This window comes from Monodelphis domestica, chromosome 1, assembly GCF_027887165.1.
Source record: "Monodelphis domestica isolate mMonDom1 chromosome 1, mMonDom1.pri, whole genome shotgun sequence".
Lineage (NCBI taxonomy): Eukaryota > Metazoa > Chordata > Mammalia > Didelphimorphia > Didelphidae > Monodelphis > Monodelphis domestica.
Window position 1 is genome coordinate 681890816 of NC_077227.1, and position 72089 is coordinate 681962904.

The window sequence follows — 72089 nt, forward strand, 5'->3', positions numbered from 1 at the left end:
TTAGACAAGTTGGAAATGACTGAAGGTATGAGATGGAAATTACTCTTAAAAATGATACAATAAAATTCTATTCAATATAAATCAAAGCTTACTACTTGATCAGCTGAAATTCTCAAATTTTCAGCCTATTTACTCTTCTCTGAATATTACTCCTTTGAAGGTATTGAAGATATATTAAAAAGGGAGAAGTTTATATTTTTTCTGAAACTCATACCTTATTTATATCCTAAAATAACATCATTATCATCTCTTACACTTTTTCTCATTGTACTAAGATGTGCATAATTATAGCCATTGTTTCAAAGGGGAAAACTTCCTTCTTTCCCTGTGTCCTTCATGTAGGTCTATGAGAGGTGATTCACAGCCTAAAAAGGGAAGTGCAGGCACTATAATACACATCACTTAGTTTATTCCTATCCTATCCATGATCTTTGCTATGATTTAGATACATTAACTCCCCATCTCCAAGTTTCCCACCCAGAATCTTGATCTTGATATAATATATATATATATATCCACCATGAATTGACAATAGCAGGCACTCTCCTTTCTCAGAAAGCATAGACTAGCCTCTCACTTTCCCTATTAGGTTCAGAAACAGATTTTTATTCAATCAAAGGAAACTTTTCTTAACAATTACTTCTTAACAAAGTGAAACGTGAGCAGGGTCCCCCAGAGTGAGGTCTTTGAGCAGTCAAAGGATGCTATAGAGGAGAGATCAATTCAGGTGCAGGATGGACCAGAATACCTCCCTGGTCCCTTTCAGCTCTGAGATTCTATGATTTTGTTTTTTAGTTTATGAGTCAATATTAAAGTAGCAGGCATTTGCAGTAATTAAAAGAGATTAGATTATGAATCTGATAATTATACATTTTCAAAGAATTTAAGAAAATTAACTTTCTCTTCCCTTTTTTCTTTCTTTGCTGTCAAAATAATGTTTTAGAAAAATAAACAGAAGAAAATAAAATAATAAACCTGTACTTTTACATGTACCTGAATGTGAAGTTAGTTAATTGGAAGCCATGTTGAGTAAACAATTAATTCTCTTCCTTACATTAAAATCAGCTGAACTCATTCATGCTTTTGGAATTGTTCTTAGTAAGATAACTGGCAATCACTTTTAACATATTTTACTATCTTTCTCAGTTAAAGTATTTTTTAAAACAGTTCTCATGACTGATTTCAAGAATATAAGGAGGATAATACCAATGATTTCTAATATTCAGGGACTTGATAATTATGTAGTACATGCATGCCTGGCCTTTTTTGTTGTTACTGGGGAAATCTCAATGGGCATAATTAATAGAGAAATCCTTCACACATATTTCTAAGCAAGGATATTCTTACTTCGTAAGTTGAGGGCATTTTTCTGATTAATAATTCCTTCTGTACAAAAATATTTTCTAATATAAGCTTCAGTTTGTCTCCCAAATGACTCAGTCCCAGCATGAACATTGACTGGATTGTGATGAATATAAGGCTTATGTTTGACTCATACCATTTAAACCTAAGAAAATTCATATGAATATATTTAAATAAGTTTCATGGCCTGCCTGAAATCCATCACAAACAAACACATATGCTAACTGACAGAGACTGTGGAAATTCACTCTGAAGGACTCTTTCTCAGCAGCTTGTTCTATTGTGCTACAGTGAAGATGGAAATTCATTTTGTAAATTGACTAATTACAATAAGAGAAAACATGCAATGAAAAGAACATTCTCCTGTACAATTCATTCATTAGTATAACCTCCTTTTATGAGCCTAGTTCTTCTGGTAGTTTTAAAAAGAATTGCAGAGGGTGGGCACATCTCGAATGTGGCTCAGAAAACCAATTAAAGAAATAAAAGTTATCTTATAAAATGAATGAATTAAATTATAAAAAAGTATGATTTTCAATACTCTTAAAATTATACTTAATGAAATTCTGATCCGTGCAAGGCATTGTCAGATCCCCTCTTCCCACAGGCATTATAGGACTTGGAGGTGCAAAGATTTTAAGGACTATAATGTCCATTATCCTTATATGAGGAGGGGAAAACTGAAGCTTCAAAGTGTTTAGGCATTTGCCCAATATCACACAAATAATAAGTAGCTGGGGCAGTATTTGAATCTGGGTCCTTTGAATCCAATTTATAACACACCATATTTTTTTTAAAAAATTCAATATACATAGCACCTCTATATATTTAAGAAGCTTGGGATTTGGTTAGGGAACTTGTAATTAATTGAGACCCCCAAAGAGTTTAAAGAAATGATGATTTTTTTAAATGTTAAGTAGCTTCTTTGAAATTTATAAAGATATCAGGCTTTGATTCACCCATTTGTATATAAAAGAGTCCAGAAATGAAGCTGAAGATTCAAAATGACAATAGCCTTGTTCATGAATGTAGATTGCTCAAGGGGTTTTCTCTGCCCATCCATTTACATGGGTAAATGATAGAAATAAGAATTTCTGAATGAGAGAAAGGAATCCCATGCCAAAATCATGTCTTGCAGTTGGATTCTCCAAAATGATGGCAACAGAACATTGTATTAGAGGGTTGGTTTGGGTATAATGGAGAAAGAGTTGATGATAAATGCCCAGAAGGTAGAAGGAGGGTGAGATGGATTCCCCTCTTCAGTCTTCTTCAAATATGTCTCCCCACTAACCCTGCCTTTACTCCCCTCTAATAACTGATTTAATGGGTGAACCTCTTCCTTTGGGGAAAGAGAGAGAAATCATCTCTCTCCCTCTTCCACTATGACAAGGAAGTCAATTTAGGATACCTGACACCTTTGATATAACAATTATGGTCAGTGGTAAAATAAGAAAGGTGTCTGAAGGTTAGGGTCTACAGGAAAAAGGAGAAAGGAAATCCTTGTCTGTCTAAAATATTTTTCCTTCCCTCCAAAATTGAGAGACTCAGGCTTGCCAGCCTGGCCTCTGAGAGGTTCAGGGTTGGTGACTCCTGGGCTTTGTTACAGCAGAATCAATATCCAGACCCAGGGTGTCACAGGAGATGTGTGAGATCTTGTAAGGCTGTTTCTTATTCTTCTCAGGTTTCTGCCACACTTTTTGGTATCTTTGGGGGGAAATGGTGAATTAAGTTCAATGAGGGATTTAAATAGCTCAGGAGACAATCTTTGAACAGACCTTCACCTTTGTAGTCTCAAGATAGAAAGAGAGACCAACTGCCTCCCACCTGGAATCTCTCCTCCCTCAAGATTTGAAGGCTCCTCAACCACCCGCCACTGTGGATGGAAATCTCTGCATCTCTTCCAGGCTCTGCCACTCAATGTCTCTGGATTATTCTTCTATCACAACATACAGCTGAAAAAGTATTACATCACTCTCTGCTTTTCCATATTAAAATTGAAAAATAGAGAAATATAGAAAAGAAAGCAACTTTATCTTTGTAAAAAATGCAGACAATTCCAGTCTCTAAGATTCAAATATTCTCCATAGACTTGCATACTGAAAGGTCAAAAGAAGTTATGGACACATGATGATATATATATATATATATATATATGACTTTTTATCCTCACAGGGCTATTTAAAGTGATGAGAAAACTGGGTAAAAAGAATATTATCCAAATTTGGGGATGCAAAGGGATGAAGCAAACAGTAAAATTCACAAATTCAAATTAACAAATTCAACAAACTTCAAGTATCTCCTATCTGAAAAGAATTGTGATAGACACTGGTATACATTTAAACTGAATGACAAAAGTCCCTACCTCTAGCTAAGTTATTATGTTATAAAAGGATAAGATAAAAACACAAATTATACTAAATATGAAACCAAAATATATTAGAGAAGTGCTCACCTCAAATGCTATATTTTGCAACCTTAAAATGTCCTTTATTTACTCCCTTAGGGAAGAGATAAACTAAATGTGCTTAATAAATTTGCAATAAATGCAAATGTATTATTATTGTTTTGGAAGGAAAAATTAATATATATATTATTCAGAGAAGCAAAGGAAGAACTGGATAGGCTGATGCAGAAAAAATATGCAGGACCAAGAAAAATACCCCAAAAGCTTCATATTTAAATTTAATTAAATTTGCAAATTTAAAACTATTATATTTAATACAATTATTATATAATTAATCATTTTATTTAATTAATAAACTTCACATTTAAAATTAACAAAATATAAATGAAACTTAAGTTAAAATAAATTCAAAGCTGAAGCCAAATCTTAAAAATCCTAAAATGAAGTTGAAAGTTATACAATGGTAAGGACTTTGGATCCAGAGAAGATGCCTTTCTTTTCTTTATTCAGAGAGGATTGAATCTATGATAATAAAGAGATATTTTTTGCTCCATTAGAAAGAACTCTGTGTGTTTTTCACATGCACATACCTGTATATGTGTGCATGTGTATATGTGCATTTGTGGTTGCTAGGAGTGGTAGACTAGATCCAGAAATACATGTGATGTAAAAGCAAAAGATTCCAATATAAAATAGTTTAAAAGCAAAATGCAAGGGGAAAAGAAGTAAGAAATCTGTCTTAAATTAAACAAAATTACAGATGTCAAAATATTTCAAAAGATAACAATCTTTAGCTGGGTAGAAAAGTGGGAAGGACTACCAAGATTAAAAGAAGTCATTAATCAAATATAAACATTGAGACAAATTTTAAAAGTTTTGGGGGAAGTAGTATGTGATATTGTTCTATTAAATTGGCTTTATTTTAGTATTATCAGGTGATTGATGTACAATATTTATCTAGAAGATCTAAGTACAGTAAAGTGTCAGTACTCACTGTAGTATTACTAAACAGTTGCATACCAATTAACTTCTAAACCCTAGATGTATATGTTTCATTTAATCATGACAAGCTGGCTAGGAACAAATTGTGCTGAAGGACTTGGTGAACTTCTACTATATCAAAAGAAAAATACCAAATTATTTTAAACACAACTTATTTTTCAGAAGGAAGACAAAAAAAATTCACAAGCATTAATTGGAAAAAAATATGCATTCTTTGTTAAGCAATCTTTATGCCATAATTATATTTTATTATTGTACATCTTCATAAAGATAATTAAATGATATCAGAAAATTGTTGATGTCTTTAAGAATAAAATTTCATTTAGAAAATGGAAAGCAAGATTCAAGAATAAAATATTGCAGGTTTTTTTTTCCCTCCTTGAATTTCGAACAAACTGGCTCTTTTTAATTTAAAGAAGTTTGTGAAGAGATTTTCATTCAGCAGGGACTGTACTATGCAAAAACTGTACTATGCAAAAAATTAGTGAGAGAGACAGAGATATAAAAGAATAAAGAGCAGGAGAAGGGAGGAGGCGAGGACAAAGAGGAGGAATAAAAATAAGAGGAGGAGGAGGAACAAGAACAAGAACAAGAAGAACAAGAACAAGAAGAACAAGAACAAGAACAAGAACAAGAAGAACAAGAACAAGAAGAACAAGAACAAGAAGAAGAACAAGAACAAGAAGAACAAGAACAAGAAGAACAAGAACAAGAACAAGAAGAAACATGGGGGGGTAGTATAAGTATTATAGGTTAATTGAGGGAGACATTATATAAAGGAGAATTCACCTTAGAGGGCACTTAAAAGGCCAGGAGTTATTTCAATTTATCCAAAACATTGTAATTATTTACTTGAATATTCTGTTCATCCAAGTAGAGGGGCATGGCTCAGAATTACTGCGAAGGAAAGAGATCAGAGAGATCCATATTGGAGGTAGGATAGAACATTGTAATAGAACATTTAAGAAGCACTTTCCTGCCAGTTTTTTTTTTTTTTGGCTGTGACATATCACTCACCCTCATCTGTGTTGTTGAAGAAATCCTGCTTTAGTGTTTCACTCTACTTTTTTAGTGTGCAGTAATGGGATTTTGGAAGGTAGGCAACAGGCTAGAGTTATTGTCAGAGATTCCCTCATATACACACATATATATGGAACACACTAGATAATAGCATCTGCAATTGTGTTATCTATTCTTATGCCTTGATTTCCAAATTCACTAAAATGTAGCTATCCTGGATATAATTGGACAAGTCTCTGTGTTCAGTTTCACACTTTCTCCAGTCAATGAAATGATCCTTTCTAAATCCATATCTATTACTGTTCTTTGTCATACATTTGGGAAAAATTTAATTTCTTAGTATTTACTTCATAGACAATAGCTACTTAACTCCCCCTTGAGTGCTGTCCATCTAGCTTTCTATCTGTCCCTTTCACTCTTGGTTTCTGTCTTTTTCTGTCTGTCTCTGTCTCTATCTCTCTCTTTAACACACACACACACACACACAAACACAGTGTCTCTCTTTTTGTCTCTTTCTGTGTCTTTTTCTCTTTCTTTCTTTCTCTGTCAGTCATTCTGTATTCTTGTTTGTCTGCCTCTCATCTCTTTCCTCTCTCTCAATACTTTCATAATTTCATCAGATAATAGATTTCATAATTGAAAGAGACATTCATTGAGACAGATGTCCTTGATTCCCAGTCATATTGCAAAATACTAATGTCAAAGAGATGTACTCTTGCGATGACCATCTCTTTAGTGTGTGGAAAACACTACCCAATTTTCCTAATAACACCTAGGCTCTTCTATTTAATTCTGGGCACATTGCATTGTCTTTCTTCCAATGTCTAAGACATATACATTGATTAATAAATTCAGCAGCTGTAATTCAGTACATTATCCAGCTTTTTTTCTCTTTTCCTTTTTTAATCATCTATTTTTTTTCCAATGTGGAATGTACGAAAACATTTTATTTTCAGTTACTTCACCTGCTACTCTACATCCAAAAATCAGTGATATTCATATTAAGTGCTTACAAAATTTTATTTTCAGGATGTGTAGCTATTTTTTCAAAATCCTATATTGGTATATACAAATTCTAACATATAGCCTTTTTGTTTCTGAAAAAATGCTATATAGTATGTAAAATTGGCAATATTATTAGTTACATGATATTTCCAATTCTTGAGCACTCCCTAAAAGTTTTCAATCTTAATTAATATATGACTCATTTAATTTAAACTTTGTAGAAAAGCTCTTGTCCTAGAATATTGAATTGGTCTATTCCTTTAAATTTTCAGTTTTATTTTCATTTTATTTTACATTTTTCCCCAAATACGTAGAAAGTGATTGCCTTGTAGTCCTGTATTTATTTAAATCCTTCCAGGGTTTTCTAATCTTCATGACAAGGAAACTGCATATTACCCAGATAGTTTACAGGACTCAAACCAACATACTTTTCCTACTTTGTGGAAGTAATACCTGATCATGTTTCATACCATGTTCCAACACACGTAAAGTTGCCATGATTCCAATTCTATTATTGGATATTGCCATCCCAGCAGAGGATATGATAGTAAGAAGTCACCTATTGATTTTTCCATGCAGAGATTTTAACACAAATATTATGGGATTACCTGAAGTTTATTGTATGTATGTCTAAGTATGAAGCATCTATGTAGACAATTCCAAAAATTATACTAATCCATTTCTAAAGACTTAAATATTTTGCTGGAGCTAAGGCAACATTACATTGGGAGGCAAAGAATCTCACTTTTAAATCCTGGCTTTATTATTTACTAGTTATGTCCTGATTCATATCATTTATTGAAACTATCATTTGGGAGATAGTAAGTTTCTCATAACTGGTGCTCTTTGAATGATCCTTGAATTGTTTTGGAGGTTATCATAGAGAGGAATTTTTAATTACATAGAGGCTTGAGCTATAGAGTCTCTGTCAATCCTTTGAACACTGGGACTGTGAGATACAATTTCTCTGAATCTCATAATCTGTATGAAACTGGATTTATTAATCTTGAAGGTAGCTTCCAACTCAAATTCTCATTTTCAAAAACATTTTGACAACACAAATCACACTCCTTTAATAAATAAGTCTGATTGACTTTTTTGCCATATTTTGCCATTGAGATTTCATAGAAGATCTGTTCAATGACTTGCAGCCCTTCTGATTTTCATAATAATTATTGAGCACTTTCACTCTGCTAAAATAATTTGAATTATTAGCATCTTTAAGATATTCTCCAATATTCAAATTCTCTTGGTTTGAGATCTTCTCTTGCTCTTCTTTCCTAGTTTCTTGAACAATACATCTCTTCTCTTTCATTCTCAGTACATAATCAGTTTATCTCATTTTGAAGGCATTGAAAAAGACATTGGTTCTAAATTATATCAAGTGTTTCCTTGAAATCTTCCAGTTCAGGAAAATTCTCAAATCCCTCCCCCTCTTTTTTTTTTATTCCCCATTATCTTCCCATCTCCTGTGTATATAATTTAAATTGAATATTAGCTCTAGAGGTGCTCATTTTAAGCACAAATGAGTTAGTACCCATGTAGAACTGAGCCCTAGAGAGTGCCTGCCATGGCTGTGAGCAAGTACTTGGGCTGAAGGTACTACCTCTTCAGGTGGCACCACCTGTCAGGGTGGGGGACAGGGTAGCCTCCAATGGACGGCACAGGGGCTGTGATGTGGGAATGGTACTGCTTTAAACCCATAGGAACGAATTCCATAGGAATTTGATTGTTAATTTGCTACATTGCTGTTGGTTTCTGGTTGGACAGGAACCTGAATATTAACTTAATGCACCCCAGCCAGGCCTGTAGCATAGCTAATGTAACTAGAGAATTCATTTCTAATACTGCCAAACTTTAGCCATGGCAATGGCATGACTACTATATCTGTTCAGACCATCTATAATAAATCTGATTCAGATTTGCTGCATTCTTTTCTATATACCAATAATCTTTCTTCCTTGGTCAGTCTAAGATCAGTCATAGCTTTGTTCTCTACTTAGGCATGATGTGAAGTTTATTTCCCTTGCTCCAATTCTTATATTTATCTTTCAGGTCCTTGCAGGTGGAGCAGATGCCAGTTATGGAATATATTGCATTTACTGCTCTCCTCAGTTACACAAAGATATTTTGATTTTTCATCCAATTGTTCTAAATAAAGATAGTCAACAAAAAGTAAAAGAAAGAAAGAAACCACTCTTCTTGGAGGTATAATAGTCTCTATTAATATTTTTGACTTTTTTCTTTATGAGAATCAATTATTTTCACATTTTTAGCATTTTGAGAATCAATTATTTATACATTTAGGATTTAATTCTTTAGTTCGGCTCTTCTTTCTTGATTCAATATTCCTTGCAGATTTTTAGGACAGTGAATGATTTCTCTAATAATTTGACATCTATCTTTCCAAAATGGATATCTCATATTAGACTATGCTTGATATCCTTGAACCCCAAATAAAGACTTATTTTTGAGTCACTGCTTAACCAATGTCTTATGCAATAAAAAAGTTGGACTTTTTATTATCATATCATGTAGTCATAGGATAAATCAAGAAGGAACTTTAGAGAGTTTTTAGCTCAATCTTCATACTTTCTAATCACATTGAAGGCTTGGGGGTTTTAAATACTTAATCAAAGTTACAAAGACAGACAATACTGGGGCTAAAAGCTCAGGTCTCCCAATCCTTCATCCTTTTCTTTGTCTCTAGTCCATAGGATCTTAACCTGAAGTTTGTCAACTTATTTTAAATAACCATAGTTCAATTAAATTAATTTCCTTTTAAATCTATATATTTTATTTTATGGACTCTGAAACCTGATATCTGTCTTCAATAGACCATCAAAGAAGTCAATGATATACTCAAAGAAAGGTTAATAATAACCCTCCCGTTAGCTTAAAGGAGGTTTTTCCTAAAGTAGATTGAACAATAGATTTGGGGTCAGAGTTATTGGATATGTGTTCCAATTCTGGAAAATTATGATAATTTTTGTAAATACCTCACAAAGTTGTTCTAATAATCTAGTGGACCAAGTTACTGTGTAAATTGAAGGTTACTCACTATGGATGAACAATTAGAGTATTAGCAGTAAAGATCACAGGTTTCCAGACCAACTGAAGAAGAGGCTTCAAATGTCATTAGGCTCTCCTCCTATGGCAAAGTGACTGGTGCTGATTTTATACCATCAGAGAGTAGCAAAACAGGGTACCTATTGCTTATACAAAAGATGACTGAAATCTTCCAGGTTATATGGCAAGAGGAGGTCATCCTCTGGGAGATCGAAGATATCTCTCTTTCATCTCTTTAAAGGAAATTGTCTTCTGACAGTCCCAGGAGTTCTCTCTTAGTCATTGCAGGCAAGATTCTTGTCAGAGTGCATAGTGATCAACTGTGAATGACTTAACAATTTTCAGCAATGCAAGGATTCAGGATAACCCAAGGAACTCATAATAAAAAAGGCTATCCATTCCTATGAAATGAACAGCCAGTGTATGAATGCAGATTGATGCATACCATTCTTCAGTTCATTTCCTTCATGAATTTTTCTCTGATGTTAAGGGATATATGCTTTCTTTTACAGCATGATGAACATAGACATTTATATTGTATGATATTACATGTACAAACTATATCATCTTACCTGCTGTCTTAGGGAGGGAGAAGGGTGGTGGCAGGGAGAGAACATGAATCTCAAAATATCAGAACACGTTTACTGAAAATTGTATCAACATGTAATCTGGAGTAAAAAAAATTAAAAGGTTCTTGCCAAAGTTACTTGCAAGTAATCCTTCATCTGGAATAAGGTCACCTACCTGAGAGTGAGTGTGGCTTCAGAAATGGCCAAGGAATGGTTGATATGGTGTTTGCTGCCCCCAAATTCCAGAACAAGTGCCAGGAGCAGAGCAGAAGTCTGAAAATAACATTCATTAATATGACCATGGACATTATCTATGGAAAATGTCAGTTGTGAGGGTTGTAGAGGATCACAGCCAAATCTGGTTGCCTATAGAAGTGTATTATATTGTATGGCAGCTCTGTGATGGCATGCTGGAACATGTTCTGGAAATGGGACAATATTCTTCCACTTTCCCAGTCACCAATGGAGTTACACACGGCTCTGGATGATGTTTACTGTGATGCCAGATGTCTTCAACAAGGACAAAAAATGACATTAAGTTCAACTACTGCATTGATGAAAAATTATTTAACTTGAAAAGCCATAAGCAAAGACTAAAATGAAGGGAGAGTTGGTACACAACTTTCTCTTCATAGATGATTTTATCCTCAATGCAAACTCCAAGACGAAGAAGTAAAAGAATATGGAGCAATTCTCTGTTGCTTGTGCTAATTTTAGACTGAGAATTAACATTAAGAAAACTCAAAGATTCTCCACCAGCTAACATCACATCATCCATCAGTGGAACCAATGTTTACATCAACTCAAGAAATTTTGAATGGTATGATCAAGCTCTCTTCTCTTGGTGGATACTTTCCAGGGATACTCACATAGATAATCAAGTTGATGCATGCATTGTCAGAACAAAGTCAGTATTTGGGAGACTCTAAAAGGAAAGTGAGAGAGAGAAGGATATTGGGCTGCCTACCAAACTGAATGTCACCAAAGCTATCATGCTGATTTCATTGTTGTATGCCTGTAAAAAGTGGACATTCTAGCAGCACCATGCCAGGAAATTGATTTGCTTCTATTTGAATTGTCTTAGGAAGATTCTGAAAGTCACCCAGTAAAATGATATGCCAGACTCTCAAGTACTTTCTCAAACTAAACTACCAAGCATCGAAATTTTACTGCAGAGATTCCATTTTCCATTGGGCTAGACAAGTTGTTCAAATGCCAAATGCATATTTATCTAAACAACTATTTTGTAAAGAATTCACACAAGGCAAGTGTTCACACAGAGGTCAGAAGAAGCAATGCAAGGACATTCTAAAGATTTCTCCAAAGACCTGCAGTAACTACTGTGAGACTTAAGAGACATTGTCATAGGAACAATGATCATGGCCTTATTCCCACATCAAAGAAGGCACTGTAATCTATGAGCAAAATAAAATTGCCGTAGCTCAAAAAATGTGAGATCTTCAAGTTTAGAGACATCTCTAGCCCAAATATTCATATAAACTATTTGTGTTCAACCTGTGGTAAAGACTTGTGAGTTCCTTTTGGTCTGATCAGCCACAGTAGGACACGATGTTCATTGACCCCATTGAGTATGAAGAGAAAACCAATCAATTAACCAATTCCATTTTGGCTACTTATAAACTTACTGTATTAACTAGAAGTGGGATAAGGTGGTCAGGCAGACCAGAACAAGACACAATTTCCATACAAACATCTGTTGTCAATGTTCTTTTCTTCATAATTTGAATATATCTGATAATATTTGCATATTTGCTTTTGATATAAATCAATATCAATAATTATTCAATTCAATTAATCAATAATTAATCAATAATCAACATCCTTATGAGTTTGTGCATAACCAGAATCCATTATAGCACCTTCTAATTAATAGGGGTTTAATAAAAGGATATCTGTTTCATTGAAATGAAAAAGCCCCTGCCTTCAAAAACAATTCATTTCACCAAGATATGGGTAAGAAGAAAATACAATATATTTGTAGATAAGTACAGCTCTCTATATAGTGTGAGTAGGTCAAAGAAGAAATACAGAAAAAAGATTCAAGGAAAATTGGTTCATATTGTTATATTCATAGAGTTTGAAGTATCTTATTAAAAGCTCTACAACAGCTTTAATAGTTCCCAATGTTGCAGCAATAAAAGTTGGTTTATACCACCATTTCAATATATTTGTAGACAGATGTAAAAGAGTTCCCTGTTCTCTTGCTACAAAAAGTGCATTTATATTAGTAGCCATGTGTCAGGTGCTCTGTGTGAGTAACACCTTCACTGCATTTCTGTAGATAGAAAATGACTCTATAGCCATTTTATTACTGAAGCTCTCCAGTGTGGAGTTTTAAAAATTCCACAAGGCAGGACACTTATAAGAGGAAACTTAACATTTGTATCACAATTCACAAACTGATACTATAACAAGATGGTGAGCAGAGTTTATTTCAGCCCCAATTTGAGTTATTGAGCACATACCAACAAGTCTGCCAGCATTCATTACTTTAGAGAGACAGATGGTCTGGACAGAACTACCAATTAATGCAAAATGGCACTTATCACAGAAAGAGAACTAGCTTTTTTTCTCTTTCCTCCTTTTCTTTTTTTTTTATTATGAGGTAACTTATTCTTAAGAGTTTATTCTATTTCAGTTTTGATGTTCTTTTAAAGTAACAAATAAAAAAAAACAAGTTACCTATGTAAACTCTTTATGACACTATAAATTTGCATGCATTGCAGATATTTATAACCACATATTTTATAATCACATAGGGGATGGAGAAAGGCCAAATTACTTCTCTTCTATAGGTAACTACTAGAAGAGAGAAGTCCCTCTACCAATGAAAGTCAGCATCTTCTCTCAAATTTATAGCCTTAGATAGTTGTAAGAGTAACTGAGATTTTAAGTGATTTGCTTTGAGTCACCAGTATGTGTTAAAAGTGCAATTCGAAAGCAGGTCTTCTTGTCTTCGGTCATCTCCTTAGGTGCTGCATCAAGCTGCCTCTCTCTTATGTATATTTATTTTGTTACAATTTATTTTAAATATATTTTATGTATACATATATAATATAATAAACTATATAACATCAAATAATAATTTTTCATAAATGTAAAATATATTAAAATAAATGTTTATCTAAGAGAAGCACATCTTCACATTAGCTACATCCAAAAAATCTGTATCTTGTTCTTCCCCCCCAACTTTCATTTTCATGCCTCTCCACTAGCCTTCATCTTTCACTCCTCCCCAAGATGGCATATGAGATAATATAGGTTGTGCATATATTATAATATAATACACATCTCCCTGTTTGTAATAATATGAAACAATCTATATGTTACTTAAAGTAGAGAAAAAATCATGAAGCAAATATAAAGAATGGTGTTTCATTTTGAACTCACACTCTGTTCCTTCTATGATACTGGATATACATTTTCATTGTACTTCCCTTAAAGTTGTCCTATGTCCTTGCCTTACTTGTAATAGTTAATTTATGCACAATTGATCATCAAAAGTTAATTTTTATTAGTAAACAACATTCTCTTGGTTCTGATAATCATAAAATCACCTTATAAGTCTTTCCAGGTTGTTTTATTTTATGTGTGATTATCTTTTTTATTATATATTATGGCACTATAGTATTCTATTACATATACCACAAGTAGTTTGTATATATTGTGTATATATATATATACAAACTACTTGTGGTATATGTAATTTTCACATGTATATATTAAAGAAAGCTTTTTCACATCATAATGCAATAAAAATTATAATCAATAAGGGTTCATCAATAGGTAAATTAAAAAATTAATTAGAAACTAAATAATCTAATTCTTTAAAACTGGTGGATCATAGAACAAATCATAGAAACAATGATTGATTCCATTGAAGAGATTAAAAATGAGGAGACAATATATCAAAACATGTGGGATACACCCAGGGAAAAATGTATATCTCTGAATCCTTATATTAATAAAATAGAGAAAACACAGATCAATGAATTGGACATGCAACTACAAAAACTAGAAAAAATGACAATTTCAAAACTCCAATCACTTAAACCTTATCTCTCTTCTTCCTTGAAACTAATATGTAGTACCTAGCATTGAGGGTAAAGGTTTTAAAAAAATTCCCCCAAATACAAGGGAATGATCTGAATATGGGAAAAGAGAAGAACATTGGGAAATGAAGATGTGAAAGCAAAAAACAATGAAATAAAAAAAAGATAAGACATCTTTAAAAAAGTAATCAGCACTGTATTTGTTTCATATAAGTAGTTTGGTAAGACTCCTTCTTTACCAATCATACTATATTATTTATTTAATATTTGAATTAGATGATCTTTCAGTATTTAGTAAAATTCACTTGCAACTTAATCTGGTAATGATGTTTAAGTTCTCCATCCCTCCTTTGCAAGTTCTTTTATATCCCATTCAACTTATTTTTCCAAAATGGGTTTATTTAAATATTATTTTCCCCCTTACACTGTTAGTCTAGGCAATTTATATTTTACAAGTATTCATCCATTTCATTTAAATTTTTAAATTTTGTCATTTAATTATGTAAAATATCTCCTAATGATTGTTTTAATTTCATCTTTATTAATGGTAAATTCACTATTTTCATTTTTGATGCTAGTGATTTCATTTTATTCTTTCTTAAAAATCATATTAAACAATGGTTTATTTTCATTAAAACCAAAAAATGTTTTATTTACTAATTCAATGGTTTTCTTATATTCAATTTTGTTAATCTCATTTTTAATTTTTAGGATTCTAATTTAGTATTTAATTGGTGATTTTTTTTCTTTTTCTAAATTTTTAATTATATACCTTATTTTTATCTGTTCTTTTCCCATTTTATTGATATGAGCTTTTAGATACACATTTTCCCCTAATTATGACTTCTGACATGTCACATAATTTTTGGTGAGTTGTCTCATTAGTATAATTTTATTTAATAAAATTATGTATTATTTCTGATGTTCTTTAAACCAAGCTTTCTTTAATATATACATATACACATACTCTACTGTTAATATCTGAAAGGCTGTTAGTTTTATAGTTAGTATATATGTATGCATACATATATTTTATAATGCATGTGTACTGTATATTTATGTATTAAATTTATCCAGATTAAATGTGCCAACAAGTTTAATAGTTGCTTTCTGACATTTTGCAAACTGTCTCTTCCTCGCTTCCATCCTTCTTCTCTTACCAAGACAACATATAAGTTGTACATATAGCATGTAGATAGATACAGGTTATGCATATGTGTCCTTACCACTCTTCTACCTAGAAACCAATGCACAGAATTGATGCTGACTGTTGATTAGAATTTTTTAAAGACTATATTTGAGTATTTATAAAGATTCCCTTTCTAAAAGTGAAATATTTAGTGATATGGATATAGTAGGAAAGAAATATCAATTTAAGTGATATATTATTTTTGTAATCTAAAGATTTGTATGTTTAAGTGGGTATAGGGATTGGATCTATAATTTCATCAGTTTAAAGAACTTTCTTCATAAATTCAGACTTACATGTTATCCTTAGAGAAATATTCCATAATGCTTAGAAAATTAAATGATTATCCAAGTATCATATGGATATATTCTCAGTCTATCATAAATAGATTTGATATAGGTACTGATATAGATAGATATTTATTGTTAGAATTGCCAGTATATACTATCAGAGAGATTTTTTTAAATGTAAGTTGGAAAACAGTAATCAGTTTCCAATTACTGTATATTTTGGTTCACATTTATTCCAAATTTAGTATTATTTTGTCCATCTTAATTATGCAAAACATTCCAATTAAAGAATACTGTAATAACACTAAAACAGGCTTGTCCCCATTAAAAAAAAAACATTTGAAACAAGAAATATACACACACACACACTCATTAACACATGAAAATAACATTGATTATAGCCTACACTTAGTTTTTATTATAGCCTAATTTTGGTGGAAAGGGAAACCTATATTAATACTAATATAATATTTGAAATATCCAGATGATCAGTTTGTAGTCTGTGTTTTTTATTATACTTCCTTCAATCTAGAATTTCTCATTTCCTCAAATTTTCAGGGTAGAATTAATTCTTACTGAGAATTAGTGGAATAGATTATTTATTGTCAAGAGCACAGAGACATGAACATATTATCTATTCATGCTGAATACTTTTAATTAATCTCCCTCTCTACTCCCTGTAACAGAATTTAGACTCCCTATGCCTGCTCCACTTTGTGTGCTAAGTAAAAATATGGTGCCTAGCAGATAACAGAGGATGTACACAGAAAATATTAGGCAATACATATGAAATAAATAGAATTCATCATCATGATTTTCCATATAAACACAGACACATTTCAAAATAGTTTTTTTAACTTGCAGTAAATCTCCATTATTTTAACTCCCCTAAGTCTTGAATAACTTACAGAATCCTCTCAAAATCCTTATAGTAAAGAAGGTTCACAGTAGGTTAGTAAAATTTAATGTATATCATCCTAGCCATATCCAATACTATTGCCCTTATTTATACTACACTATAACTAAAGTAGAACTATCACAATATCTATTCTAATTTTTGTCTGTCCCATTCTGCACATTTTTGGTCACTCAGTTATCCCAGTCCCTAATCCTCTTCCCATCAGGACTTCTTCCTCTCTATAAATCTTCCAATCCCAAACTCTATCTCTCTGTGTTCTAATCCTTTTATTCTTTCAAGGACAAATTCTTGGACTATCCTACCTCAAGAATTCCACTATACTTTCTATCTCTCTTTTACACTAAGTATATTACAATTTGTTTGAATCTTTATATTCCTTCAAACTACAGTTCATGTTCCACCTCTTATATGATATGAAGTCCCTCTTAATCCGCTTGGTTAGAGTGCTCTTTCCTACTTGAAATTATTTCTTATAACAATGTATTGATTTATCTACGTGTGTTGTATATCCTACATAGAATCTAATCTCCTTGAAGGCAGTCACTGTTTTGGATTTTCCTTTTAATTCCTACCTGAGAAATAGCATTGTAATCAAGACTTTAAGCCAGTCTGATATGGAGGGGAATTGGAACCATGTTTATATCATTATAATACATCTAAGTACAGTATATTGTACATATTGGGTGCTTAATAAATAACTGATAATGCAAATTGATTGATAAATGCTTGTGTACATATCCTTTTTCTATCTATAAAATGGCCCAGCTACCAAAGGGTGGTGATTGGCTTTTGCTTCCTTTTTCATTCTCCAACATAGAGCATCACTCCATGCATAGTATGCACTCAGGGATAAATTGTTGACGCATAGAGCTACTTTTGGTGATAAGTCCTATATCTCATTTACTTTGGCAATGGGAGAAAAGTAATAATGAAGAAAAAGCTTTAACAACTAGAATAGTGTAGAACCATAATCAATATGTCATGTTGCTGCTTGTGCTTTAGTATGAAAACATTGTTAATAATGATTTCTTACAGGATGCAACAATTTCTCAGTTGGTGACTATGAGCATGGTACTCTCCTTTTTGCAAGTTATAGTGAGTAGATACACACACATCATATTGTGGAAGTGGATTTGTAGTTACAAAGGAAAATGCTACATATAGGATATATCCAATGTTAGTGAAGATTTCTTTTAACCCTAAAATTCTTTGTTCCTCTATCAGACAGTGTGTTTTCTGTGCAAGAAAGAAAATTATTCCTGAAAGAGTAGAATTTGGGTTTGAGTCCTAGCTCCATTTCAATCACTGGGTTACTGTGGATAAGTCATAACTACTCTGAGCCTTATTCTACTCACAGAAAAATTGGGATTATGTTTGCACTATTAATTTCACAGTGTTGTCTAGAGGATGACATCTTTCGAAAGCACTTTGTGAGCTGTATAGCACTATATAAATATGAGTTATTATGTATGCGGCTGTGTAAACAGGGAGAATACACTTAACAGCCTGCTCAATGTCACCATGTACCCTTAAGCCAAATTTTATTATTATTCCATGCAAAAGGAATTTATAAGAGAGTATCTATATTGGCAGAAATATTTCCCTCCCTTACATATTTTGCCTCATGGTTCATTACTCACATCTGTTCTTAAATACAGTAGTGGCAACAGCTGTCTTTAGTTTCTATCAAAGCACCCTCTTTAAAAAAATCTATAATAATATTTTCCACCTCATTTCTTCCTTTCTTTCCACTGGATTGTGCTAAAGCACTATGTCCGATAAAGGAGAGTGACAGATATGAGAAATATCCAAGAAAGTATTTGCATATTGTTGTGTCATTCAGAGGAGTAGTGTACCCTTCAGAAATGCAGGAGGTTTACTCCCCTTTAAAGAAATATGTTTCCACTTCTTATGATCTTGTACATCTCAAACTGTCATACTCCCATCAAATTGGTTTGTAGTTCTTATTTTCTCAGTTAGGGAAAGGAAGAGAAAGATGGGGTGAAAGTATTTCATTTCCTTTTTGAATAAGACAGAGTGCCTTAACAGAAGACTAAACCAACAAGCAAACCCAGAAACAATTTAACTCTCCACCAATGAATATGCCAGTGCCATTAATGGTGATCCTGCTATAAACACATTGAACTTCTTTAATCTGAGAAGCTGAAAGTGCTTGAAAACATTAAATAAGTATTGCAGAGGGCATTGGTGCATTCTCAGATGACTTTAATAGCTGCTTCAGGGAGCATCTTATTTCTTCCCTGCTAGTCACTTAACTTCCCCCTTGAAAAGGGAGAATTCTTCCCTCATGAGAACCTGGATTATTACTCCTACTTAAGACCATAAAGTGGCCTTTAATGGGTTCCAGTTCTTTATCTATTTAGTTCATTCATTTAAATGGGAAACTGCTGGTTAAAAATGTTTTCCTCATCAACTTTTGTTCTACCGAACCTTGAAGAAGGTTCACAAACCAGAAATAGTACAAAAAATGTTTTTTCTTCCTATTATTTATGGGAGTTTAAGATTCCTATCTTGGGCAAGGATTATGTTTAGTACATTTTCTGTTACAATCACTTTATACATACAGATTTTTAACACTTCTCAGTTTTACCATTCATTTGGCACTTAGCCAATTGTCTTTTATTGTTTGTGATCTCTAAGTACATAAATACTAACTTCCAAGCAGGTACAAGGTCTTTGCATTTACTCCTCCTTGTTCCACCCAATAGCTCATTATCGATATGATTTTGAATAAATCATTTAATCACCCTGGCTGAGTAATAGTTTTCTTATCTTTAAAGTAAGGAAGTTAATCTATTAAACCTTGATCTTACAATAGCTAATATTTATTTATATGGTGTTTTAAGGTTTGCAGTGACTTTAACTTTGAATGTATATTAATTATGATCTGTTCCTTTTTAAAAAATTTTAAACTCTTACCTTCCTCTTTGGAATCAGTGCTATGTATTAGTTCAAAGGCAGAAAATCAGTAAAGGTTAAGCAATGGGGGTTAAATGACTTGCCCAGGCTTACCTATCTAAGAAGTGTCTGGGGTGAAATTTGAACTCTAAATCTCCCATCTATAGACCTGGCTCTCAGTTCACTGAGACTCCTAGCTGCCCCAGATCCCAGTTTCTAAAATTCAATATAGTCCAATCAAATCCTCCCTACCCTACATGCATGCTCAATTTCAGGTTTAAATCTTTGAATGCAGTTAGTATTTGTTATATGTTGATAAACTAAAACTATGATCTGCCTATTCTAAATTTCTTCAAGTCAAAGTAAATGAAATTGATATTTTTTTCATCATGCACAAGTCCAAGTGAAAAAAAGAGTACCCACCCTCATTATAAGTATACTTACTTTTCATAAATATATACATGATATATATGTATAATTTACATATATACAACATTGTATGATAATCTATTTGTTGTAAAACTTGTTCCAAAATATTTATTTATAAAGACTGAGAGATAGAGATGAAATAATAAATAATACTACATTCTACATGAAATAACTGGAGTTTAAAGAGTAGGAAACTGAAATGTTAGACTTGTACTTTAGGAAAATCACTTTGGAAATTGTGTCAAGAATGGATTAAAGAGGGAGGACCTATAGGCAGTTAGACCAATTAAGAAGCTACTTCAATTTTCCTAGCATGAAATGATGAGAGGCTGTTTAAGATAGTGGTAATGTAAGTAGAGAAAGAGGGACAATTGGTTGTTGTCTTTCCTAATCAAAGAGTACCAAAATGATACCATCAGGTGATATCTTTTTAATCCTGCATAAATTTGATTTATGTTGCACAAAGTCTTTAGTCTCTCTCTTCCAGAGTCATCAAAGTCTAGTGGCAATAAAAAGTCAAGACAGCTAGTAATGGCTAATCATGCAAGGTTTGACCTTGGCTTCTTCAATGTCTAACCAAGCTCTAGCAGTACATAACAATTGCTCTTCCCCTCCTCAGAGTATCTGTGGAAGATAGTAAAACTTTGTATTATAATTAACCAAATTATATGTAACCCAGGAAATCTAAAATTATTATGGGGCTCAAGTTTCTATTTTGTGTGGATAAATTAAAGAAACGGGTATGTGATATAAAGTATTTAAGGACTGAAATATGGAAGACTGATTGGGTGGTGGTGGTAGTTCTGTTTTTCTTTCTGTTTAGCTTGAAAGTTCTAACCATGAAAAATATGTGTGGAACACTATAATTTTGCCTGCAAAGTAATAATTTTAACCTCATGACAGAGACGTGTTTCCTTACAATTAAGGCTAGAAAAGAGTTCTCTTTAATTAAATGGCTTGAAGCAATGACTTTTGACCATTCATATTCTGTGTTCTACTGAGACACTTTTTAGGAAGAGGTTGATTGGATGGGCTCTGAGACTCCTTTTAAATCTAACTTCTTTGATTCTTGGAATATGTTGACTGCTTGTTTTTTCCTGTATTATTTTCATTTTTGTTCTGTTTTAATTAAATATAATGAAATTTGATAGATTATTTCTGCTTATGTTATTGATAGAAAATGCACTGGTTTCAGAACTTTTTGTTTTGTTTTGTGAATCCCTTTGGAATCTGGTAAAGTCATAGAAGTCTTTTCTTAGAATGTTTTAAATACATAAAATAAATACATGGGATTTTAAAAATATATTAAATATAGTTTTCAAAGCAAAAATAAACAAAAACAATCAAATTCACCGACCCTGGAAATTGATCCATGAACAACAAATTAAGGATCCCTATACAAAACAGTATCTGGACTAATATTATTATAATTATAATTGTTCAAATCATTCCCCAGAACCTAAGTTTAATTAGAGGATACAATTAATTATTTGAGCCCCTTAAAAGTTTAATATATAACCAACGAAAGATAAGACTACTGAGATAGTTACATATTAATCTTTATATGGCCATCAAGACTCGCATTAAATAGGGAGACACACATAGCTAGAGTGTCATTGTCACACAAGATGAACAATTATTCATAGTCTACTAATCCAAAGACTAACTAAAGCAGCAGTATCACTAAGAAAAGTAATGGTAATATTTCTTTTTTTAAGTATGGAACTCATATTATTATTCATTCGTTTCTGTCATCTCCAACACTTGAACTCATTTGGGATTTTCTCAGCAAAGCTAGTAGAGTAGTTTTATAATTTCCTTCTCCAGCTCATTTTACTGAGGAGGATTTGAGTTAAACAGGGTTAAGTGAATTGCTCAGTCACATAGCTAGTATCTGAGGTCAGATTTATACTCAGGAAGACTGCTCTTTCTGAACCCAGCACTCCATTCATTGCAACACACAGCTGTCTTGTTTCAGCATTGTTTGGCACTTAAGAGTTTTCATCAATAGTGGCAACTAGTATTTTATTTAGATCTTTATTGTTTACAAAACTTTTATTTGTTTTTGCCTTAGTGTAACCCAGATATTATGACCCGCATTTTATTCATGAGGAAAATACCCACACTAAGAGGTCTTTGAATCCAGGTTTGGTGTGAGGATGTGTCTGACACTTGAAGAACAGCCCAGTTAATTTTGAACACGCACATTCCTAAAATATAGTCCATCAAATAACTATTATTCAGGGTCACCTCTATTCATGACGGTCATCTACTAAATTGTGGCAGAGTTTCAACTTGTACTGCTAGAACAGATCTTCACAATACATTGAGCAAGAATACTAGACAATGAATCTTCTCCCTATGAACATGCACAGGCTGATGAAAAATCCAAATAGGCAAAGAAGTAGAAGCAGACAATCTAATATTTATGTAGAAACAAGCAATAAACAAGGCAAAATTTGCCTCTGACTCTTCCTGCCAAGATACAATAAAGTGCAGGGAATGCGACAAACTTCAGAGTGAAAATACTTGTATTGTCTATACTACGGTTTCCCCAAGGTAGTCTGTGTAGACACATCCCTAATGTTGTGTCTGTCTTTATCATTTTTGGTTGTAGTTGAAGGAATAATCAGGATAACTATCACCAGGTAAACTGTAAAAATTAAGAATTGGTAAGTCATCAGAAACCAAGAAGCCAGAGTTAATACTGAGTTTTGCAGCCAACATCCCCAGCAATAAGATACCAAGTTATAGCTAACTGCTAACAGTAAAAAAATCCATCAGCGTGGTATTGTTGCTCTACCTCACATATGATACTCCATTAGACAACTTTATGCCTTTGCCTTGCCTTAATTTCCAAAGCTCTACCTACTAGTGTTCTTTACTTCCATCAAGAAGTAGATGACATCTCCTTTCCTTTAGAAGGCTTACCACTCCAGTACCCATCACCATCCCTCTAAGATTATCTTTCATTTAAACTTCATATAACTTGTCTATTCAGTCAATGTTGACTCCTCCATTAAAATAAGAAGAAAAACATTTTTTTAATCTTTTGTAACTCTAGAACTTAACACAATAAATTCTGTTTGACTAATGGTTTCATTTCAATAAATCTCATTTCAATAAATCTCATTTCATGAATATACATTGTGCTGTTTTAATAAATGATTCAATTGTAATAAAGGGAGGTTATTTTTGATTCTTTCTCTCTTCTTCAGTAATTCTTTCTCTGGGTCCATCTCTCTGTTCATCCTTGTCCCTATCTTTCTGTGTGTGTTTCTGTTTTGCCATCTCTCCCATTCTATCTATCCCTCCTTGTCCCTATTTCTGTCTCTCGCTCTCTCTCTCCATGTACACCATAATATTTTATGTAACTATTTAAGTATTTAGCAATTAAAAGAGATGAAAATTAAAAATTAATGGAAAATATTAATAGCATTCTATTCATGGCAATGTATAAAAAGACTTTAAAACAAATATATTTTTAAACACAGAAATAAATAAAATCTTCCTAAAGATTCATCCTCTAAGACTAGATCTCCCAGTAGTATACATCAGTGTCTTATAGCTCCTTGATGAATGACCAGGACAAAATATTCTTGTTGATCTGGTTAATAAAAATATTGTCATTATTATATCTTTTCCAAAAACCTTCCCAGGACTACTTTGATATTCTGAGTATACTTAAAATAGAGAAACTACAGAACTATGATATATTCTTTAACAGTGCCAAAGTATATATTATATTGGTTTCCACAAAAATTATAATTAAAATTTTCTTGTGTGGCAGGAAGTTTTGCTAAATAATGAAATATTTATTTTATTATTAATTAATTTGATTAATTGAATACTTAAATTTATAATTATTCCTATCCAAAATCATTACTGGGGCTTTCCTGAAGGAGAAAAGAAATGAGGAAATTGACAGATTATAGTTAGACAAAATTGCCATATCCAAAGATAAACTTCAAATTACATAAGATGGAGTATGAGGTGTTTTGAACTTAAAAAGTAGACCAGAAGTTAATTATCAATAAATGATGAATAAAATGCATATATATGTGTACATATATGTATATGCTAAGTTGTCAGTTTATCTCCTATGACCTAGAACAAGGGGGAAAAAGAACAATAATAGCAAATAAAGTCCATTTCTATTTATTGTCTTTGGCAATATCACAAGTGATGGACATCTCCTGCCTTCTCTTTTTACCTCAATATTTTATATAAAGGAAGTTTTCTTTGTAACAGCTGATTATGGCAGTTCCTTTTCATAGGAGCATTTTCCAAGATCTTTTTAATAATATTTCATCAGATTTCTTGATTCAAGAAAGAGAATCTCGACTTCCTGTTAAGATGGCGGCTTAGAGAAAGCTGAAGTTCAGATCTCCGGAAAACCCTTCCCAACCGATCTCAAACTATAAGCCCCTAAGGCGCCGAAATTCAAAACGATCAACAGCACAGACCCTGGGAACCCTCCTCCTGGACCTGGACCCGGTTCAAAAGGTACGGCTCCCCTTAAAAGCCAGAACCCGAGATCCCTCGGACCTCAGGGGTAGGAGCGCAGAGTCCAAGGCTCCCGGAAGCGGCAGCCGCGCCAGGCTCAGAGAGCAGGGTCTGAGGAACAACAACCCTCAGGGTCTTCTACCCAAGTCCCAGTCCAGGTGAAATTTACTGCCTGGGGCTTCCGCTGCAGAGAGCCAGTCGGTCCGGGTGAAAGTTACTGCCCGGGGCCTCTGCTGCAGAGAGCTGGTCAAAACAACAGCAACCCTCAGGGCGGGCAAGACAGCCTCAAGGGCTGGATCCTGCTATCCAAGTCTCAGTGAAAGTCTGTGCTCTCGGAGCTTGGGGAAGCGGCAGCCCATCCCCCCGCAGGCCGAAGAAACAGCCTCACGGCCAGGGATTCTGAAGGCAACTTCCGGAAATCGAGCCAGGGGGAGAGTGTGGCCTCGTGGTCCAACCCTTCCATTCCAGTTCCAGTGAGGCATATTCAGTTTAACCCAGGGAACGCTCATAGAACCAACATCTGCCCAGGACTAAAGCCTCTGATCACCAGACAAAGACAAGAAAAGCCAATCCTCCACGTTCAGAGATGACAAACTCCACAGAAGCACAGAAGCCCCAAAATACCAAGAAAAATAAGAAGAAAGGGGCGACTCTGGACACATTCTATGGAGCCAAAATACAAAATACAGAGCAGATAGAAGAAGATATACAAGAAAATTCTCCAAAATCTTCCAAAGGAAATAGAAACTCTCCACAAACACATGAAGAATTTGAATCAGAAAGGACCAAAAAGATGGAAGCCCTCTGGGAGGAAAAGTGGGAAATGATGCAAAAGAAATTCACGCATCTACAAAACCAGTTTGACCAAACTGTAAAAGAAAACCAGGCTTTAAAGCAAGAACTAATAAAGCAAAGCCAAAACACCAAGAAATTAGAAGAGAACATAAAATATCTCACCGACAAGGTGATAGATCTGGAAAACAGGGGGAGAAGAGAAAATTTAAGAATAATTGGACTCCCAGAAAAGCCAGAAATAAACACCAAACTGGACATGGTGATACAAGATATAATCAAAGAAAATTGCCCAGAGATTCTAGAACAAGGGGGCAATACATCCACTGACAGAGCTCACAGAACACCTTCTACACTAAACCCCCAAAAGACAACTCCCAGGAATGTAATTGCCAAATTCCAAAGCTATCAAACAAAAGAAAAAATCCTACAGGAAGCCAGAAAAAGACAATTTAGATATAAAGGAATGCCAATCAGGGTCACCCAAGACCTTGCAAGTTCTACTCTGAATGATCGTAAGGCATGGAACATGATCTTCAGAAAGGCAAGAGAGCTGGGTCTCCAACCAAGAATCAGCTACCCAGCAAAACTGACTATATACTTCCAAGGGAAAGTATGGGCATTCAACAAAATAGAAGACTTCCAACTTTTTGCAAAGAAAAGACCAGAGCTCTGTGGAAAGTTTGATACTGAAAATCAAAGAGCAAGGAATACCTGAAAAGGTAAATATTAAGGAAAGGGGAAAAATGTTATCTTCTTTTACTCAAACTCTCTTCTATAAGGACTACATTTATATCAACCTATGTATACTAATATGTGGGGAAAATGTAATGTATAAATAGGGGGTAAAGAAAGACCAAATAGAATAATGGTTCTCACACAAAGATTCACAGGGGAAGGGGAGGGGAAGAAAACTCCTATAAGAAGGAGAGGAAGAGAGGGGGGGGGTTTACTTAAACCTCAATCTCAGGGAAATCAACTCTGAGAGGGAAAAACATCCAGATCCATTGGGATCTTGAATTCTATCTTACCCAACAAGGGTAAGGAGAAGGGAAAACCAAGGGGGGGAGGGGGAGAGGGAGAACAAAAAGGGAGGGAAAGAGAGGGGGGAGGGGGAGGGAACAAAAAGGGAGGGACAAAAAAGGGAAACATCAAGGGAGGGGACAAGGGGGACTGATTCAAAGTAAATCACTGGACTAAAAGGTAGAGCCGAAGAAGAAAAGGTTAGAATTAGGGAAGGCAATCAAAATGCCAGGGAGTCCACAAATGACAATCATAACTTTGAACGTGAATGGGATGAACTCACCCATAAAACGTAGACGAATAGCTGAATGGATTAGAATCCAAAACCCTACCATATGTTGTCTTCAAGAAACACACATGAGGCGGGTTGACACCCACAAGGTCAGAATTAAAGGATGGAGTAAGACCTTCTGGGCCTCAACTGATAGAAAGAAGGCAGGAGTGGTAATCATGATATCTGATAAAGCCAATGCAAAAATAGACCTGATCAAAAGGGATAGGGAAGGTAATTATATTTTGTTAAAAGGGAATCTAGACAATGAGGAAATATCATTAATCAACATGTATGCACCAAATAATATAGCACCCAAATTTCTAATGGAGAAACTAGGAGAATTGAAGGAAGAAATAGACAATAAAACCATACTAGTGGGAGACTTAAACCAACCATTATCAAATTTAGATAAATCAAATCAAAAAATAAATAAGAAAGAGGTAAAAGAAGTGAATGAAATCTTAGAAAAATTAGAATTAATAGACATATGGAGAAAAATAAATAGGGATAAAAAGGAATACACCTTCTTCTCAGCACCACATGGCACATTCACAAAAATTGACCATACATTAGGTCACAGAAACATAGCACACAAATGCAAAAAAGCAGAAATAATGAATGCAGCCTTCTCAGATCACAAGGCAATAAAAATAATGATTAGTAATGGTACATGGAAAACCAAATCTAAAACCAATTGGAAATTAAACAATATGATACTCCAAAACCGTTTAGCTAAAGAAGAAATCATAGAAACAATTAATAACTTCATCAAGGAAAATGACAATGGCGAAACATCCTTTCAAACCTTTTGGGATGCAGCCAAAGCGGTAATCAGAGGCAAATTCATATCCCTGAAAGCTCATATTAACAAACAAGGGAGAGCAGAGATCAATCAATTGGAAATGCAATTGAAAAAACTCGAAAGCGATCAAATTAAAAACCCCCAGCAGAAAACCAAATTAGAAATCCTAAAAATTAAGGGAGAAATTAATAAAATCGAAAGTGATAGAACTATTGATTTAATAAATAAGACAAGAAGCTGGTACTTTGAAAAAACAAACAAAATAGACAAAGTACTGGTCAATCTAATTAAAAAAAGGAAGGAAGAAAAGCAAATTCACAGCATTAAAGATGAAAAGGGGGACAGCACCTCCAATGAGGAGGAAATTAAGGCAATCATTAGAAATTACTTTGCCCAATTATATGGCAATAAATACACCAATTTAGGAGAAATGGATGAATATATACAAAAATACAAACTGCCTAGACTAACAGAAGAGGAAATAGAATTCTTAAATAATCCCATATCAGAAATTGAAATCCATCAAGCCATCAAAGAACTTCCTAAGAAAAAATCCCCAGGACCTGATGGATTCACCTGTGAATTCTATCAAACATTCAGAGAACAGTTAACCCCAATACTATACAAACTATTTGACATAATAAGCAAAGAGGGAGTTCTACCAAACTCCTTTTACGACACAAACATGGTACTGATTCCAAAACCAGGCAGGTCAAAAACAGAGAAAGAAAACTATAGACCAATCTCCCTAATGAATATAGATGCAAAAATTTTAAATAGGATACTAGCAAAAAGACTCCAGCAAGTGATCAGAAGGATCATTCACCATGATCAAGTAGGATTCATACCAGGGATGCAGGGCTGGTTCAACATTAGGAAAACCATCCACATAATTGACCACATCAACAAGCAAACTAGCAAGAACCACATGATTATCTCAATAGATGCAGAAAAAGCCTTTGATAAAATACAACACCCATTCCTATTAAAAACACTAGAAAGCATAGGAATAGAAGGGTCATTCCTAAAAATAATAAACAGTATATATCTAAAACCAACAGCTAATATCATCTGCAATGGGGATAAACTAGATGAATTCCCAATAATATCAGGAGTGAAACAAGGATGCCCATTATCACCTCTACTATTTGACATTGTACTAGAAACACTAGCAGTAGCAATTAGAGAAGATAAAGAAATTGAAGGCATCAGAATAGGCAAGGAGGAGACCAAGTTATCACTCTTTGCGGATGACATGATGGTCTACTTAAAGAATCCTAGGGATTCAACCAAAAAGCTAATTGAAATAATCAACAACTTTAGCAAAGTTGCAGGATACAAAATAAACCCACATAAATCATCAGCTTTTCTATATATCTCCAACACAGCTCAGCAGCAAGAACTAGAAAGAGAAATCCCATTCAAAATCACCTTAGACAAAATAAAATACCTAGGAATCTATCTCCCAAGACAAACACAGGAACTATATGAACACAACTACAAAACACTCGCCACACAACTAAAACTAGACTTGAACAATTGGAAAAACATTAACTGCTCATGGATAGGACGAGCCAATATAATAAAAATGACCATCCTACCCAAACTTATTTATCTATTTAGTGCCATACCCATTGAACTACCAAAATACTTCTTCACTGATTTAGAAAAAACCATAACAAAGTTCATTTGGAAGAACAAAAGATCAAGGATATCCAGGGAAATAATGAAAAAAAAACACATATGATGGGGGCCTTGCAGTCCCAGACCTCAAACTATATTACAAAGCAGCAGTCATCAAAACAATTTGGTACTGGCTAAGAAACAGAAAGGAAGATCATTGGAATAGACTGGGGGAAAACGACCTCAGCAAGACAGTATACGATAAACCCAAAGATCCCAGCTTTTGGGACAAAAATCCACTATTCGATAAAAACTGCTGGGAAAATTGGAAGACAGTGTGGGAGAGACTAGGAATAGATCAACACCTCACACCCTACACCAAGATAAATTCAAAATGGGTGAGTGACTTAAACATAAAGAAGGAAACCATAAGTAAATTGGGTAAACACAGAATAGAATACATGTCAGACCTTTGGGAGGGGAAAGGCTTTAAAACCAAGCAAGATATAGAAAGAATCACAAAATGTAAAATAAATAATTTTGACTACATCAAACTAAAAAGCTTTTGTACAAACAAAACCAATATAACTAAAATCAGAAGGGAAACAACAAATTGGGAAAAAATCTTCATAGAAACCTCTGACAAAGGTTTAATTACTCATATTTATAATGAGCTAAATCAATTGTACAAAAAATCAAGCCATTCTCCAATTGATAAATGGGCAAGGGACATGGATAGGCAGTTCTCAGATAAAGAAATCAAAACTATTAATAAGCACATGAAGAAGTGTTCTACATCTCTTATAATCAGAGAGATGCAAATCAAAACAACTCTGAGGTATCACCTCACACCTAGCAGATTGGCTAACATAACAGCAAAGGAAAGTAATGAATGCTGGAGGGGATGTGGCAAAGTAGGGACATTAATTCATTGCTGGTGGAGTTGTGAACTGATCCAACCATTCTGGAGGGCAATTTGGAACTATGCCCAAAGGGCGACAAAAGAATATCTACCCTTTGACCCAGCCATAGCACTGCTGGGTCTGTACCCCAAAGAGATAATGGACACAAAGACTTGTACAAAAATATTCATAGCTGCGCTCTTTGTGGTGGCCCAAAACTGGAAAACGAGGGGATGCCCATCAATTGGGGAATGGCTGAACAAACTGTGGTATATGTTGGTGATGGAATACTATTGTGCTCAAAGGAATAATAAAGTGGAGATGTTCCATGGAGACTGGAACAACCTCCAGGAAGTGATGCAGAGCGAGAGGAGCAGAACCAGGAGAACTTTGTACACAGAGACTAATACACTGTGGTATAATCGAACGTAATGGACTTCTCCATTAGGGGCGGTGTAATGTCCCTGAACAACTTTCAGGGATCCAGGAGAAAAAAAACACCATTCATAAGCAAAGGATAAACTATGGGAGTGGAAACACCGAGAAAAAGCAACTGCCTGAATACAGAGGTTGAGGGGACATGACAGAGGATAGACTTTAAATGAACACTCTAATGCAAATACTATCAACAAAGCAATGGGTTCAAATCAAGAAAACATCTAATGCCCAGTGGACTTACGCGTCGGCTATGGGGGGTGGGGGGGAGGAAAAGAAAATGATCTATGTCTTTAACGAATAATGCTTGGAAATGATCAAATAAAATATATTTTAAAAAAAAAAAGAAAGAGAATCTCAACACATAAACAAAGCTGAAAGGATAATAGAAGTGGGGGAACACCATGGGAATAGCATCCCTCAGCTGATAAAAATAAATAAATAAAAAGGTGAGCCAGGAATTCAGTGGGGGATGGTCAGAGAAAGACACAGTTATTCCCTGATGGAAAATTCTAATGAACACACTTTGAATGATCAACAGGTTCAGTCTCGGGATGGCAATCCCAGTGGAAATTCCATTGATGTTAAAGATGAAGAGCCACACACGCACACAAAACCCCCCCTAAATTAAGATTAACATATCTCTGGATGATATTATCAAATTGAATAAGAAGGAAGCAAGGAAGCAAAATTCTCCAAAATTGAAGACTTAAGCATACAGGTGCCCAGAAATTCAAGGTGAAAGTCGCCATATGAGGTCTACAACAATAGATTGGTAAAAATACTTTGGTCCAAAAAGGGAAGAATTGACCTAGGAAAAAGACATTATTATGTAGTTATCACTGATCTGGCAGCTCAGAAAGCAAATGTGGTACATAAAGTAATCAGCCCTATAAATCGACCACCTCTAAGTGAGAATATGCAATGATTTTCCAGTGTTAAAAAGGAATACAAACCTTCAGAGGCAAAATGAAATGCAGAGGAAACCAATATCAGTTTTCAGGTCTAACCAGTTAATCATAAAAAACAGCAATCCAGTCAATTTCACTAGAGGTGAGACTAAATTAAAGCAGCAGAAAGACACATAAAGGCAACCTTTCTTTTTCAGAAGAGGTAGAAAGGCTCAGGTCCACCCTGAAAACTAAGAAAAACCAGTGGCAAAGAGAACTAGTCAGTGGTGAACTGCAAACAGAAATGGAGGAATTTTAATGTATCCAATAATCCAAGGACAATTCTTCCTTTATTAGCCTAAAGATATCAATTAACTTTTAATCCTAACTACCATCATTTCCAAAGAAATGGGATCACCCTGAAGATAAAAATATTCCTAAAGGAGTTTCCTTACAAACTGGCATAAATAGTATTGGAAAATGGACTGGTATGACTGGAGAAGCAATTGGAAACCTTTAATGAACACATAATTGCCCTTACTAAGAACAAAGAATGCTACTTTGCTTCTCTCAGATTGATCCTTTATCAAAGGGACATTTGAGTGACAACTGTTTGAAAAGTGGATTTAACTGAAGAAAAGAATTCTTGCTTCTTTTTCTTTGGAATGTAACATTTTTACATTTATGAAATATTCCTATGAGATAATTCAGGAGAAATCCTGATCTATTCTTGAAAGTGTCCTTTTTGTTTGGACAGAAAATTCTAAATAAACTTCATTGGGTGATAAAGAGATCACACATTCTTTGGTTCTTCTTGCAACATGTCTGCAACAAAGCTGTAGAAGTTACTTTTTAATGATAAAGGTATTTGGTACCTTTTCTTTCCTCTAGTAGTTCAGATCGTCATATACCACTTTAAAAAATAGTCAATTTTTAATACTTTTCCTTGTTTACAAGAGTCATGTTCTTTCCCTCCTCTCCCCGCCAAGCCCTCCCATAGCTGATGCTCAATTCCACTGGATCATAAACCACATTTTATAAAGATAAGAGTCTACATCAGTTTATTTCTTTTCTGACTGGCATTTGGCATGGAAGAAAATTTATCAGCAATAGTAAAAGAAAAAGTTCATCAAGAAGCTCAGAATTTCATTGTTTGTGTATTTACCTGAAATGTATAATTTTCTCCTTAATCAAGCTTGTTATTGTTGTAGTGTTTAGACAATGAGTCTCTAACAGAAGGCAAATTTGTCAATATATTATTTTACTTTTCTAGAATAATAAGTCTATAATGATTAGATTTTATCAAGAGATTTGATTCTAGGCTTTAGTATCAATGTGTTTAAAGGTTGTAAATGAAAGTTTGCATAATTACCTATAGTGAACTTGAGGGAGAATATTTACTGCAAACTGCCACATATATTTTAATCAGATAAAGGAAATTAAAAGGGAAATAATTCAAGTAATATCTAGTAAAACATGGGTAATGATACTTAAAGGTTTCAAGTTAGGTCATTGGTATTGTCTAGATTGGTCCCAGACCCAAGATATATACCTAAGACCAGATGCTGGAATCATATTTTAAAAGAGTTGGCATGAATTGAATTTATCTTGCTGGAAATCTCAGCATTTGGAGCAGTTGGTGGCTCAGTGGATTGAGATCCAGGCCTAGAGATGGGAGGACCTAGGTTCAAATATGGCCTTAGACACTCACTATTACATAACTGGATTAAACATTGTAAGATTCAATGGCATCTATTTAAATGTATTGTGATCTGTATTGAGAATAAAGGTATAAATTTGTATGGTAAAGAAGGATGATAGAGATTCCTTTCAAGAGGAAAAGTCCTAGGTTTGAGTGCCAGCTCAGACACAAACATGGCAAATGGTCTACCCCATATAACATTCTAGGAATATTAAATTCCTGAACAGGAACTGAACTGATTGAAGGAATTGCCTATACCAAGAAAACTATAGGTTTGCTAATTATTTTTCATTATAATAAAGATTATATTCTATTTTTAAGTGTCACATCACAATGTTGACTCATAGCAATTGCATCTAAACTCTTATGATCATTTTTTTTCTTTTAACATTCTTTGCTTTCAAGCCATATTTCTACAAATCTACACTTGGATGATTAATGTTTGGAACCCAAATATGAGTTAACATTTATAGCTATTAAGTTCCATCTAGTTGGTTCAAGTTCCATTTTCTAACTTAATATGATCATTTTCATATCATGTAGCCCTTTTAGATATTTTTTTTTAGTTTTGTGTCATGTCTAATTTTGTTAAGCATCTCCTTTATGTCTTCAAACTCAATGATAAAAGATGACAGACCAAGGGTATTGATCAGTGGAGGACTTCCTTCAGAAAGAAAACTCCCTTCAGGAAAAGGGAGGTTTTTTCCCTATAATTTTTCTCTAGGCCTTAGTTTTCTTAACTATAAAATGAAGAGTTTCTCCTACATAATATCTAAATGCCATTTTACCTCTAATCTTCCATGAGCTATTATTTTATTTCATACAACTAAGCTGAAAAATCCATAATTAGACATGAAAAAGAAAAACAATGTATAGCATTCAACTAGGAATAAATACATTGGTACGAAGCAGTAAAAATCAAATCAAGACTAAATTTACTAAAGCCTTTAGGACCAAATCATAGATAAACCTCTACAAAACTTTTCCACACTTGAAGAATGATGTGAGTTACTGGTATGGACAAATTTAAAAGAAGCTCATGAATTTCTACTTACATTTATTCTTTATTTAATTAAAATTAAAGGAAAGTGATTTCAAGGCAAAATAGGTTTAATCAAATACATCACCAAATAAGTGACACAAATGACACACACATACATCAGTAAATACAGTAATATATTCTCCATAGGCTTCCATCTTATTGGATTTGGTCCATTGTTACTCTTGGGATATTGTTATTTACTCTTTCATTCCAATCCTAAGGAACTACAATTATTATTTCATTGTTATACACAACTATTATGTTCTAGATATGAATTTTGATATATTCTAGATAATAATTTCATTTTCAGCATTCCCTGATCTATTAAATGTCTAGATTATTTCCCTAGTCTCCTAATGGTGTCCCTGTCTCAAATCAATACACACTTCAGTTCCTACTAAATAGTGTAAAAAAGTTTTCTTAAGTGTAAGTCTCTGTGACTTCTCATTGCCTCTAAAATAAGACATGAATCCCTCTGTTTAGTTTTAAAATTAGGCACAACCAAACCATGACATATTCCCAATCTCATTGTTCTCCCTTCTTAAACACTGCTGTAGGACAAAATAAGACTTCCCTCTTTTCCTCATATCAAACTCCACCTCCCATTACCATATCTTTGCATTTGCCAAGACCACTGTCTAAAATTAATTCCTCATCACCTTTGTCTCCTGGAAACACCTCTTTTTTCTTCAAGTGCAGCTCCAATCAAACCCCATCCTCATCTTGTGAGTAAAGCTTTTCCTTATCCCTACAACTCATTCTGTACCCGCTCTGAAACAACCTTGTATTTCATTAATTACTTGGTATATGTGTGTATATTTTATTTGAGTTTATTGACTTGTATTCATATTATATTTACTTTTATAAATACTTATTTTCTCCACCATTATAACAGGATTATCTTCAAGTAGGGATTGTTTCATGCTTGTCCTTGAATTCCTGGTGGCCAACATGGGATCTGGCACATCTAGGTGCTTAATAAATGCTTATTAATTGATATTGTTTGCCAGGATCTATACTGATTACTAGTGAGAATCTTTCCAATTTGAAGTTATTTGAATTGCTTGTATTAATCCAGTTATCTCACCAAATATTCTGTAGTATGAGAGCTTAACCATGCAATGAAAAGAGACCAAACACAATTTCTAATCTTCAGAAGTTGACAATATAATTTATTATTTTTTCCAAAAGATAATGAGGCAGTTACTAAATTCTACCTCCATCACTAGACCTTGGTAACCCTAACACCATTATTTTGCATTTAATTTTCAATGCATATGTTCTTTTTTCCCCAAATAAAATTCAAACCCCATTTATGACAGGGTTTGGGTATTTTTGTTTTGTTTATTTATTTGTTTGTTTTTTACATTCCCAGTACATACAAGAGTATATGTTTTTAGAACTTGTATATATAGAAAGCTTAGTAAAATTCTTGTTGAATGCAATGGAATGGACGTATTAAATAGAGAAGATCATGTGAGGGACACATGCATTGCTTTCAAGGGACTAACAATCTAATAGAAAGGAAAATGCCAGCAGATAACCATGATAAAGGGGAGAGTGAAATAAATGAAAAGGAAGAATTTAAAGAATGATAATGAATAATGGAGGAGTATCCAGGGTATGTTAAAGGAGAAAATAGGACACTGCTTAATCCCCTTAGATGGTAAAGATCTGAAAATACCTAGTAACTTCCAGGAGTTCAGTGAGAGGTGTGTGTGTGTGTGTGTGTGTGTGTGTGTGTGTGTGTGTGTGTGTGTGTGTGTGTGTGTGTGTAGTGTTACTTGAATTGGTTGTAGTAATCGAGTCATCTCACCAAATATTCTGTAGTAAGAGAGCTTAACCATGCAATGATTGCTACTTTTATCATCAGTGACATTTTGAGATGCAGATGTTGCATTTTTTTTTGCACAAAAAGAAACATGTAATTGTTACTTTGAAATTAGGCTGATTATTTGATTTGATTTAAAATGTCATCTCATAAAGGTTATGTTCACTTGTGAAGATTAAATTCATGTGGCCATATGTTAGAAAAATCTTATGTATTGAAAGCATACTCAGCTGAAGATTATAAAGTTTGAAATTTCCAGAGGAAAAATATCTTGCTCTTTTTGTTAAACCATTGTCTCTCAATTAAAAAGTCATTACATTAAACTCACAAATGGCAATTCATTATGGTAAATGTAATCCCACAAATGGCAAATCATCCTATCTAAAGATTTGGTGGCACGTTGATAAAAAAAAAATATGCAAGAAATCTTCCAGTATTCAGAAAGGGAGAATCAGCAAAGAGGATTATTGTTTTACCCTAATAATAATGTAACCATTAAGAGAATAACATTTTCCAATTGCAATTACATGCCCTAATTTTAAAGGCACTATCATTTACAATAATTTGGCAGATTTGGTCCATATTTCTTTCAGGAATTTATTTCTTCATTATGCTTCAAAATAAATTTATAGTGCATTTATGTTGCTAAAGATAATTTGCTTAGTTTATTGTGAATGGAAATCAGTAATTACATACAATCCCATTTTCTATAGACATAAAGTTAATTCATGGTAGTAATTTTATACACAATATTAGCTTGTGTTAGTTATGATGAAAATGTTACTGTGGCAAATGCCTCTATTAGAGCATAATTTCCTTGGACTTGATGAAAAAGGAAATATTGACTTAGTAAAAACACTTTAGTGGTTGATTTTGTGACAAGCATGTAGACTAATATTTCAGTCTTTGGTGAAGGTGATGGTCCACACCCTACTAACCAATATCCAGCAAGATAAAATAATCCAAAAATCCAAGAAAAAACAAACAAACAAACAATGAAAAGCATACAAAGCTTACTTTATAAGTTTCTGCATGGGTTCATATACAAATTTTTGATGTCTATTTGGGGAATGGAGATGACCCTAGATTTTTGAAGCCCATGCAAATTCTGTTGGATCCATTCTGGAGGAGTCAGACCAGCACAATGTATATACTATTAGAATTGCATTCAAGAAAGTGCTGGGTCCAAATAGAACAGATGATTATCAGCACTGAGAGCATATACAAGCCTCTAAAACTCTGAATCTCACTTTCCCCATTTGGAAATGGGGATGATAAAAGCAATACTTGAACCACTTCTTTCTGGTATGTTTAAATAAAATAATATATCAAATACTTTCGAGCAATAAAATGTCTATTATTATTGTAAATCCCACAAATATTCAGTTAAGGATTTTACAAACAGTTGTGTGTCTTTCATTAGGGGATGAACTTTATTAAGTGGGGAGAATCTTTTTTTCAGAAGGTTGCCCATTGGGTGATCATTTATTTCTGTTTGTTTATTTTGCCTTAATTCCTCAAGAATTCCTAAATTGAAGTTTTAGGACATTTGAGGTGTGTTGACATATTTTTATGAAAAATGACCTGCTTGAATTATTTTATAGACTTTTTTCTTATTAGAATAGGCATTAAAGAGGATATAGTCCAACTATGTAATTTTATCAATAAAGAAAATGAAATCAATAGAGCTGAAGTGAATTCAATACGCTTGCACATGAGGATATTAAAACAAAGGCAGTAAGTTCTCTGTTCTTTGGACATTTGCATTCTTCTGGGAGCAAATAGCTTTTACCTAGCTAGGAAATTCCAAAATATATGCAAAGAAATTTCAAAGTAATATGGGATGTAGAAGGAGACCAATTAACAGCTATAAATTTGCAGAAATGCCTATGGTAGGAGGTAGCTAAGAGTGATACTAAGAGTAACCAGGGGCTCTCTGAGGAGAGTGTAATGGGAAAAGGATAGAGATAGGATAAAATTTAAGAGAAGTGGGAGACTGTCTTTAAGGCACATACTAGGAACTCAAGGGAAAGGATTTTAGCAGGCATAAGGCAGAGGAGGAACAGTTTGGAAGTGGCAACTGCTGGAGTAGTAACTTCCTGTTGGAGGTTAAGAGCTTCCTGTTTGGAATGGTGGAAGAAAGGCAGGCTTATCATAGCTCATCTACCTCAAACTGACTGTGGAGAAGGAGGAAATCCCTAAATCATCTTTAGAGGTTCTCTGTTTGACTTGGAATGATCTAGAAAAGGATTTGAACATACCTGCTGTGCTTTCCAAAAGGTTTTTATCTAAAAATCCTGTCAGATCAACTTTGAGGTTTTACCTCATGGGTCAGATGCCGTGGGGTGAACTTAGCCATTTGAGTTCAATCATAATGGGTTTTAGGGACAGCTTTTGAAATAAATCTAACCCATTACTAAGGGTCATAGATAGGTAGCTTAGTCAGCTTTTGGAGAACACCTAGTATGAAGATGGGATTAACTCTCCCTTGCCCATTTTTAGATTTAATCACCAGAGGTCTATATACCCCACTTATACTTGAGTGGGGAGGTCTGTGACCCACATTGCAATAGTGGGTGATTAATCAGAATTGACTGACTGCCCCCGGGCAGTCCTAAGCAAAGCTTTAGCTATAATTGGTGCATGTAAAATGGAAGTCCCAGGAAGCGACAAAAAGGAATGATCTTTAAAAATGCCAAGAACTTCCTGTGAATATCTTTTGCCTTAAATTTGACCTTGCAGGGGGTCCAGCTTGAAACCTTGGACTGTTCTTGGATTTTTTCTCTTAGAACTATCATGTGGGGTGAGTGAAAATGGCTGACTCCTTTCCTGGATTTTCTAAAGGGACTAGCCTCAGGAGTGGCCTCCCCTCTTGAGAGAAACTTATACAAAATACTTATTGTGTAGGCTAGATATCTTACCCTATCCTCTCTCTGCTTTTCTTACTTTCACTCTTTCTATATTTTATAAATAAATTGCTAAAAAAAAATTTTGGAATTGATTAAATTCCTTCTGACTCTATTCTTAAATCATCTAGTTCAATCTTTTATATTAACCCCTTACAATAGAAATAATGAGCTGGTAAATTAGCTGGAAAACCAGAAGGCTCCTTCTTGAAAGGGATGTAGAAGATTGTGGGGGACTAGTTAGATCCCTCAAGGGACCCCTTATTCTGATCCTCAGTTTGTATAATAGAGATATTGCTTTTTATATATCAATTGTCTCCAAGCCATTGCAACTGGCCCAATGAGAGAAAGTGGTTCTGTTTCACTCTCACTAACTGGATATTAGAATACCCTGAGGTCATGGCTGGGTATTCAGGCAAATCCCCAAGTGGGAAGTACTCTCTCCACTCTTGGTCTGGGTCTCCCCATTATATCTTTTTTTTAAGAGTGAGGGAACATGTCAGATATGAGGGATAGTGTGAGCAAAGGCCCAGAAGGAAAGGCATCAAAAAGACAGTAACAAAGTTGCACAGTTTTCTTGGATATAAAGAATGAGGAAGAATAATGCAAAAAATCATCTAGAAATTTGAAAAATTGGTAGGGGAGGTCAGAAATTTGGGGAAACCATTATAGTAGCTTCCACTGTTTATTTGAAAGCTTAAGGAGCAATAATGTAAATAGGTTATTTCCCTCTCATCTTCAAGAGAAATAAAACCTGATTAGCAAGCTCTATTGGCAATATGAAGGGGAAATACAACCTTACTCTACTTTTTGAATTTAAATCTATCAGATCCATTTTATTGTCTTACAACCAATTTTTGGAAGAGCTAATTCTTGACAATTTTCTCTTTGCCAGACAAGTAGGTCTTATTGTAACCAATAATATATTGTTTTTAATACTCTATGAAGTGAAGAAGTAAAGCCAAAAGCTAAATTGGAGTAAATTACAATCTTTTATTAAAGATGAAAAGCAAAATTCCATATAAGAGGGATATGGATAGAACATGTCACACTTAGAGTATTTCCAGCTCATCATAATGAGAACACCAGTGATGATAAGAACTTGTTCTGTGAGATTTAGTTAATATTGTAAATTATTAAGAGGCATAGTACATATTTTCCCAATTTCATACATAAGATGATAAGCTTTAGCTTCCATTATTTGAATGAAAGGGTGATGACCCTCATTAGGGCTTTATGCTTTAACAATCTTAAATCATTCCTAGACCTTATGTTTCATATGTCATAGAAAGACATCTGAAGAGGTTAAATGTAGGCAGCTTTAACTGCTAGTACAGAACTCAAATCCATCTAGTGTTTCAGTGTTACTAAGGCTGAGCTCTAGATGAGAGATTAGGAAATTAGAAATTTCTGTGGCGGAAGTGGTCACAAAAATTTTAACAGGGGACATCTATCTAAGACTGGTCTGGTTTACTCTTTTGATATACAGGCAGAGGTATATTTTGTAATGTTCTTTATGTTTTTCTTGGTTATGAATTCTTTCCTCACAGGTAAACTATATTGTACTTTCCTAATTTGTGTGAGTAATTATGCTCTTTCTAAATTATATAAACATTTTGACTTTATCTTGGTATATGGCATGAGACATTTTTCTATGCTTAGTTTCTGTTTTCCAGTTTTCCCCCTCAAGTTTTTTGGTCAAATGGTAAGTTATTATTCCAAAAGCTTGGATCTTTGGTGTTTTAGTTTGCTTGTTAGCACTGATGATTTTATTCCCACCTCATGAAAGACCTTATAATTATGCTACTCCCATGTAGGGTTCAGAATGGTAATACCAAAATGCCAACTATGATATACCTAAAGCAATTTAAGAATAAAATCATGATTATGAAAAATAAAATAATGTTGGTGGCCAACACCAAATTAAGTATAGAGAGCTAAAACAAGGAAAAGTAAGATTAGAAGAATTCTACTAGTAAATTTAGGACATCTTGATAAATGGATTGGATTAAAAATGGATTACTGGAGATTTTAGTACTTCCTAGAGATAAACTGACAAAGTGCAAGATGTTAAGACAGAAGATGGTATCTTAAGGAATTCCACAAGAAAACTGAAATTAAGAAGAGTAGGGACTGAGAGAGACTGACAAAGATACAGAGTCAGAGAGATAGAAAGTCTCAGGTAAAATAAGATAAGTAAGGCCAATATATAAAAAAATGTTATTGGAGTAGGGGTATCTTGATATAGAGGATAGAAAAAAAATACAGATGCTCAGAATATGAAAATACCATTATCCAAGTAGATTCTTTGTCTGCATATTAGTTAGAGAATGAATATGGACCAGCTCAAGTAAAATTGTGAATGTGTCACAGTGAAGATTTTTAGAATGTTAGAATTATTCCAAAGTTGAAGATGGGTCATTATTGGATTTAGTATTGATTTTAGAATCTTGAAGATAGTGGTTTATTGGGAATGTGTTCAGGCTGTCAGACTTTCTGGTCTTTGAGTCCCAAGCTTATAGGGTTGTCTAAAATGTTTTTATAATTCAAGCTTTAATAACTTAAAATTTCATTATGATTTTCAGGACATGTTATGCATGTGATTTCAGGTTCCAGTGTCCTCCAATAATAGAATGGATTTTCAGAGAGAAAGGACCTCAGTAGCCATCTATGCCAAGCAAACATTAAAAAATATTCCCTCTACAAGATATCCAACAAATGGCTATCAATACATTACCTGAAGAATTTCACTATAAGGAAATTGCTTTCTTTTTGAGGCTACCTATATTTTTTCACATGAATTTCGCTTAGTTTGACTCCAAAGAACATGATGCCTCACTCAGGTTAATAATCATCATGATGATTAATTTAGCTTTAGAAACTCAACATTCTCTCATCTTCCTCAATTTATCCTTCCCTCTGATTGAACAGCTGGAGGGGGATCACTAAATTCCTCCAAAAGCTTCCCCTTATAAGATACTACAATATCAATTTTTCAGTCAGTTCTCCACTTTACCATCAGTGGTTCTGTTTATTTTTGACTCCATGTAACATGACATCCAGGCAGGGTGCCCTTGCTGGCTCTTCCTATCCTTCACATCTTTTCCTCTTTTCATTTGTGTGTTATCTTTCCTTTTAGATAATAAGCTATTTCATAGCAGGAATTCCTGTTACTTCTCATATTTTATTTCTTTGCACAGTGCTTGACCCATAGTAGGTTCTTTATAAATATTCATTGAATTTAAGAGCAAGGCCTGACACTAGAATTTTATCTTAGAGCAGAAGAACTGTAGGAAGAATATCATAATTGTCTACAAATATTTGAAAGTTTGCCTGACATGCAGAAACATAATTAGATTTATTATCCTTTGTTTTAGAAACCAGAACGAATAGCAACAAGTTAAATTGAAGAGGTCCAGAATGTAATGTCAAAATTCTTAACAATTAGCACTACCTGCATACTGAAACCAACAGGCTTAGTTCATGAGTTCCCCAGTGACCCACAAATGTCTGCCTTAGAATATGGGAAAGGTTGTTGTTGAATATCATGTCAATGGTCCGTCTAAAAAAGCAAGATTGAACACATTTTTCTCAGTCAAATGGTTAATAACTGTAAAAAACATAATTAGCACTATATGAAAACAGATAGATTGGAATGTGCTAGGCACTTAAGAAATCTTTTTTAAATAAATAAAATGTTCCTTGTCATGAGAGCCCTTCAAACAAATACTTGTTAGGACACCGTGGACAAAACCTTTTGTCAAGTTAGAATCTAACTTCTTGAATCCATTCTTCCTGAGAGATTAGGTGATTTTTAGGGTGAGCCTATGATGAAGTAAATACCTGTAAAAGAACCTTTCTTGAATGATTGTTAATTCATACAATGGGAAGACCTATAAAAGTAAAGACAAGAGTATTTATTATCCTCAACTTGATACTGCGGAAATCTAGGTTGTTATTAGTTTAAAAATTAGCTTCCACAAGTAAATAGTACTTTGGGAAAAATTACCAAATGGACTCTAAAATATTACTGAGTATCAAAATAGTTCAAAATTTGTTAAGAGCCATAGGACATATTAGTGTGTAAAGACAAGTATGAGATAAAAACATCATAGGTATTTTACTCTTCATACACGTTTTCTGAACTATTCAACAGCCACCTAATATATTAATTGGTGTTGGACAATAAAAAGAAAATTTCATGTTGTAAAATTGTTAAGGAATACTAGAATAGTGGGAGAATTTAATGTGAATCTATCTAATTACATATATCATGCAGTTTTTCTCCATGTAGGTTAAATTAATAGTTTTGTTTGTTCAGTGCTCCAATCACTAAAAGGCTAGAGAGCCCATTGTGTTTCTCATAAGTCTTCTACGACCAAAATCCTGCTCAGATTCAACATTTGTTAAAATTCAAACTAAAAAGTATGACTGCTACATTATCTATGGGTACCCCAGTAAAATCCACATAATTCTAATCTGTTACTGGGACTCTGGAACTATTCTGATGCTCAATAATATTTTAGAGTCCATTTAGTCATTTTTCCCAAAGTACTATTTACTTGTGGAAGCTAATTTTTGAACTAATAATAAAACTATTTCTTGGAATAAAAATAATTCTTGAATGATATGTTATAATCAATGATTACTTTCATTTTCCCTTTAGATATACTAATTTTAATTATGTTTAAATTGTTTTACCCTCTTTCAGGCAGAAAAAATAGATATTTGAGAGTTTTGAATATGAAACATTAAAACGTCAAGACTTCTTTTATATATGCTGTATATATGCATGTGTTTACATATTTTAAAATGTGTGTATATGTACATATATACAATGTATATATTATATATATATATATGTGCATATACATATATACACCAAATACTAGAAATTTCAATATTTCCTCTGGAAACAAAGAAGTTATTCTACAGCATATTATCCATTCCCTTTGGCAAAACATTTAATTCATCAGGGATCCACAGTATTACCTTTTTTTGTAAGTCATCTTCAGGAAAAAAAATTGTATAAAATAACATTTTGGAAATGAGTGTCTTTGAAGAGCCCCCCTTGACTGTGTCCAATTCTGTATTCCTTGTTTTTTAATGATGCTATTTAACCCTTTGATGACAAAACACCAATGTTCTTTTCATTAGAGACTGCCAAATCAGAGGTGATGGCTTAGTTCAAGGAGATTAAGATTATCTGACTGTGAGATATGAGCTCTCAGATTACTCACATCTGCAGAATCAAAGATCTTTCTGATGGCAGAGTGAGGACAATCTTTTAGACTTCAAAGAAAGATTTGTAGCTCTACAACAAATAGACTTTCCATAAAAGCTTACTTGAAAATATCTCCACTCTAAACATGCATGGGCATGAAAATGAAAATAAAAAGATACTTTGGACTGACTAAATCAATTTATTAATGTTTTTAACATTGTGCATAGCACAGAAAAGAAGGATATTGTTCTTGAGCATCTTACCATCTAATACTTGGTAGGGACTCAATCAGGAAACATTTCAAATTCAGTAAATATTTATTTAGCACATACCATATTCAGAGATAACTCCCCCCAAAAAGTGTATTGCTTAAAGGATTCACCCCATTTCATGGTGGTTCAAGGATGTTCTCCTTGAAAAAAAAAATGAACCAAAAAACAGACTGGTTGTATCTGTTTGCAGCTCCACTAGCAGAATACATGTGTCTCTTTTCCCACATCTCCTCTGATATTTATCATTTTCCTTTTTTTTTTGTGAAGTTAGCCAGTCTGGTTGTTATGGGAGAATACCTCAGTTATTTTAATTTGCATTTCTCTGATCAATGGTGATTGGGAACCTTTTTATGAGATTAAAGATATTTTAGTTTCTTTAGCTGAGAATTGCTTCTTCATATCCTTTGAACATCTGTAAAAATGCTATGTATTCTTATAAATATGACTATATTCTCTATATGTTTGAGAAATCAAGCCTGTCTGGGAGAGATTTTTTCCCAGTTTGTTGTTTGCCTTTTAATCTTGGTCACATTGTTTTTGCGTTTATTGAAACTTTTTAGTTTAATATAGTCAAAGATATCTAGTTTATATATCAAAATCTTCATGTCTTATTTTGACCTGAATTCTTCCCTCACCCAAAAGTAGTAACTTTTCCTGCACCATTCAAATTAATCATATAGTTTCTGTTGGTTGTTATTGGTATGATCAATGATATGGCTTGTTTTCCTTATATTGAATCATCTCTTAGTTTAAAACCTTCTAGGTCACACTGTATGTTCCTTGTGATATGTTGCTATAATCTTCTTGCTAGTATTTTTAAAAATTTTGATCAATAATCACTAGACATATTGGACTATAGTTTTCTTAGTTTTTATTCTTCCTGGTTTAGGCATCAGCATTACACTTGGGTCAGAAAAGGAATGTGATAGAGTTCTTTCCTCAGCTATTTTTCTAAATAATTTGAATAATATTAGAATTAATTGTTCTTTAAATGTTTTGGTAGAATTCACTTGTGAATCCATTTTGCCCAGGGGTTTTTTTTTCACCTAAGGGAATTAATTGATGGGTTGTTCAATTTCTTTTTCTGAGATGAGGTTGATTAAATATTCTACATCCTTTTCTGTTATTCTGGGCAATTTATATTTCTTCTTATAGTCATCTATTTCCTTGGGAGTATCAGATTTATTGGCATATAATTGAGAAAGATTTCTTCTAGTAATTGCTTTAATTTCCTCTTTAGTGTTTGTAATCTTTCACTTTTAAAGATGACAATTCAGTTTCCTTCTTTATTTGATCTAATTAATAGTTTATCTTATTGAATTTTTATTCATAAAACCAACTCCATGTCTTATTTTAGTTCAATGGCATTTTTAGTTTAAATTTTCTTCAACTCTCCTTTGATTTTAATATTTCTAATTTGTTAACTTAGGTATTTTATTTTATTTTTAAATTTTAAAGAAATTACTCTTTTTATTGAATGTTCCTTTATAAAATGTGACCTAAAAAAGTTCCCTTCTCAATAAAATATCTTAAACCAAATACTGAAAAGGCTGCTAATACACTATGAGAAATCCTTTCCAATATAGGTAGCCAAAGATGTATATTTTAACAATTCTTTGAAACTAACATTTTGAAGACACTTTAGTTTTTCTGAGTTATTCTAAATATTACTGATATTTTTCACAAAACAAAAGAAAATAATAATAGTGCAATAGTCCCAGAAAACTTAAAAGGAGGATTCTAACATATTTCACTGATACAAAGACTTATAAGAAGAGGAATCCACTTGTTCCCTTAATTTCTAGGAATCCATTTACAATTTTGGTATGCCAATTTCAATTTGCTGCATAACACATTTACAACCCACTGTTTATAATAATTTGCAACACTTTAGCCATCATCACTGAACCATACTGTTGAGAAACAATTTATACCAATTGGGGAACTTCTAATTATGTTCATACAAGTCATTTAAAACCCTCATATTATAAACTGATCCTTCTCAGCCAATTTTTTACTATAGTGTATATGTATATTTTCTTAAAATAATAGTTAACATTTTTTTCAGTCAATTATACTCATTCATTAAAATCTTATGCCCAATCTGCCAATTCTCAGGTATAGTCCTATTTCTCCATGCCAAAGGGGATAATGAGCATTTCTGGGGAAATCTATGTCTTAGCAATAACAAGTTCTAAGATTTTTTTTAATTTTTAAATTTGTTAAAAATTCTCCAACTTTGGATAAAAAGTAACTTATTTCAAACAAGTTAACATTTTAGAAAAGTCAAATCTTTAATGCTTAACCTAGAAAATATCACCAAAAGGATCTTTAAATATTAGAACAATCCATATCCATCCAGAAAAAGAACTGTGGCAGCAGAAACACAGAAGAAAAACAACTACTTCATCACATGGGTTGATGATGTGGGATCCCATCACATGGGATATGAGTGGGGATCACTCTAAACAATCACTCTAGTGCAAATATCAACAATATGGAAATAGGTCTTGATCAGTGACTCATGTAAAACCCAGGGGTCAGCTATGGGAGGGAGCTAGTGGGAGAGGAGGGAAAGAACATGAATCTTGTAACCATGGAAAAATATAATTTATTTTATTATATTAAATTATATTATAATATAAATCATATTAATCTAATTTAATTAAATCAAAATTTCTAAATTAAAAAAATATTAGAACAGATCAGCATTGATACTAATGTGAGTGGTGCCAGTCAGTCACATCTTCCAGAGTCCAATTCCCCCAGACTGTGCCATGTCCTCTCCATTGTCCTGTGCTCTCAGGATTTGGAGTAGTGCTTTCAGTGCTCATAGGCTGTACGTTGTCTGCCAAGGTTGTGTGAGTGCTCAAGAAACAAATCTTTAAGTACACTTAATTCCTTAGTCAGCAGTATAATTTCTGCTTCCAAGAGTTCATTCTCTTCTTTTAACGAGTTTACCCTTTGCAAGTAATCCTGGGCTTTTCTGATTGCTTTTTACTGGACTCTTTTTCACTACCATGTTGTTCCATTCTCTTTGCTATTGATATTCATCACTGTTCCTATCCATTGATGAACTTCTTTTGCTTTGCTTGCTGGGAGGTGCAGCTTTCTTTGCCTCCTCCCTCCCAGGGCTGACTGGCATCACCTGAGGAACCTGCTGTAAAACACTGGCATGTGCTTGTGTGTAAATAACACTTATTCCATTAGCTCTTGTAGTACTGCTCTGTTGGGACGTCTTACTCATTGGGATGGACTCTTCTTAAACCACAACAGAGTTAGAAATTGGGGGGAAGGGAGCAGAAGAAGGGGTGAAGGAAGAGGCAAGTGACAGACAGTTAACCATGCTAAATTGCCAAGAAATCTTCACATGCACATCTTTTCCCAGTTGTCTCTTGGGATGTTACATGATCATGCACAAAGAATACTTTGTATATCCAATTAGTGCACTAGAGGTCCTCCACCTGAGGCTGATCCAGCAATGCCCACACTTTGGTGTCACCCTCAGGCCAGACTTTGAAAAGTTGGAACCCTGGCTGACAGCAAGAAGCAATTGAGGAACCAAACAGCATCCTGCTCCCGCTGGGGCCACCTAAATTGGCTTTTTAAAAAGGTGTTCTTTTTCTAGTTTTTTTTTAGTTGCATACCTAATTTATTAATCTGCTTTTTTCTCTGTTTTACTGATATATTTAGAAATTTAAATTGTCACCTAAGTGCATTGGAAGCATTCAAAATATTTAGTGTGCTATCTCTTTGTACTACTCATTAAGGAAATTGTTGATAATTTCCATGATTTGTTCTTTTAATCTCTCATTTTTTAAAATGCTATTTACAATCCAGTGTATTTGTCTTATTTTCCAGGCCTTTGTTCAGTGTAATTTTTTAGCATTATGGTCTGAAAAGGACACATTGAATATTCCTGCTTTTCTGAATTTGGTTGTGATGCATTTTTTTTTGGTCCATTATGATAAACTTTTGTAAATGTGCCATGTACTGCTGAGAAAAGGTATATTCTGCTCTACTCCCACTCAGTTTTCTCCAGAGGCCTATAAAATATTAATTTAATAAATTCTATTAACTTCTTTCATTTAATTCTTATTTATTTTTGTTTGATTTACCTAATTCTGAGAGGGGAAGATTAATATACCCCAACAATATGGTTTTATTGTCTATTTCCTCTTTGGATGATGATTTTAATTATATTTGAGCATAGAATATTTGGAAATGATTATTGAGATATAATTTTCAAAGGGTTGCTGGAGCCAGATTTTGGAAAACCTTGAATGCCAGGTTTAGAAGATGAACTTTATTCTGAAGTTATTCTTAATGCATTTGGCAATATACTGATAAGGTCATACTTTTCCATTATAAATATCATTCTCTAGTGCTTAAAAATAATTATATGAGAAAGGGAAGGAAAGCAAGAGGAGGGAAACCAGAATGTTATTATATCAACTTATGTTAGAGGCAATGAAGCCTATAGAGGTATCTATAGAATGAAAAAATAGGGAAGAGATTCATGAATGATTGATAGTATTTGCAACTGAAATTAGTGTGTTTTAGGGTCTGAAAGTGAGGTAAATGAAACTGGAGCATTAAATATGAAAGAAATTTTGAGTTTGAGTGATGTACAATGGTGGTTCCATCATTAAGATTAGGGAAGTTAGGAAGATACAAAAGTATTCTGAAATAAAATGGGTGAAAATTGGGACATATTCTATTTGAGCATACAGCAATATATCCAACTCACCACTTTTCCATGAAAAAGAGCAACTATGCTGAACTTTGATATGTCTAGCCATTATCTATTAATACAAAATTATAATGATAAATTCTCTCTTCTCGCTAATATTTTTATCCATTGGATTAAATAGTAATATTTATCAAGTATATGTCAACAATATCTAAAATTACTCCCTTTTGTTTTCAGCATAGTTGATGTTTAATTTCAGGGAGTCAAATTTGCCTCATTTTTACCCTGCTGCCAATTTGTTTTTCCTTTTCAATCCATGTTATCATCATATTAGGCTTCTTACAACATCTCTTTGTAAATATAACTTATCAGTTTTGAAAGATCTCCTTTAGGTCTATTGTATTAATTATAAAGGGGCACTATAATTCAGTGGTAATTTTAGTTTGAAGAGTTTCTGTCTTTTGTAGATTGTAGTGATTTATGCTGTCATTTTCCTGAAGTAGCTTTTGTTTTTCATTTTCAAATGGCTGTCATGCTGAAGAATTATCTGTGTTATCTGACAATAAACACCAAGAAAACAGAGGTTGCACATCTGACAATTAATACAAGAAATCAGAGGTTCTCTATCAGTTAGCATCACACCATATATATGTAGAACTATATATGACAGCAAATATAGAAATTTTGAATGTGGCAGATAAGCAATATAATTTTCAGGGATGTACACATAAATACAGTATACAGAATATTATAATTGAAAACACTTGTGAAGGGAGAGAAAGCATAGGGTAAAAAGGGAGGTATAGGATGGAGGAAAATTTAAAATTTGTAATCATAACTATGAAAAAAATCACACCAAAAGTTTCTCCGAGAATGGTCTTATTATTCAAATATAAAGAGGATAAAGTCAAATTTATAAAAATAAAATAAAATCATTCTCCAATTGATAAGTGGTTGAAGAACATGAAAAGGCAGTTTTCAGATTATGTAATCAAAGCTATAGTCATATTATAATGTTCTTTCAATTTATTAGAGAATTGTAAATTAATACAACTTTGAGCTACCAACTCACACCTATCTGATTGATTGCCATGTCAGAAAAGGAAAATGACAAATGTTGGTTTGGACATTGAAAAACTGAGATGCCAATGTTAAAATATTCTTTATTGTGTATATTTCTTACAAATAGTTATATTTAGTACTTATAATAAATTCAATTATAATATTTTGTATACTATACTGTGATTGAAAGACAATTGGCATATGATTTTCTATTCACAAATAATTGTGTACTCACTGCAGGCTTTCAATGGATTGTTGTTAGAGTTGTGAACTGATTCAGCTATTCTGAAGAGCTATTTTGAGCCCCATTCAAAGACCTAAAAAATCCTGCACATATTGGCTAACATGACAGAAACAGATAATAATAAATGATGAATGGAAAGTGGCAAAATTGAACCAGTAATCTACTGCTAGTGGAGTTGTGAACTGATCTTTCTGAAAAGTGATTTCAAAGTATGCCCAAAGAGTTTTTAAATTGTGCACATCCTATGACCCAGCAAGGTATATAGGTCAGTATCATGAAGATTTTAAAAAGTGGAATGACTTGTTGATGCAAACATATTTAAAGCAGCTCTTTTTGTGGTGGCAAAGAATTGAAAATTGAGGGGATGTCTATGAATTGGGGAATGGCTGAACAAATTATGATATATGATTGTAACATAATATTACTGGGTTCTAAGGATGTGAAGGATGACAAGAAGCCTGGCAAGACTTAGATGAAATTATGCAAAATGTAGTGAGCAGAACCAGGAGAATATTGTACACTGTAACAGCAATATTATATGATGAATATTTATCAATGACTTCATTGTTTTTAGCAACATAATGATCCAAGAAATTCCTCAAGGAATCATGATGAAAAATACTATTCACCTCCAGAGAAAGAATTGATAAGAGTCTGAATGCAGACTGGGACATACAGTATTTCATTTTCTTTCTTCACTTTTCTTTCATTCATTCAGATTCTCTTTCATGAAAGGACTAATATGAAAAAAATATATTTTACATTTTTAAAAGTTCTAAAGGGCCTCTATGTACAAAAATATTTATAGTAGCTTTTGTGATGGCAAAGAATTGGAAGCTGAGGAGACACTCATTGATGGGGAATTACTGAATAGGTTGTGGTATATGATATTAATGGAATACTATTGTGTTATAAGAAATGACGAGCAGAATGTTCTCAGAAAAACCTGAATGGACTTACACAAACCAATGCAAAGTGAAATGAGCAGAACCAGAACTTTTTCCCTGATCCCCTTAGCAAACAAACTTAAAAGTAGTATTGCTGGGTCAAAAAATATATATATATATATAGTCCTCTAAGACAGCAAGAAGCATGACATGAATTCTATGGGATCAGGAGGGCCAGGTTGCTGATGACAAATAAGGAGAGTTTATTGAAAGTTACCTCTTTTATTATAAGAGGAGAAAAACAAGCTGAGGCTCCTGCACAACCTTTCCACATCCACAGTAACAGGTAATAATTAACAGAAAGACCTTAAGCAATTACAATGTAATCTGCCATATATTAGTGATTTTATAGGAAACATGGAGTTTCCATAGGTTAACTGATACATACAGAGGTTTCCATGGATTACATGATACATACAGAATTAGGGGTTTCTATGGGTTTTAAATGCAAACATAACCTAAAGAAGAAAGGAGAGAAGAGAGGAGGAATATAGTTAGGAACCTTCTGTTCTATGTCCCAGACTTTGCCTCCTACAGTTCCAGATTATTCTCTAAAAATGATTAGATCAGTTGATAATTCCACCAATGGTATGTTAATGTCCCAATTGTTCCATACCCCCCAGACAAAAATTTCCCTCTTCTATCTTTTAGCCATTCTGATAGCTGTGAGGTCATATATTGGAGATATCTTAATTTTCATTTTTCTACTCAATAATTATTTAGAACATATATCTTTATATGGTTTTGATTTCTTATGAAAATGGTCTGTCCATATTCTTTGACCATTTTTCAAACTCAGGAATAATACATGTTATAAATTTCACAAGATTCCTTAAATAGTTGAAAAATGAGACCATATATGAGAAATGGCACAAAAATTTAATTCCTCCTTGACCTTTTTCTGCTTTCGTTATAATCTTGGCTTCAATGGTATTGCTTATACAAAACCTTTTAAATTTAATGTATTCAAAATTATCCATATCTCATAATGCTTGCTCTTTCATTCATGAATTTTCCTTCTATCCATAAATTTGAGAGGAACTATGATCCATATTCTTTTAATTTGCTTATGATATCTCCCTTTATATCTAAGTTATGTATCCATTTTGATCTTTTTGTGTTTGACAGTGTAAGATGTTGGACTATATCAAATTGTTTCTGCCAAACTGTTTTCTAGTTTTCCCACAATTTTTTATCAAATAGTCAATTCTTGTAGCACAACTTGAGTCTTTAGACTTTAGTCAAACACAAGCTTACTATAATCATGTATTACTGTGTTTTATATGTCTACTCTGTTCCACTGATCCATATTTGTATTTCTTAGTATTAAATATTTTTGAGAATTATCACATTATAATTCAATTTAAGATCTGGTAATGCTAGGCATCCTTCCTTTACATTTTTTCATTCCTTTGATATATTTTACCTTTTATTCTTCCAAATGAGTTTTATTAATATTTTATAATGCAATATTTTTGGTAATTTAATTTGGATTGCACTGAATAAGCTGATTAGCTTAGGTAAAATAGTCATTTGAAATGCATCAGCTCTGCCCAGTCATGAACAATATTTCTTCAGTTACTTAATTTTTATTTGTATAAAAATGTCTTATAATTATATTCCTGAAGTTCTTGGATTTATTTCGGCAAGTATCTTCATGGGCATTTATGCTGTTTGGTTATTTTAAGTGGGGTATCTCTTCACTCTTCTTGGAGGATTTTGTTGATGATATAAAGAAATAATGATTTGTATAAGTTCTTTATCTTTTGCTACTTTGCCATAATTATTCATTAAAATAACTTTTTTGTTGAATTTCTAGGATTTCCCAGGTATACCATTGTATTATCTCTTAAGGGAAAAGAGAAGGGAAAATTAATTCACATTTGTTTAGGCAGATTTCATAATTATAATAAGAGTTGGTATTTATAACCTGTCATAAGGGCCCCTGCAATTTTGATTCAATAACATGTTAATTCATAACAATAATAGTAATTTAATAAATAAATGAATAAAGAAATGGATTAATGAATGAACAAATAAATATCTACTAGAAGCAGCTAGTTTGTTCAATTAATACAATGCTGAACCTGCACTCAGAAAAACTAATTTTCCTGAGTTCAAATCTGGCCTCAGACACTTATTAGCTACGTGATCTGGACAGGGCTTTTAATTCCAGTTGCCTCAGTGTCTTCATTTGTAAAATTAGGTCGAGAAAGAAATGGAAAACCACTTTACTAGGAAAACTTCAAATGGAGTCACAAAGGGTTGAATATTATTGAAAGTGCCTGAATAGTAACAAAAGCATTTATTTAGTACTTCATGTGTTAGGTACTAAAATTAGATATTTACAAATAATAACTAATCTGTTCCCATAATAACCCTGGGATATAGTTGCTATTATTATTCTAATTTTACAATTGAGGAAACAGAGGCAAAAAGAAATTAAGTGATTTACCCAAGTTCACATAATTCCTAAGTATTTAAAGTCAGCACTTCTTGACTTCAGGACCCATGCACTATGATAGCACCACTGAGCATCTCAGTAAATATTTAGGATATTCAAAGAGTTATTGAGATATTTCTTAAATAAATTTATAAATTAGATATAGACAGACAGTTAAATAGATGTATAGTTAGCTAGATAGTACCTGTTCTGAAAAAGTCCTATAGGAGGCACTGGAGATACAAAGATCTTATTCTCCCTTTGTCTTTATATACCTTGCATTTGCCACAGAGCATTTCATAGATAAAGCTGCTCAATAAATATTTGGTGAATTAAATTAAATTGAACTAGAAAGACAAGGGCCTCTGATAGGAGGAGAGAGTATGAAAAGTTAAAATGAGAAGTTAATAAGAAATAGTTTGGAAAATTTGAGGGAAATGATTTCACTTTGTCCTGGGTACAGGTGGTACTATTTAAGAAATTTTCTTAAAAGGAATCTATATCTGAGTGAAGCCTTAAAGAAAAGAAAAGACTTCAACAAGGGGAAGTGGGTAAGGGAAGTCCATCCCAAATGTGAAGATTGGTAAGAGCAACTGGGTGGCAAAGTGGATAGAGAACTGGGTCTACACAGTTAGGAAGCCTTCTGGAATTCAATTCTGGCCTCAGAAACTTTCTAGCTGTGTGAGCCTGTGTGTGTGACTCCTATTTGCCTCAGCTTCCTCATCTGTGAAATACGTTCAAGAAGGAAATAGCAAGCCATTTCAGTATGTTTGCCAAGAAAACTCCAAATGGGGTCATGAAGAGTTAAACACAATGGAAAAACAACTCAACTACAATTCCTCTGCTCAAAAAGATCCTCATTGCCAGCAAAAATTACTAATTTTGCATTTAAATACCTTGAAATCTGATTCTAGTCTGCTTTCCCAAACATGACTAGATCAGTCCCTCATGAATGTAGAGTTCATACAAACTCAATTTCTTGTTTTCTTCACACATGGCATTATGCCTCATACTTGTGTTTTTCTTCATAGCCTGTTCCTTATTCCTAGAATGCAATCCCTATCCTTTTCTTCTCTTGCACCATTTATCTCCTTTAAATCTCAGCTAAATGCACCTTTCTTCTATAAGAGGACATACCCATTTGTTATAGTCCACACAAAATCACTACATATTTCATTTGTAAATAACCTGCATTTACTTTTTCTCTTAACATGCTGTTTCCCCTGTTAGAACAGAAGTTCCTTGCTTTCAGGCTCCATTTCACTTTTGCATTTATATCTCCAGTAACAAATGCATTACCTGACACATAGTAGGTATTTGATAAATGCTTTTCTATTGAGCAATTCCCCATTTGTTCCTGGGAATCTTTGGGAGATGAGTAACTTTATTTGTCCACATCTGCCTCAACACTATTATATTATATCTAGTTCTCAAAGTAATTGCAGAATTTTCTCACGAGCATCTCCCATAAATTCTAATCTCCTCACCATCTATAAATAAAATTCAAAGAGTGAGCCTAGGAGGACAAGGTAATAAGTCCTTTCACAGATGAAAGAAGACATATGTCGATTTAAATCATGCAGGATAGGTGGCAAATATGGACAGGCATAATCTGTAATATAAGTCAATTTGCAGCTTTCTTTTTTTTCTCTTTCACAAACAAAATTCCATTTCAGATGGTTGAAGCTTCATCATTTTTTAAAATCACCAATTTTTTCCTAGCCATAGAAGTTATAAATTGCCTAAACCTATTCATATTTATTAACTCCAGGGCTTCCTCATGCTCTAAAATTTCCAATAAAAGGAGCATCTACTTGGATGAAACCTCACATTATTATACATCTAGAGACCCTCATTCCTTGTCATCTGACAACCTGACAGTGGTAGGGAAAACTTATTACTCAATATATTTCCCCAAACCTTTGGCTATACTAGCCCTCAATGCCAATGCTTCCCCACTGGCTTGTAAAAGAGAATTGTATTCAATTCAATAAACATTTATTAAATGCCTATTTTGTCTGAACTCCCTGTGCTTTAGTTAGCACTACTGGTGAAAAAAATAGTCTAGGTAAACCACAGCTCATGCTAATGTGGAGCCTAGACTGGTAAAGGAATATGAAAAAGATGAAAATGACACTAATATGTGTAAAAAGTATTTTTTGTGAAAAATATAAAAAATTACATGAAAAAAGATGCCAAGTATTTGACATATCATGGTATAGTGGATAGGCAGGAGACTTGAAGACAAGAATTCCTATAATCAAATCCTACCTGAGTCTTATTAGTTATGTGACTTTTTAAACTTGTTTAAAGTTAAAACTTAACACTCTCTCAGCCAGTTTCCTTTTCTTTAAAAGGATGAGATCAGCTCTATAACCTATACATGCATATTCAAGATCTCCTATGTATGAAGTTCTTCCCCCTTCTCATCTCCACCTCCCAGCCTCTGTGACCACTTTCTAAAAGCATCCCATCTTTTGCAGAAGCCTTCCCTGATTCTCCTTAATGATAGTGCCTTCTCTCTGCTGATCATCTCCAAGTTATGCAATATCTAGAATGTTTATCCATAGCTGTTTGCATGGTTTCTCCCATGACACAATGAGCTCCTTGAGAGCAGGCATTATTTTTGTTTTGTTTTGTTTTTCTTTCCTTTTGTCACCAATATTCAGCACAGTTCCTTGTACATAGTAAGCACTCAGAAAATGTCTGTTGATCAGAAGGAGTAGTCATCATTACCTGCAATGATCACTGAAAAGTTTCCTGGAGGAGGTTCCATTTGAGTTAGAATTTAAAGAATGTATTGAAATTAAAAAAGAAGGGAGTTAGGAAAAGAACACGTAAAACATGGAATATGAGGAAATGTAGAAAAAGAACAACAAAGTTGGTAATCTTATTTGGCAGAAACATAAATTAAGTTTAAAAGTGTAGGATAAGGGGGCAGCTGGGTAGCTCAGTGGATTGAGAGCTAGCCCTAGAGACAAGAGGTCCTAGGTTCAAATCTGGCCTCAGACACTTCCCAGCTGTGAGACCCTAGGCAAGTCACTTGACCCCCATTGCCTAGCCCTTACCACTCTTCTGCCTTGGAGCCAATATACAGTATAGACTCCAAGACGGAAGATAAGGTTTTAAAAAAAAGTGTAGAATGAAAGGAGTTTTAAAAAATAGGGTGGCATAAGATTTTCAAAGATTTTTGGTTGCCATAACAAAACTTTAGAATTTTATATAGCAAAGAAATACTAAAATTATTACTTTTCTTATAATTCATAACTTATGATGCTTCAGAAAAAATCAAGAATAAATCCTTAGTACATTCTTGCTTCCTTTTTTCCCTTTTAATTGTTGAGATAATTCATTTTGTTAAACTACAAACATGCAAACTCCCTTATCCTTGACTCACTCAAAATATTTAGACAGTATTATTTGCCTAGCAGTCAGAAAAGTGATAGATAGCTTAGAAATTGTGCTAAAAGTTTTTAAATGGTCAATAATAAATGAAACAATAGCATTACATTTTAGCTTCATTTGGAACTTTTTTACATTTGATTTGCCAAAACAATAAGGATAATTATTCCACATTCGATCATTATGTTAAAAAGTTCACTAACCTTAATATTGGAAGTTTCTTTTTGAATCTCTCCTCTTTATTGCATATTACTTCTAATTGAGGCTTCAGGTTAAGTCAGAAAAGGACAGCTCTCTTAATTGCTGCATTGCTAAGCTTCTTCAGTCATTTTTCTGTTTCCTTTAGCTCTTTGACACACAGCAGGTTCCACTCAGTGATTAGAAATTCACTGTTGTAGAATCAGAATCAGAATCAGAGCAGGCTGACTTGTTAAAGCCCTTTCAGAGAAGGTAACACTGGCTGCTATTTGGCAACTAGTTGAATGTAAACTGTGGGCATTGATCATTTGGGTTTTGACCATGTAATTCTATTGTAAAAAATTTAATGAAAATTTGGTGAATTGAATTGGTCTCAGGCGATCTACAGCAGTGGGTCCTCCAGAACAAAGCATTTCCCAATCTGTAGAAGAAAAGCAAGTGACTTTTCTTCCATTGACCAAAGCCGCCTCCCCAGATAATTCTTTTTTTCTGAGAAAAAATTGTGTCAATCACTCATCCTGTATTTAGCTCCCACTTCAGTCAACATCAAACACCTTTTTCACAGCTGTGACTACTTAAGGATCAAGTGGCAAGCTGGGCCTCTTTACCAAATGCTCCCACAGGTGAAGGGGATGCACTTCAATTGGCCTAAGGCCAATTTGCAGATAATAAACTCCTTCAGAAGTCCTCCTCCATGGCTATTAGGGTCACTCTTTGCCTAGACAATTATATGTTCGTTCTCTTTCTTTGCCCTTCTTTAGAAAAGATAATTTTTGTGATATATTTTAATTTTATTTAAAAATAAAAACCTTCTAGCTTAGAATCAATATTAAGAATTGGTTTCAAGGCAGAAAAGTGGTAAAGGCTAGGCAATGGAGGTCAATTGATTTGTCTGGCTCACACAGGTCTGAAGTATCTAAGGCCAAATTTGAACCCAGGAACTCCTGTCTCCAGGCTTGACTTTCAGTCATTTGAACCACCTAGCTGCCCCTATGATTTATGTTTAAAGGTCAAAGACATTCACAGCACTGTTCTAGGTACTGTTAACTTGGAAATAAATTCAGAACTTCCAAGTAGTCAGAAAAAAAGCACTTTTTAATCCAAATTAAGGGATAGGGTCATTAAAATGGGCACCACACAGAGTCATAAATCACATTCCATATATAACCAAAAGCTCTGAGACTCTGGGAACTATATCCTGGGAAAAGACACAGCTCTTAGTACCAACTCCAAAAAGATACTGAACACAAGATTCTCTTTTTACCTTTCGGAAGCCTACAAAGCCTAACTACAAACAGATATGTAAACCTCTAAATACTCAACAGCTATGGCATCAGAAAATGGTCAGCTGTAACAAATTAAAGACAAGGGTCAAACTCAAGAGCTCGGCTTCCTTTTTTCAACCAATAGAGAAGCCTCCATAACAAAAAGGTACTTAACATTTAAATCAAAATAGGTGTGCTTATTACTGGGATTTCTCAAAAGTAAAGGTAAACTGAGTCATCCAAAAATTCACATTGACAGTACTTAGATAAAAAGAGAGTGGGGGAAAAATTATCTCAGGAATTTCCTACAACTCACTCAAAATAACATATGGTAGGTGTAATATAGGAAGGTGCCCGGAGATAAAATTAAAACATTTCTGTCTTTTGAAAGCTCTCATGGTACAGTTCTAATTCCACTTGTCATCAACTGGGAATCTGACCTTATTCTTTTCACCTTCCTGTTAGAAGAGGGTAGAATGTAATGTGTGATCCAGAGCACTTGACTCTGAATGTGCAACTAAATTTGATAAGTACTCCAGAGATTCACAAAAGCTTCTATTTAGTTTTTGCTCTGGGCCCCAACCCAGAATTCTTTTGGGAATTCCATGATCTAGTTTATGTCTAGTTCTCCACAAATAAATGAACCTTAATCTCTGTGAATAGTCTTTCTACCAATAATTGGTATAGGTCAATCCTCCTATCATCTCACAGGTAAAATAAGAAACCTGTTGGAAGAGAATTTTTCTCTCCATTATATCACTTTGTGTGATGTCATGAAGCAATGACCTGTAGGTCTGTATGGACAAACCCTTAGAGAAAGGAAGTTGAAACCAACAAGATAGGAAATTGATCCTACAGGCACTTCCCCCTGGGTGGTGCCAGGAAAATAAAGAAACTATGGTTGGTCCCCCCCCCCAAAAAAAAAGAGCTTATAAAGTGAGACCAGAAACCTGTTTAGGTGTCTTCTAGCTGGAGCTTGGAACCTGAAGGAACCTTTGTTGGTGGTAATCTTCAGTCCATCATGGCAGCCAATGGAGTAGTAAGCTAAGCAACTCTCTACCTCTCTCCTACCTTTCCTTCTCTCTACTTTTACTACTTTGATATAATAAAATTATTACAGCTACTAGCAGCCTCATAATTTAATTTTAACTATTACAAACTCCAAAACATTAGAAAGTTCATAAATTAGTAAGTTATGTTTCCTACTTTTTCAGGTAAAGCCGCTCCTTTAAAGGGGACTCCATGAGCATTTAGACAACTAACAAAATCTTGTGGTTTGGACTTACCTCAAAAGAGAAAATAATTTGGAAGTTACTAGAGGACTCCTCTGCTGAGACAGTATATGGTCTTTTTTTTTCAGGATTAAGACAACATTATTTAGGGCAAGATAGAATGTGTGTGTGTGTGTGTGTGTGAAACTGAGTAGAGGTGAAAGGGAACCCATGGGGAACATTCTGAGAGAATATTTTAATTCACTATGAAAATTTAACAGAATATAAGGAATTGTACATGTTTCAATCAACTACTTTGCCATGCATTAGTGGTACCTTATTTCCTTTAGATGAAAAAACAAATAAATGCCTTTGATTTTGAAATTTTTTTGCAACCTGCCTATAACTTACTTTTCCAAACCCACTACTCCTCTTTTACCTTCTCACATGCTTCAATTTAATCAAACTAACTTTCAATTCATCACATACGGCATTATGCTTCCTACCTCTGAGTCTCTATTGACTGTGTTCTATGCATTGAATTCACTCCTTATTTGCCTCAGTTTCATACAGTCTTTCATATCCATTAAAACTAAGGCTAGGCTTCACTTTTTTCTTGTATCAGGCCTTACTTCATGGCCTCATTCCCAAATGCTAGTGAACTCCTTCCTTAACCTATCTCATTTCAGCTAATATTTATCCTGCTGATTTCACTGATAAGAATGTAAGCACCTTAGAAGCAGAGGCCACTTCATTTTTCCATATTTCTCCATCACTTAACTGAAATTCACTGACAGATGCAATCTATATTGTAGTAGTGGACAACTAGGTAGATCAATGGATAGAATGCCAGACCTAGAGACAAGAGGTCATTGGTTCAAATATGGCTTCACACACTTCCTACCTGCATGACCCTGGGCATTTAACTCCCATTGTCTAGTTCTTACCACTCTACTCCTTTGGAACCAATTTACAGTATTAATTTGAAGAAGGAAAATAAGGATTAAAAAAAAAAACATACATCTTAGGATTGGCACTGAGAAGTTTGAGAACCAATAGGATGCATGAGAGAGAATAATCAAGAAAGTCTTCAAGATAATGATTGTAGATCACTGGAAAATATTTTAGTTTCATCAAGAAAAATGAATTTTAGAGGATGGTGGTCTATGTCTTTGGGTGAATATTATGCTTTAGAAGTGTTGAGTTCAAAATGTCTGTTGAACATCCACAATGGAGATTTTCTGTACGTTGTTGGTGATAGAGACCAAAAATGAAAAGAGCTATTAGAGTTGGATATAGAGATTTGAAAGTAATTTATATAGATATGGTTTTTGAAACTATGCTCAATGATGGGAATGAAGAAGGAAAAGATGATGAAAGACTGAGAAATACAGTACACCCATCCTTAGGGGCAAGTATAAAGATGAAGGCATAGGAGCATAAACTGGGGTGTTTTCAGATAAGTATGAGGACGAGAATAGAAAAATACCATAAAAACCCAGGATGTACAGAGTATCCAAGATTGGTTTGTCATTGATGCTAAAAGTTGCAAAATGGTCAAGGAGCATGGGAATTAAAAAAAAGAGAGAGAGAGAGAGACTTTCCATTTATCAACTAAGTACCCAGCCATAACCTTGGAGAAAGCTGTTTCAGTTAAATGATGGGAGAAAAGCCAGATTGCAAGGTATTGAAAAGTGAGAGAAAGTTGAGGAAAAAGAAGTAGGGAGAACAAATTGCTTTTTCTATGAGTTCTTCTATTATGGAGAGAAGATATATAGGATTATAACTTGAGAGGCTATCAGGATTAAGTGAAATCTTGTTTTGTTGTTTTGTCTGGTTCTGAGTGAAAGAGAAATGTAGTCATAATCACTAAGAAATAGCCAACATCGATACTTTGTTATAGCTTTTGCACACTGTTTTACCTATGTTATCTCATTTTGCTTATTTGATTATTATCATATGTTGAAGATAAGTAGCCAGTAGGTTAGAGACTAAAGTCACAAAGGAAAGGCAATTATCATAGCATCTTTTGGAGAAGAGGAGATCAAAAGCACAAAATGGAGTTATTGGTTTGCAAAATAGAATAGTTAACTCTCAGTCAGAGAATTAAATATAGGGGGAGAAAATAGCAATAGAGGGGTCACAGAGAATTTTTGAAGTATAACATTAATGAGGGGAACTAGAGATAGCCTCTCCTAAGAGGGAGAGGCTGATGGCGAGGTAAATTGTATCATAGGAGGGCTGAAAAGAGAAATAAAAGCTTAGAACAGCCAGTGAATTCAGAGAGATTAATAAATATTGTCATATTATAATGAGGACCCAACTGAAATTACCTCATATAATTTCGTGGGAATGGTCATGCAATTCTCTTGAAAGGCACTCAGAAGGAAAAGAGGCAACATGGAGGAGTCACCCAACTAAACTAAACTCTCACAATGGTCCCCTCCAAACAATTTTAAAATAACACCTCAAATCCATGAAATGGCAAAGTAAACAAAGGTCATGGTGAGACATTTTTCCAGCCTAAGAAAACTTAAGGGGCAAGCAAGGGAAGTCTATGAGGTTGAAGTGGAAGCCTGTCCAGCATGCACCATAGCAACAGTGGCCTTAGTAGCAGCAGAAGCAACTTTGGGAGTTCTTAGCCCAGAGATGGTGAGGGGGTTAGACAAATGGTCAGAAAGAAATTACAAGGGAAATTTTGCTGCTAATACATAAGATGCTGCTAATTGGCAACTCTCTTAGCCAGAATCATTTCTGGATTCCAGTTTCCAGATGGAGAGGAGCATTGGTTATGGGTAACAAGGGAGCAGAGGCTCTGGTCACATTTCTAAGGCAAAAAAGAACATTTGTTCCATTAGTTCATGCAGCTTCAAAGGATCAGGGTTTTTCCTGGGTGAAGACCAGAGCACAGATTGAGAGAGCCAGGATCACACCTCTCCCAGCATCATTCCAACTGGGATGGCACAGTCAGAATCATACAGCAAATATTTAATTAAATAGAGGACTTTCAAGCATTTTTTATGAAAAGTTCAGAGCTGAATCAATTTAAGATTAAAATAAAAGATTGAAATGAAACATTAAAATGGTAAACATGAAAGAGAAATAATAAGGAATTCATTAAGTTAAACTGTTCATATTCCTATATGGGAAGATGATAATAATAACTCAAAAGACTTTTTTCCATTATTAGATTGTGAGTCAATTATATTGGAATGGTCTAAAAATGATGGAGTAGAAAGAAGGATACATTGGGAGAAGGGGAAAGTAGTGGTAGAATGAGGCAGATTTTCTCACATAAATAATGCAAAAAAGGAAAAACTTTCATGATGGACAGGGAAATGGGGAAGTTGGTGGAAAATTGTTGAACCTTCACTCTCATCAGAACTGGTTCAAAGATGGAATAATATATATATATTCACTAAGTTGTTCATAGAAATGTAATTTACCCAGCAGGTAACTAGGAAGGGAATGGGATAAGAGATATGGAAATGATAAAATAGAGGACAGGTTAACGGAACCAGAGCTCAGAAGCAATATAGACTTTTGAGGAGGCAAAAAAAAAAAGAGTGGGATAAAAAGAAGATAATGGGATTCAAGGAAATACGGTTAGTAATCATAACAATGTGAGTGAAATGAGCCAACCACTAAATTGGAAACATAGCAGAATGCATTAGAAACCAGAATCTAAGAAGATGTTTTGTACAAGAGACACATGTGAAGCAGAAAGACATACATAGAGTTAAAATGAAGGACTGAAATAAAATCAGTTATGCCTTGACTAAAGTTTTAAAAAATTCCAGGATTAGCAATCATGGTCTAAGGGGGGGAGAGCAAAAACATACCTAATTAAAGGAAATAAACAGTGAAATTGAATTTTGCTATGATGGTATCAAAGACAAGGAAATAACATGAAATTTTTATGAGTTTTTCTTGTTCACCTCCTTCCTAAAATGTATGCTTGACTATAGAATTGAATGAAATTAATTTCTCAAACAAACAAACAAAAAAAGATCCGATCAAGGAAAATAAATAGTCAGTTTTCAGAAGAAATCAAAGCTCTCTCTAATCATATAAAAATATTCTAAACCACTATTGATTAGAGAAATGCAAATTTAAACCACTGAGGTACCACTTTACACCTATAATAAATACAATCTTTTGTATATATATATATATATATGTATATTTTTATTTATTTATACATACATATAAATGTATAAAATATTAATAGCAATTCTTTTTGTGTTAGTAAAGAACTGGAAATTTAAGAGAATACTCATTGATTGGAGAATGGCTGAATAAGTGGTGACATATGATTGACAGAGTCCTGTTGTACTATGAGAAATGACAAGGTGGGAAGATTAAAAAAAAGTTGAAATAAAACTTCCCTAAACTAATGTAGAGTGAAAAAAAGAAGTGAGAGATATTGTGTGCAGTAACAAAAAATGTTGCAGTGATGATCAACTGACTTGGCCACTCTGATTAATACAATGATCTAAGACTTATGATTAAAAAATTTCTATCCCCCTTCACAGAGATAACTTATGAACTCTGAGAACAACCTGAAAGATAATGTTCTCACTTTATTTTTCTTACTTATTTAAAAATATAAGTAATACTGAAATATTTTTCATGATTTCATATCCATAATTGTTATCATATTGCTTGTTTCTCAGTGCATGAGGGAGGGGGTAGAAAGGAGGGAGACAATTTGGAACTCAAATTGAAGAAAATAAAAGAATAATAGAAAGAAAGAAAGAATAAATAAAAAACAAATAAATATTAATCATCTCCTTCCTTCCTAGTTTTGCAGGGAGTAAATAGAAGCAGTGTGGCCAAAGTTAAAACATCAAGTGACAATATCAAATGTCTAGAAAGTTAGTTCACTTGCTTAGAGAAGCTGCTAACATAATTAAATGAAGATAATATTTGTGCTAACCAACTTATTGAGTTATAAATCTTTTTAAGTGGTAAAATGTTATAAAACTTTGAACATATGTATGTTTATATATATGCACTATATGTGCACATATATACATATAAGAACACATCTATAAAATTCCATTATTGTTATTATTATCTCATTCTCTTTTATTGGAGCTCAGATTGAAATAGTTCTATGAAAGGTAATTATCCTTTTATTCTCTTATATTTAATATTCTATGAACTATTGTAAAAGAGGTTAAAATAACTTATTTTTGTAGTTGAATAACCATTTTAGAGTTTAATAACTTTCTAAGGAAAAGAGTCAGCAGTTTAAGAGTAGATACAGAGAAGGCAGATTATTGGGCTAACATGTATTTGGCTTTGGTATATGTGTGGTAGGACAAGGGAATAAAGGATTCAATGTTAGAAGACAGCATATAATTTAATTGGTTAATTATGGTGTAAAATGTGAAAAGGGATGAAATTGAAGCTGGGGTAGTTGACTAGAAAAATAAAGAGTCAATTGTTTAGAGGCAACTGAAGATAGAGGATAGATTTTGGAGGAGTGAGAAATGAAAGAACAAATCCCTGTGATTTAAGATAGCAATTTCAGAATTCTGGATAATGGAAGAACAGTTGTGGATGATAGTGACATTATAAAGATCAACACAAAGAAATACCACTAGTAGGTCTCTATCCCAAAAAAGATAATAGGGAAAGGAAAAAAAAAGGACCTACTTGTATGATAAATATTTCTAGTAGCTCTTTTTGCAGTAGTAAAGAATTGGAAACTGAAGGGGTATCCCTCAGCTGGGAAATGGATGAACAAGTTGTGATGTATAATTATAATGGGATACTATTCTGCTATAAGACATGATGAACAGTGTGATCATAAAAATCCTGGAAAATATTCTATGAATTGATGCAAAATGAACAGAACCAGGAGAACCTTGTACACAGAAATAATAGCAATGCATAATGAAATGTGAATTAACTGTCATGAGCAATGCAAGGATGCAAGACAACTATCAGAAATTCATGATGAAAAAGGATACCAACCGCCATAGAAGAAACTAATAAATTTTATGTGTAGTTTGAAGCAAATACTATTTTTCACTTTATTTTGTTGATGAGATTTTTTTCTTATTTAAACAACATACCTTTCAAAACAGGATTAACCTGAAAATAGGTGTTTCATGATAATATATGTATAACCTATATCATATTGGGCTGGGGGAAGAAGAAGGTATGAGGGAAAAACATAGATTGGGAACTATTAGAAAATTATTATTAAAATTGTATCTATATATAGTCTGGAAAAGAAAACTATAATAATTTTTTTAAAAAAAGGATGAACATTATCATCATCAACCCCATTTAGTAGCTGTCCTCTTAGTGACAAGTATATCCATAATTAAGTATGCTGGTCCCTACCTAAACTATGACAACTTAACTATATCTTGATCTTCTCTGAGGTGGCATTACTTTTTAGAGTTTATTGGTGTTAGAATAACCTACTAGAACCCAGGATCACCTTCACACTATGAAGAGTTTAAAGCAATGAAATTTAAAATATGATTCTTTTGAGAATCAGAGCTCCATGGAAACCTCCAGATCAATCTGCATCATTCTTTTTAGGCATTCCTTTTCCCACAGCCTTTTCTTCCTTCTTAGTGTCATTCAAAATTTTGGCAAGCATGTTTTGTTCTCCAGAGCATTACATTCCTCTTGAGATGAATGGTTCTTGACTCAAATTGAGCAAAATAGTTTTACTTGCAGAATGAAAGAAAAATGAAAGCATCTGTGGCCTCTGACAACTACCATTGCTCAAAGTCAAGTTGCACATTTAGATGAGACTTTCATGGGAAAGGTAAAGAAAAGAAACCAGAACTGGTCAAGGTAGAGCCAAGTCTTGTGGTTTCCCAATTTCACATGATGAATTCGATATACACTTGACAAAGATTCCAGGTGACATTTATGGGGATTTTTTTCATATGTTCTATTGACACTATAAACCCCAACTCTCAAACTTAGAATTTAAAGTGAAAGGCAAAGGCATCATGCAGAAACATAGCCTTTTTCTTGACCCTGGTTCACTTCTTATCTACATTTCAAAATAGATGGATAGGGCTGTGTTGGTGGTAAAGGAAGCAGCATTGGAACCCATGAACCCCAGTGATTGAATTGGAGAATATTAAAGAGATCAGGTCAATATGGAAAAGGAGGAAACACTTGAAGCTTGCTAGCCATTGCCCAAACAACCAGAAAAGAAAAAGAAATAAACCTCATGAATAATGGAGAAACAAAACCAACAGAAAAAAGAGTTAAAATATTTCTCTGTCCCAGAAGAGAATGAAGAAACAGCAAGGAGCACTCATTTCATTGGGTTAAGATGAGAGAGCACGGTCCAAGCCTCAGCAGAACTTGGATAAAATACAGCACAAATGACTGAGGAAGGAACATAGTCAACTTATTGTAGACTCAACAGGGTAAGAATGGAGACCAATACAATATAGAATAAGCTGCAGTGGGAGAAAAATGGCACAACACATAGTTCAACCAGAACAGAGGCCCAGAACAGGCAGTAGTGGGAGATAGTCAAACATAGGTAGAATTGTGTAGACCCTAACTTGAACAAGATGAACTGAACAGCTGTAACCTTCATACAGCAGGTCAACCAGGTCACCTCTGCAGAATGCTCAATCTGAGATTTGAGAGACTGATCCCATCCCAGTACAACACAAGGAAAGAATATTACTCCCTCCACCCCAGTAACAAAGCTAAATTCTCTTTGTTGATTTGAACAAAATCAAGAAGAAAAATCAAAATGAATAAACACAGAGAAAAAGTTTTATGCTAGGAAAAAAATTGCAATGAGAGATGTGACCAAAATACAAGATTAGAAGGGGACAACAATACAATAATAAAAACATGTGAAGACTCAAAGGAAAATATGAAAGGATGTCAAGACCAAGATGAACCCTGGAAGAGCTCCAAAATGTAAAAATAAATAAATAAATGAGAAGAAACTTAAAAGAAAATTAGAGAAAAAATGATATAAAGAAGCCAATAGCCTAGAACAAAATCTTATCAAAGAAAACAGTTTCTTAAGAGGAAAAGGGGTTGCAATACGTAAAACTGGAAAATAACTCTCAAGAAATGAAGTACAAAGCCTCAAAAAAGAAATTAGCTTCCAAAAATTAGGGTTGGATAAATGGAAGTTAACAGCTTCATGAGAGAACAGGAAATAATAGAACAAATTAAAAAAGAAAAGATAGATCTGGGAAAGATCATCTAAGAATGACCCAAAAGCTAAAGAAAGAAAAAAAAAATGTCTATACACTATATTAAAATAAACTATCAAGAAAAACTACCATGATGTTTTTGTACAAGGAGTGAAAATAGAAATTGAAAGAATTCCAGTCATCTGAAAGAAATTCCAGATTTAAAAATCTCAGGAAAATTATAGCTAAATTCCAGAACTCCCAAGCCAAAGAGAAAACATTACAAGAAGTCAGGGGGGTGGGGAGAGAAGAAATCAAATATTGTGGAACCACAATCAGGCTTATAAAAGACCTAATAGCTTCTACATTAAAGAATAAAAAGGTATGGAATCTGATATTCCTCAATGCAAAGGATTTAGTCCTATGACCAAAAATCATCTATTCAGGCAAACTTTGCATTAATTCTATAAAGATTAAAATTTAGGGAATATGGGGAGAATGAGGCAGGTAGAAATTAGTTTCTCTCTGCAAGGAGTATTATATTTTTAGAGGTTTTTTAAAGGTTAAAGATTAAAGAATATGCAAGTAAGAAACATGTGCCTAGGCCAGAGGCCTAGACAAAATAACCTCACATTAGGGTCTGCTCCAAAACGGAAGTCCAAAAGAGAGAGCCCAAAAACCTTTGCCACCAGCTTAAATCCTTCCTCGATCTCGGCCCACCTCAGAATTCCCCTGAGAATACAAAGCATTTGGGGGAAGTGGAGCAAAGGCTTGTGGGGATTATAGTCCTGTATTTGAGTATTTTTTACAATTCTCAAAGAAAATAAATGGATATTTAATGAAATAAAGGAATTTCAGAAACTTCCATTGAAAAGATCAGGGTTAAAAAGCAAATTCAATGATCAAATGTGATACTAAAAAAAATAAAAAAGCAGAAAATTTTAAAAAAAAGAAGAAACTCAGGGGATTCAGTTCTGTTAAATTAATATACTACTACACACAAAATTGGTAACCAATAAGATTTCTATAGTATAAGAGATGCTTAAGGTATTTAATATACTTAAAATACTAAAGAGAAATAATGAGATTAAACTAAACACATTCCTTGCATGAGAAAATAATAACTAGAATACTTAAGATATTTATTATACTGGAAATATTTAAGATACTTTAAGGTAATTGAGAGAAATAATGGAATTAAAATGATTCCATAACTAGTAAGGTTTTAACTAAGAAATATCAGGGAGGACCAAAGGAAATAATTAGTCACTCAACACACAATGGCAAGCGACCACAGTAATTTAGTGTTTGACAAATCCAAATATCTTAAGTTTTTAGAAAAAGAACTAAGTATTTGACAAAAATCAAAGGGAAAACTTGAAAAGAGTATTGTAGAAATGAGGCATAGGTCAACGCCTCACTCCTTATACAAAGGTCAAGTCAAAATGAATGCATGGTTTAAAAATAGAGTGATAGCATAAACAAATTAGGGCAGCACAAAATAGTTTACATGACAGATCTATGGATAAGGGAAAAATTTAGGTCAAAACATGACATAGATAATATTATAAGATATAAAATGGATAACTTTGGCTACATTAAATTAAAAAATGTTTCCATGCAAACTAAAGCAATAAAAGCAAAATTAAAAGGCAAATATGAATACTATTGTGCTCAAAGGAATAATTTTAACTGGAGGAAATCCATGTGAATTGGAACAACCTCCAGGAAGTGATGCAGAATTAGAGGAGCAGAACCAGGAAAACATTGTACACAGAGACAGATACACTGTGGCACAACTGAATGTAATGGACTTCTATATTAGTGGTAATGCGGTGATCCTGAACAACCCAGAGGGATGTATAAGAAAGAACACTATCCACATTCAGAGGAAACACTGTGGGAGTAAAAACACCAAAGAAAAACAACCGCTTGATTACATGGGTTGAGGGGGATATGATTGGGGGTGTAGACTCTAAATGATCATCCTAGTGCAAACAACAACATGGAAATAGTTTCTGTTCAAGGACACATGTAATAACCCAGTGGAATTGCACATCGACTACTGGAGGGGTGGGAAGGAAAGAATATGATTCTTGTAACCAAGGAATAATGTTCTAAATTGCCTAGATAAAATTTTCAAAAAAAAAATAAATAAAAGGCAAACAAACTGGGGAAAATATTTATATCAAGTTTCTGTGACAAAGGCTTCATTTCTCAAATATATAGAGAATTAAGTCAAATTTATAAGAATACAAAACATTTTCTAATTGACAAATGGTCCAAAAATATGAACAGGAAATTCTCAGATGAAATTAAAATCAACTTTATTCATCTGAAAAATTCTCAAAATCACTATTGATTAGAGAATTGCAAATTAAAACAACTCTGAGATACCACTTCATACCCATCATACTGACTAATATGACAGAAAAGGAAAATGATAAATGTTAAGAGGGAATATGGAAAAACTGGGACACTAATACAATTCTGTTAGAGCTGCAGACTGATACAACCATTTTGGAAAGCAATCTGTAATACCCAAAGGGCCATACAACTGTATAGAACCTATGACCTAGCACTACTAGGCTTGTATCCCAAAAAGATTAAAGACAGGGGAAAATAATCTACCTGTACAAAAATACTTGTTTATATCAGATCTTTTTGTGGGGGAAAACAATTGAAAAATGAAAGAATGTCCATCAACTGGGAAATGGCTGAACAAGTTGTGCTATAATCTATAAAAAATAAGTTTATGAAAATAAAAATAGAAAAAATACATTTATTAAAAATATAATATTCTAGTTATTGTGCTAAGAATATACTAAGAATAAAAATATATGTGTAGCCATGTTTTAGCTCAGGCACAGACCCGAAAATAACAGTGACATCAACTTCAACCTCCCAGGGATAGATCTGACTGTATCAGAATCAATCTCTTTTTTTCCCCAAAACATCTAGAGATAAAGGACACATTCACTCATAATAAGTGGCACCATGACCTAAAGGGAATGGGAGAAAGCTAGCAAAACCTAAAGGCTACTTCTCCTTTTCCTTAGACCATGTGGATCAGAGAAATAAGCCTGGGATTCTCAGCTTGGGTTTCTGGTCTTTTTTCTTTGACCTTTTAAGTTGTAGGTGAAATGAGCTTGAGCCACAGGAACCTCAGCTTCTCAGAGCTTCCATGCTGGGCTAATAACAGCTGCCCTAGAACTCTGGGCTTCATCATCCCTTTGGATTTAGTCACCAGTTCAGAATCTAGAATTGTAAAGGACAAATAGACAAAAACTAAGATTCCTAGCCAAAAAGCCATATGGCAAAAGGGAAAGTTCTATTCAGAATCAGTTTCACTTCTCCCACCCCAGTTAGTCTATAGTAGTGTCAGTCATGAATGATTCTTTCTCCTCTGGGTGCTGCTGGGGGGGGGGGGGAGGAGAGAGAGAGATAAAGAGAGAGAGATAGATAGAGAGAGAGAGGAGTTCTAAGGAGTCTGGGACTCATCTATGCATGAAATGATATAGTTAACATGTATTCATACTCCAATGGAAGTTTGTGGACAAACTTGCCAATAGAGAAAGAGACTGTAGAGGTATAGTCATTGTAATAATGAAGACAAATCTTATATGTAATATTTAAAATGCTACCTGTAAAATTTAGAAATTGGTTTTGTTAAATAATATTAGTGAAAAAAATTGTGGTAGTCATTTCTAAAATTAACTCAATTCACAAGGGTGATGATAGCTTTTAACAATTTAATTTAATATAAATATAATATAAGAAAGAAATAAGGAAGGAAGTAGAAAATTATTTCCTAGCCTACCACTCTCAAGTCTGATCTGTAGATTTTAGCTCACTTCCCAACAAGGTTCTGATCTCCACATGCAAGTCTGGTATTCTCTTCAGAGCAAGAGTCTTAACAGCCCATAAGGGTGTCTTCCACCCAAGCCACCAACACCAAATGGAGTAGAAGAATAAATCCCAGAAAGTTCATGCCTAACAG

General features: G+C 33.7%; 2 pseudogenes; one reads left to right on the forward strand and one right to left on the reverse strand.

Annotated features, from left to right (window-relative positions):
- The first annotated feature begins 12000 nt into the window (after positions 1 to 12000).
- On the forward strand, positions 12001 to 31752 carry LOC100618059 (UAP56-interacting factor-like; annotated as a pseudogene).
- Positions 31753 to 47191: 15439 nt separating this feature from the next.
- LOC100016538 (CCAAT/enhancer-binding protein gamma-like) lies at positions 47192 to 47721 on the reverse strand (annotated as a pseudogene).
- Between the last annotated feature and the right edge of the window lie 24368 nt (positions 47722 to 72089).